This window comes from Malus domestica, chromosome 17 (assembly GCF_042453785.1).
Source record: "Malus domestica chromosome 17, GDT2T_hap1".
Taxonomy (NCBI): domain Eukaryota; kingdom Viridiplantae; phylum Streptophyta; class Magnoliopsida; order Rosales; family Rosaceae; genus Malus; species Malus domestica.
In genome coordinates, this window is record NC_091677.1 from 3,160,753 (window position 1) to 3,232,841 (window position 72,089).

The window sequence follows — 72,089 nt, forward strand, 5'->3', positions numbered from 1 at the left end:
ACTTAAGGTGGACTTAAATAGGCTTTGAGAGAAATTTATTTCCCTTTCCTAGAAGGATCTAATTTCCTATTAAAGAGAGAATCAACATCAAAATAGGAAGCAATCTTAAGTTTCCTAAAGCAAGAAGATCTCTACACCTGCTGCCCTTTTTTGCGAGCAGCCCAACAGGTGTGGGGGCATTTGTGGAGCCAAAAATATTCACTAGGCGACACGTGGACTTTTGGACAAAAGAGGACAAAAATACCCTCGAGGCATACCGGGTTTCCTACACGCGAGCAGTAGAGAATCATTTTTTCAACCAAGTCAAAAGTGCCCAAAATAGGTATCAACTTAAAACCTAATTTATTCATATATTTCCCATTTCATTATTTAGCTAATCAATTAGCTAAATAATATACTTATTCCTTTCATATTTCATAAAATCATAATAATTGACTAATGAAGGGATTAATTACCTAATCAATCCCTTAATTGTCAATTTGAAACATCCACTCAAACCTAAAAACACAAGAGGGCCGGCTATCCCATTCAAAACCTAATCCATTACCTTTTTTCTACCTTTTCCCACCATTTCTTCCTTTTTATTAGCCAATTATACAAAAAACCACCAAAACATTCATTTTATGTTTAATAGCCAAATAAATTGGCTAATTAAACCTAAAAACCCTAGCCACCTCCTATCCCTATAAATATACTCCCATTCTCACCAAAAAGCTAATTCCAACACTTTGGCAAAAATCCCAAAATTCTCTAAACACTCTTTCTCTCTAAATTCTAACTTTGGCATCGGAGGTTCTTCGGCCAAAGCCCCCCCCATTCATCGTGGGCGCGTGAGGCTCTTGGCCTTAACCTAAGGTGTTAATTGTTTTGTAGGTGCAAAATCGTCCAAGGTCGAGGAGGAAGAAATTTGCATCCACAACCCTATTTCTTCCATTTTGCGCCCTGATCAATGTGCGTTTATCTTAACAATGTAATAAGAATTTAGGTGGAACGAATTCACGGCTACCGTATCCCCTACATACAAAGTTTCGAAGATAAAATATTACGCATAGTATTAATGGTTTGAAATATCACAATGACGATGAACCTGTTTCTTAAAAATCTCTCTAAAAACACAAGGCATGAGAAAGGATAAGAAGGTGAAATGTAAATGCAGCAAGGGTTATTGAAAGTAAGTATCAATAATTAAGAGCATGTTTGGTATTGAATTTGAGTCCAATCTTTTTAATTCAAAAACAATTTTTGAGTTTCAATTGCATAATTTGTGTTTGGTTGGAGCATTTCCAAAAAGTCAACTCAAAACTAACTCAAGAAATAGCATGTTGCTTAAAAACACAAAACTTCTGTTTTCACACTTTTTTTTCAATCGACATCATTGTTGGGGAAAAATGGGGCTGATTTAAACACAAAACACCACAGATTCAAACTCTTTTACGGCCGCTAGAGCTTTGATAACTTGTGGGATTGAAAGTCAAAAATTGTTTTAAGACTTCCCAAGTTCCATAACAAACAAGTTTTCGGATTGCAATGGTTGTACTTAAGAAATCACGTTTTAAAAAACCGTCATAAATTTTGTTAAAATCTTGGAATAGAATACCCTAAATATTGGATAATGTTACTAATTAATATTTCCTTATTGATCCGGCTGTGAAACAAACGTGACTTAAATACACAATTTTCATGATCTGGTTCATGACCATACTACTAGGAAAGTACCAAGAAAGTGTGTGTGATGCTGGATGTCATCATTGTCACATTACGTCATAGAACTAATAATAATTTCCACAAAAAATTAATTTAAATTTCGATTATGGTTAACTTAACTTAACCTCTTAAGCAAAAGGATTCTTTCCTGATTTACTTTGTGAGGGTTTTAAAGATCTTCACATCTTAACTGTTCATCGTATATTATGCGGTCAGTTTTCATCAGGTACTATTTATGTTTAATTTTAATAAAAAAATAAATAATTTCTGATTACACGATGAACGATGAATGACTAAAATATCAAAATCCCTAAAATTCTCACAATTTGGATCCGCATGGAATCCAAATCCATCTTAAGCAAGTAAACGAGGCCACGACACGACTCCTCCACGTCCACGGTCCACACACGAACACCGACTATTTGCATTGAGACAAATCCACGGGTCAATTTTTGGACCGGATTGTTTGAATGTATTCACGCAGAATAATCAATGCCAACGCACCCCAAAACCCCTTTTCAATTAAAAATATTTTAATTTTTAACTTAAATCTCCACAAAATTATATAAATTCCGACATTTCTGGCAAGAAAACACGGAAGAAATCCAAGAAGAAGCAAAAAGTTGCAACCTTTGAGCCCCCAAAACATGTTTCCGGCAACCATTTTTGCCAACTTCGGATCGGCGATCGGCGGGTTAATGTTCGTGTGGGCGATATTCCAGCAGTACTTCCCCTACGAGCTTCGAAGGCATGTCGAAAAGTACTCGCAGAGAATGGTGGGATATGTGTATCCTTACATTCAGATCACTTTCAATGAGTTCACCGGGGAGCGGCTGATGCGCAGCGAGGCTTACTCCGCCATCGAGAACTACCTGAGCTCCAAGTCCTCCACGCAAGCGAAGCGCCTCAAGGGCGACATCAAGAACAACCAGTCGCTTGTTCTGAGCATGGACGATCACGAGGAAGTGGATGACGAGTTCAAGGGAGTCAAAGTGTGGTGGGCGTCCGGGAAGTACATAGCGAAGCAGCAGACGGTCTCGTACGTTCCGGTGAACGATGAGAGGAGGTACTACAAGCTCACTTTCCACAAATGGCAGAGGGACCAGATCATTGGACCTTACCTTAGCCATGTCCTGAAGGAGGGGAAGGCCATTAGGGTTAGAAACCGGCAGAGGAAGCTTTACACGAACAATGGGTCACACTGGAGCCACGTGGTGTTTGAGCACCCTGCAACATTTGAGACTCTGGCTATGGAGGCGGAGAAGAAGCAGGACATTGTCGATGATCTGATGGCCTTCAGCAAGGCTGAGGAGTTTTATGCGCGGATTGGGCGGGCTTGGAAGAGGGGTTACCTTTTGTATGGGCCGCCGGGGACTGGGAAATCCACCATGATCGCCGCCATGGCCAATCTTTTGGAGTATGATCTTTATGACCTCGAGCTGACCGCGGTTAAGGACAACACCGAGCTGAGGAGGCTGCTGATTGAGACGACAAGTAAGTCGATTATTGTGATTGAGGACATCGATTGTTCGCTTGATCTCACGGGGCAGAGGAAGCAGAGGAAGGAGAAAGGGGAGGAGCAGGGGGAAGGGAGGGATCCGAAGGAGAAGATGGGGAAGGAGGATGGGGAGGCGAAACCGAGCCAGGTTACTCTTTCCGGGCTGCTGAATTTCATCGACGGGCTGTGGTCAGCGTGCCGCGGAGAGAGGCTCATTGTGTTCACAACAAACTACGTGGAGAAGCTTGATGCTGCATTGATCAGGAAAGGAAGGATGGATAAGCACATTGAATTGTCATACTGTAACTACGAATCCTTCAAGGTGCTGGCTAGGAACTACCTCAAGCTCGAATCACACCGCTTGTTTCCGGAAATTGGAGCGTTGCTTGGGGAAGTTAAGATGACTCCGGCTGATGTTGCAGAGCATTTGATGCCTAAGAAACTTTCCGGGGATGTCGAAATCTGCCTGCACAGTCTGTTCCAAGCTCTCCAGAAGGAAAAGGAGAGTGGAGGATTGAAGGCTGAGGAAGAAGCGAAAGAGGAGAAATCGCCATTGGCTGCAGAATCACCATCATCTAACAAAAAATGAAGTGATTGCAAGCAAGAAAGAAAAAAAAAAAAAGGATTTTCGATTTGGGGGACAAAAGGGCTTTGTATGTGTAAAGCATTTCTGTATACTGCCAATGTGGTCCTAGATATATATCCAAAACACCTATAATTGTGTCGAGGTTTGAGCAAGGAAATTGTTGAGCGTGTAACGCTCATGTTTACGGAAAATCTGTCTTGTAATTGGTTGTACATCCGTTGTTCGAGAGACTTACAACCCGACAAGGGATCTCTCTCTCTCGAACCAGGGATATACAATCGGGCATAGCTAAGATTTTAAGAATCCCTCCTGTCCACACGGAATTAACTAGCAGCGGCATTTCAACAAACACCTGGTGGACACTCAGTTACTAGTGAAAAATGTGCAATTTGCACCAGAACGCAATCCAAAAGAAGCACAAAGCTTCGACACGAATCACAAGGAGCAACGCAAGATTCCAATAAAAAGAAATCGACCGAAGACGGTAACAATTTTGGGCTGAGTAGATGGAACTCGCATGAAACCGAGTGGTTGATTTCTGTTCGTATGCGTTAATTGTGCAGGCAGGAGGAGGAGTACAGCTTGAAGGTGGTCCAAATGTGTTATGTATCTTATTGGGCCTGGTGTCCACAATGCACTCTTCTGCACGGCCTGTTACTTTCTTGTGTCCAGTTCACATGTAACGACCCGGCATATTTGTTTGGGCTTACCACACCACCCTTTGAAGTCCAGTTCACATGCCTAATTAATTTGGGTATTGGGATACAACCTTTTTTTTTTTTTTTAAAGAAAATTTACTGTTATTAAGAGAAGATGGGAGATTTTAAAACTATTATATTAATTTATGAGAGGAAAAGTTTCGCAGCGGTGACGCATGGGTAGAACCCAACATCATTTCTACTAGGATATTGAACCACATGCATAATACAACTCTTAAAAATGATAAGTTAAGGTAGTAAATTATTATGGTCGATCAAATATCCTCACCATTTTAAAGTAAATATGAAAATAAATTTATTAAATATTTTATCAAAAAATAATTCTTTAAAAAGATTGAGGAATTTAAAATCTCTACTAATTAATAAAACACTCATTGTCAACTAAAATTCTATAAAATTATTAGTTTAACCCTCTGATTAAAACATAACATGAGTAAAAAATATGGGTCATAAATGTAATTTCACACAATCAAATTTTATTGTTTTTTAACCTCACTTACATGTAATCCTAACATATCTCTAATTAAAAAATAAATAAAAAATAAAAAATAAATTTCCCACTCCCCACATTCTCTATCACTCTCTTCCTCTCTCCTTCTATTTCAAAAACAAAAATAAAAAAAATTTCTCATACATTTTGTATGTGCCCATATGCTAGTAAAGATAAAATAAAGGCAACATATAAAAGGAAAAATAAGAAGAATAAATTACTTAAAACTAATAAACAAAACAATTATAATTATAAATATAAAAATTATAAATACATTAACAAAAAAAATAAACAAGAAAAAGACCATCGCGTCTTCTTAATTTCTCGTTATATTTTTTTCTTTCGAACTCTTGTCTTGCGACTCCTTCCTCAGCAACAATGGATAGTTGTACAAACCTCCGCAACCTGTGAATTCATAAACATGGAGTCTTGACTCCGACAAGCAGTGTGTGCAAACCTCTTCGTGAGGAATGATATAGTTGTACACATGCATGCAGCCTCAGAAAGAGGGTTTAGGGGGTACTTGTCACAGGAGAATGATATAAGTTGCGTTTCGATATATCGCAATTTTTGTCATCTCTCATGCGACAGGTATCTCCTCCAAAGCCTTTAATATATCTCTTCTTCCTTAATATTGTTTGATCTCTCTTCAGTGTCTCTTCATGGCTTCAGAAGATGCTATGTATTTATAAGCAGGGCTGGCTCGCTAGAAGGCCTTTTATTATACAGTATTATTTTGAAGAAACTTCCATGAATTTCGCATTGCATGCATGCATGATCCTGCAAGGTGTCAGGGTGTTCATCCTTCATTTGATAATTCCACGTTTTTCATGACTTCGTGTGTGTGTGTTCATCCTTCATTTGGTAATGATCCACGTTTTTCATGACTTCGTGTGTGTGTGTATAACCTTGAACTTGTAATTCGCTGTCAATTTATTCCTTAAACTTTTATTTTAGCTTATTACCCCTTTAAACTTTTATTAATAGTTGATTACCATCCCGAAATTTGATTTCCAAATTTTCCTTCCATTTCTCTGTTAAAAGCTATCACTTGGCCAAATACACCCTCCGTGGATGAAGGTAAAAGGGTAATATCAATATACCACCTCAGCTTCTTCTTCCAGCACCCAAAACACTGAATTTCACCCACAACCACCTCCTTCCTCCAATCCTCTGGCGCCGGCATGTCCGGCATCGTCGCTTACATGATCTTCCATACTTTTATATCCCTTGGCATCCACTCCCTTTCCTCACCCCTCTCAACCCCTTCACGGTGACATCTGCCTCGTCATCTGCGCCAAGGCCAAAGGTGCCATTTTCATCTTAGTCACCTCCGTCGATGGTAGTGCCCTCGCCACCGTCTGCGATATGAACGTGCATTTTCCATTGAAGTGAGAGTTATCCTTTCGATCTGCCCCGGTCACCTCCACCGCGATTCCAAAAGGTCTTCAATGGCACCGTCGCCATTGCGCTCATGGGCCCCAAAAATCTCACCAAATATTAATACGTGCCAATCACCCCGATGGTTGGACGAGCAAATCCCTTCTTGGAGTTTTGAGACTCCTTGTCCCACATAGGGGAACATAGGCTTCCCAAGAACCTTTATGTATGTTTTATCTTCTACACTAGTTGTTAGGATTTGGACCATTTGGAAATGAATTGAAGGCTTGGGCCTTATGAATGTGTGGATTAGGTTTGTAAAGTATAGCCTAATACAATTAATCTCTACTAATTAATAAAATACTCATTGTCAACCAAAACTCTATGAAATTACCAGTTTAATCTTCTAATTAAAACAGAACATGAATAAGAAATCTGAGGCAGAAATATAATATCACACAACCAAATTTTGCTGTTTTTTTTTTTTTCAAAACCTCACCTACATGTAATCCTAACATATCTCTAATTATAAAAAAATAAAAAACATAAAAACTTCCCACTCCCACGTTCTCTATCACTCCCTTCCTCTCTCCTTCTATTTCAAAAACAAAAATAAAAAATTTTCTCACACACTTTGTGTGTACTCATATGCTAGTATTAATTAATCAAGACAAGGGCTTCTTGGAAGTTAAAATTAATCAGATTCATTAATTTTAATTTTGGATTATGTTTTTTAATTAACATATTAATTAAAAAACGTTTTGATTAAGAGACAGTTTTTAGAAAGAGTTGTGTATTTTTAAATACGTTCAACACGTATTTGAAAGGGTGTGAAACAACCAACATATTTGTAATCTCAGTTTCCAAATAGAATCATCTTTTCTTCCTCCTTCTCTTCCACACAAAATTTTCAAAGAGTAAACATACAAAACAATTCGCTATAATTCTATAATCCAGTGCGGGTTGTAGAATTAAGTAGTTGTATCCTGGTCGAGCATACGTTGTAGAACCACAAGCACAATAGTGGGATTGAAATACTGTTCGAATGACATAGCTTTTGCGCTAGCCTCTACATGTGGTTAATCGAGTTAGTACTATTTTAATTCTTGTATTTATTTATGTATTTCATTCTATACAACAAGTATTTTTGGTTAATAAAATATTAGAATTTCAAGTTTTGTTATTTCTATTATTTTTATTTATTTCTGAATTGTTCTCCAGCATCCCTAAATTTCAAGATCTGATCTTCATTCTATCCAATTTCAGTTATCCAAATTCAATCATCTTCAATCCAAATGCTAGGTTTTTTTTTCTTCTGTCTTAAATTTCAATCATTTTCAATCCCTTTTTTCTACGACTATCTTGTGAAATGATAGTGCTTCAAAACGGTCACGAAATTAGCATGTTGCTTGAAAATTGGGGCACTGCAGTATGGGGCTGACTGGGGAAGAATTTGAAGGGTTAAATTATTCGAGGTTAGGGAAGAGTTTGATCTGTTGTTGTTGCTTGCTTGTAACTTAAAATGTAGAATGTGCGCCCACCAATTGTTTGTGTTTATGTATGTGAGAAAGTGGTGGGATTGAAAGAAAAAAAAAATGTGTTTAAAAATTCCAAAGTTCCATAACAAACAAGTTTTTGGATTGCAAGGGTTGTAATTAAGAAATCATGTTTTTTAAAACCATCACAAATTTTGAGTCAAAATTTGAAAATAGAATACTAAATAGACTCTAAATGTTTAATACAATTACTAATCAATATTTCGTTATTGAGAAAATTGTAGCAATTATCTCTCAACTTTAATTTAATTGGAGCAATAGTCCCTCAACTAAAAATCTATGACTATTGATCCCTTAACTCATCGAAAGGTGTAGTTATGGTCATTTTCATCAACTCCGTTAAAATTTTCATCAAAATAAGTCACGTGTCACTCATATGAGGTTGAATCAAGGGGCAAATATAAAAAACTAAATGAAAAAAATTGTAGTAATGAGCCATCAATTTTAACCCAATTAGATAAATGGTCCATCAACTTTAACCCAATTGGAGCAATGATCCCTTAACTTTAATCTAATTATAGCAATGGTGTTTCCAACATGAGTTATTTCAACGGAATTCTGATGGAGTTGACAAAACAGACAATAGCTGCGCTTTTTGATGTGTTAAGGGATCAATAATTATGAATTTTTAGTTGATGAATCATTGTTATAATTACGTTAAAATTAAGAGATCATTGCTACAATTTTCTCTTTTCTTATTAATCGGGTTATGAAACAAACGTCACTTAGATACATGATTTTCATTGCCAGACGTTCTGGTTCGTGATACTCTTGGACCATACTAAAAGGAAAGTACCAAGAAAGTATGTATGATGCTTAATATAATCATGATGACATCATTGCTGTATGACGTCATGAACTAATAATAATTTCCAATTTTTTTCCACACAAACACCGAATTCTTTGCATTGAGACAAATCCACCAGTCAATTTTTTGACCGGATTGATTGAATGTATTCGCACACAATAATCAATGCCAAGTCACCCCAAAACACCTTTTCCATTAAATATATTTTAATTTTAATTTTAATTTTTAACTTAATCTCTACAAAAGTTATACAAATTCCAACATTTCTAGCAAAGAACACACAGAAGAAACCCAAGAAAAAGCAGAAAGTTCCAACCTTTGAGCCCCAAAACATGGTTCCCGTAGAAAAAAAATCGATAGAAAATCATCGCAAGTGTTTGTGGTAAAAGCACGGACATCGGCTCCTAAAAGGACAAAGAAAATGTGAGAGATCCTAGGTTCAACGTTCTGAGTTTGTGAGTCTGCTTGACTGTGGCCACAGACAAAATGAAATCCTTCATAACCTCTCCGAGCTCGAAAAAGATGGATAACTGTGGTCTGCCACCAGTTTGGCTGAGTAGACATAACACACATGAAACTGGGTTGTTGATTACTGTTCATACGTGTTAAATGGGCAGGCAGCAGGAGTTCAACTTCAAGGTGGTCCGAATGGGTTATGTATTTTATTGGGCAGGATGTCCACAAAGCAAACATATTTTTGTTGGGCTAACCGCACCACCCTTTGAAGTTCAATTTCCAATAAACATGTCCAATATGCTATTAGATTCTTTAGTATGAGTATACAAAATATCAAATGGAATCAGTACCTCGATTAATTAGGCATCTGCTATACAGTATTCAGAAAAATTTTAGGGAACTTTAACGAAAAACTTCCATTATTGTTTACTTTAACGAAAAACCACATTTTTATACTAAAAAGTTAATCTTGTCCAATATGCTAGCCGCACCACCCTTTGAAGTTCAATGTCCAATAAACATGTCCAATATGCTATTAGATTCAGCATGAGTATACAAAAGATCAAATGGAATCAATACCTCAATTAATTAGGCATCTGCTATACCGTATTTAGGAAGGGGTGTGATATCCACACACCCCAAATTACTTCCCACACACCCCTTATTAATTTTTGTCCGTTGATCTTCTTCAATTCATCCGATCCGACGGCCGAAAATTAGAAGGGTGTGTGAGAAGTAAAATGGGGTGTGTGGATATCACATCCCTGTAGGAAAATTTTAGGGAACTTTAATGAAAAACTCTTGTTACTGTTTACTTTAATGAAAAAACCACATTTTTACACTAAAAGTCAATTTTGGTACTATTCACTTTACCCTTTATTTTGTCTTTATTATTAAAACTCAAAGTTTTCAAGCCATTTTCATTAGTTTTTCTAAAATTTTAAATTGATAAGAACCAAGTGGGTTGTGGTGATGTCTGAATTTGCACCTATTTGTATCTATTTTGCAATCAGTCCGCTAGTATCTTTGATCCCACTCGGTGTTCCATTTTCATTTGCTTCCAATTGTCTGCAGCCCTTAAAATTGATGATTTAAGTTATTGAATTTTTTTTGCTGATCGTCGTGTAGTTCGACCAAATATTCTCCCCCTTGTTTATATCGTTTTATACAAAAATTAGATTTATTCAATCTTCGTATAAAAAAATCCTTGTAAAAATTTGAGGAAATTAAAATAAATGCAACATATAAAAGGCAGAAATAAGAAGAATAAATTGGGAAAAAAAATTTATTTTTTGTAATTTTTCATGTTTTATAATAAAAATGGGTGACATGGTTCATATGGCCCAACTAAAATATATTATAAAAAAAATATATGCCTATTATAATTTGAGTAAAATTATAATATTAAGTGGCATTCTATAAGTAAATTAAAATTTCCTCGTGAAGAGAAGCAGAAAAACAAGAAAAATGCATGCCAAAAAAATTATGTAGTAAAAAGAAATATAGATGTGCGCAAAAACGCCCAAGAATACATGTCCAATTATTAATGAATCACACAAATATATATGTACATAATATGTATATTGTTGATGAAGCTAGCTGCAACGGATCAATCTCATATATATGCATAAAAGGAGAACGGAACATGTTGCTAGTTACAGCGCAGATCGTTCCATCTCTCCTGTGGCATAAAGCCCTCAACCTCTTTTATATCTTCTTTGTTTCTCCATTCAACGTGTTAATGGCTTCAAGAGCCTAGATAAACCCATATTTATAGCCATTAAGCTAGGCTAGTATTTCTCTATGTACTCAGAGTCAGAAATGTTATGGCATGTTTGGTACTCTATTTGAATACAACATTTTAAATTCAAAAACAATTTTCAAGTTTTAGGCCTTAAAAACTTGTTTGGTAGGACTATTTTAAAAAACTAAACTCAAGACTAACTAAAAAATATAGTTTATTATCTAAAAACAAAAAAATAGTATCTAATAAGCTTTGATTGGCCCAAACTTGGTATGTCAATTTATTGTTCATTCGTGATTGTTGGGGACTCACCTACTGAATCAAGCGAATTAAAGCAGCCTTTAATTAATAGGAAAATTAATAAAAAAAGGCTTTATTTAAGTTTTAACGATAAAGACAAAATAAAAGGTAAAGTGAATAGTACCAGAATTGACATTTTAGTGTAAAAATATGATTTTTCTTTAAAGTAAACAGTACATGGAGCTTTTCGTTAAAATTCTCTTAATTAATTATATTAGTTGTAGAGTTAAGTTAAAAGGCACCTGTCAAAAGACAAGAAAAAAAACAAAAAGAGATATAATTGAGGACAGGGCCCTAAACCGATCAATAATACATCCGGACATTAGATGCAAAGTTGCAAACCCAAAATATGCGGACAAGGTAAATTCATCCAAACTGTACGTCAGAGTCACATCTCTTTCGCATGACCCATGTCCCGAAAACTTAGGCCTTCATGCTTCTTCAATGTTCAATACGCCTATATGTATTTACGAGGTGTGGGCTTCCTTGGCTCCGCCCTCCCTTACGTGACCTTCTTTTGTGGAGTGTGTAGCGGCCAATGGCGGGGGAAATCCATTTTCAAGGTGGTTAGAAAACTTTATAAATTTATTAAATCTTTGTATCAAAAAAAGTAATTCTTTGAAAACATGGAGGAAATTAAAATAAAGATAAAATCAAGGCAAAATATAAAAGGAGAAATAAGAAGAATAAATTACTTAAAACTAATAAACAAAAAAAATTATAATTATAAATATAAAAATTATAAAACAATAACTAAAAAAAAAAAAAACAAGAAAAAGACCGTTGCGTCTTCTTAATTTCTTGTTTTTTTTTTTGGGCTTTTCTAACTTTAATCCTTGAAGAAGATTGAAATTTAAAATAAATTTGGTGTTAAATTACATATTGATTATAGTCCCTTGATGTATCCTTAATTCAAAATAATTAATTTGTATTTTATTCAATGTCTCTCATTAAATATTTAAATGTATTAATATACACATTTTAATATATTTTTTGACCAAACAAAAGTTGTTTTAATTCATTAATTTCATTTAACATTCTTCAAACTTGAAAAACTCAATTAATGTACCTAAATGTTAATACCAAAATGTATTATATTGAATTAATGTATTTAAATGTTAGTACCCAAATGTATTTAAATGTATGTACCCAAATGTATTATATTAAACTAATGTACCGAAATGTATTATATTAAATTAATGTACCAAAATGTTTGTATCGAAATGTGTGTACCTAAATGTATACACCAAAATATATTATAATGAATTTAATGTACCTAAATGAAGAAGACAAAGTATATCGAAATATATTGTAAAATAAAAATTAGTTTATCTAAATGTTTACAACAAAATATATTATGATGAATGAAATGAAAATTATAATTATAATGAAACAAAATTAATACATTAAAATTAGGAAGAAAAAGAGAAATAATTAAAACATCCAAAAATATAATTAATAAATGAGGTGATTAATGTATTAAGTTACTAAAAATTAGATTTTGATCTTACTCATGATTTTAGTCTAAAAGTCATCTTTACCAAAGATTAAAATGAAGTTTCATATAAAATAAAATGTAAAAGTGCAGATTGTCATAACTCATAAGTAACCGTGCGGCAATAGGCTAGTGCAGTATACAGAAAAATTTTAAATTGATAGATTTTGCAATTCACCTTGAACTTCAAACGCTGGTGTGATTAGCCCAACAACAAAATGTTGGGTCGTTGCATGTGAACTGGATACAGAAAAGTAACAGGCCGAGGAGTGCATCATGGGCATATATAATTAACTCATATCCACTTTGAAGTTGAACTCCTGCTGCCTGCACATTAACACAAATGATCAGAAATCAACAACTCAGTTCCATGTGTGAATAATTTTCAGAGTGGGTGAGAGCAGTGGCGGAGCCAGGAATTTAGACTAGGAGGGGCCTTTAAATCATATAAAAAAATTAGACAAAAAATATAGCAATATAACTAATGAGAGAAAATTAAAGGTTCCTTTTTTGTATTGGCATGAAAAATTTTAATCAAACAAAACTGGTAGATCTTTAACATGTATGAAAAATTTAGTATTAAATAATTATATCATAAAAACAAAACTTGGTACGAGATTAACAATCAAGTTAACATTAATTTCAAACCAAAATTTAAAATTATGGCTCAATACTATTATTATGAGATTTTTCTTCAACATAAATTAACCTTGTTTCGTATCAACTAACCAAAAAAATATTGCTGATAAAGAACTTGGAGGAGGTTCACCAACAAGTTTCGAACCCCTGATGTGCATGAACACAAAAACCCCTTCAACCACCGAGCCACATATTATTTAGTTACCAAACCAACAAATAAAGTAGATAAACTAATATTTCAGAATAGGCCCGTGCCCATCTTGGTCTCCATGTGGCTCCGCCACTGGGTGAGAGAGAGGGATGGCAAAGAAAGAGAACGAGCTCGGGTATGAGAATTGTATGTTCAACCCACCCATACCTTGTACGTTTATTAATACTAATCATGATGAGTTTTATTGCCTTACAAGTAACACAAAGATTATAATGATTTGATCTTCAACTCCTATTGGGATTCTATTTAAGTTTACATGTACACAATCACATTTCTAAATAAACACACTAATTACAACACTCCTCTTAAGTGTGTACAACTTAAGAAATAGTCGTATCAGGACTTAAGAAGATAGCAGTTGTTGTCGTCAGTTCTCGACAAGTACAAATAATTGCTAACACAAGTCTCAAAGTAGGGGTGCATATCAAAAGAAAATCATAAAACCCTTTGCTGCGGTATTATAGTAGTCAAAGGAAAAAAAAGTGGTGAATTAAATGAATTTCACATATTCAAGATGATCATTAACGCATATAAGAGTATGACTAGTCTAGAGTAAATACCTCATTAAAACCTCATCATGACCAGCTTAAATTTACCTCTTTACCATTTTTAATTAAAAAATAAAAAAAATTCTACCGCGCAATTAAATAATTGAAGAGAGAGAACTTTCGGCTGCAATGAAGATCGCTAAATGCTTATAAGTTAAAAGAAAAGTAGACACAAACTTAACTGATAAGGAATGTATGAATTGACAGTTGACACCACCACCACCCAGCATGCTAGATAAAGGGAGAAGCTCCCAACCCTAGAAAAAGAAATCCTAAAGGTATAATATCATGCAATCATTGGTACCCAAATCAAATGGGAACACTGTTTAATTGATCATATGCTATACAAGAAACTGTGCGTTCAGGGATAACTCACACACATACACACATGTAGGAGCACAACACTGGAAAAAAAAATATTGGTTAACAAAATATACGTGCACATATATGTACATATGTAAGTATACAGAACCTTTAAGAGAAGAGATTCTTATTTTTTATTTAAATGAAGATTAGTTGTGGGATCCATTCCACATTGAACTTCAATGATATGAACCGTCTATTTTGTAAGTTTAAATTCATAGATCATCCTTACAAAAATTGAAGCCAATCTGAAATCATTTGCCTATTTAATTATCACGATGAAATTTCAATGTTTTTTAGAGAACAAAGTATTCGTTAATTTCTTTGAACTCAGTTAGATACATCAAATATTTCCGATATGGCTAATATTTTTCAAGGATGATCTATGAGGTGCAACTTAAAAAATAGATGGTTCGGATCATTAAAGTTTGATGCGGTGTGATCGTATAACTAATCCCTATTTTTGTAAAAATAAAATAAAATAGGAATCTCTTTCCTTAAATGCTTCATATAAGGTCATCTCTAACCAAAATGACTAAATATAGCCCCGTTTAGAATTATAGCCCTGCAAAAAAAATTATTTTTAAAAATGAATAGTGCAAGGCCATACTCATATACCAACTCCAACCGAAATGGCTATATTAGCCCTTAATAATTTATTAGTTTGAAGTTTATACTTTAAATTTATTAGTTTTTTTAAGTTAAAGTACCTTTGGATGTTTTCAAATATAACCGTTGAATTTGAATCAATCATTGCAATTGAGAAGTTGAGTCCCAAAAAAGGGTTAAGAGGGAGGCTACATATGGCCAGCCTGATGTCCATTTGGTCAAATAATGGCCTAGTGGGCTCAATAGAATAATGGCACATCCATCTGTTGGAGATGAATTTTTGAATAAATCATGTCATTTTTTTTGTTTTTGAACATTTAACCCTCTTCATTGAAAATAGCATAAGTTCAAAACTATTCTCACTAAAACTTAAAGTCAAACCATAATTAAACTAAGGGAAAATACGCTTTGCGGCTATCTCCAAACAATAGATGGCTTGAATATTTAGCAAAAGATAATAGACAAACACCAGTTCCAGGCTTAGATGATTTTTAAGTCCTAATTAATACTGCAATCACATGTTAAATGACAAAACTTGCGGTGAACCTTGTGAACAGAAGATCTTCAATTAGCTCTTCATCCTTCAGCCTTCATCTGGTCAAGTAATAATATGCCCTTCTCAGAAGAAATCATGTGCTTGAGTCCTTCACTAGCAAGCTAATGATCAACACCCCCGCCGACCAGGCCATGCGTTTCTCCGTTGCCTATGTAGAAGTGGACGTCACGGGTGGCCGGATCTAGCAAAAAGGAGAGGAAAAACATTTGCTAGGTACTTTTTTTTTTTTTTATAACTTTTTCTTGTATTTTTCGGCACATTTTACAGACACATACTTTCTGTCTTTTCGATCCCTAGCATGTATAGAAGCACTTACCATGATCCTTTGATCCAAGAAGATAAGTTTAGTTCTTAAACAAAATCTTACAGTACAGTAATATAAGCATGAAGCAAAAACTCAAAACAGACGACAAAATACAGAAAAAGGGTAAAGTTATACTACTTCACCTGATCTTTCTCCAATCTTGCGAAGAAATTAAACATGGGCTTCCTTTCCGTGGAATCAAAGCGTGAGAGGCTTCAGTCGAGGAGAGATGAAGCTTGCTGGCCTGAATTGGCTAGCTATATAAAGCTTGTAATCGCAGCTACCAATATACATGGCATTCGGCGCCATCTCACCTTCGACAGAAGTCCCTACGCTTTGATATTTTGATCTCGCTTTTAGTACTATTTTTCAATCTGCTGGCTCCGAAATCCTCATGATGCAGCTCTTATATCTAGGCATGAAAGAGGCAGTATAGTATTTCTTCATTTTCCTTTTTTTCTTTTTGTAAAGTGGTACTAGTACTGTAATTCATAAGGCACAAACATATAAACTCCAAATTTCTCTCCCACAAAAATTATTAAAGCCTCATGGTCATGGAAAATATATAACACATATTTAGTACATCTTTATTTATAAATACATATTATATATAAACTTAATGAAACGAATATAAACTATGTGATCGTATGATCTCAACAGTACTATATATTTATTTTTAAATTTAAGACCTAACCCTATAGGCTCATACATATGAGTTGATGAATTATTCATGAAATTTGTCATTGCAAAACAGTTGTGAGATGAAATCGATCTGCAAAACTACTGTTATTAGTTGATTAGTAATATATCATATTTACTGCCCTAATCTTTTGATGTAATCTGAATGATTTTTGAAACTTAATTACTCCCAAGTACTGCAATGTATATGTGTTTAGGCCCAAAATAGTAGTTTGGGCCGAGTATAGAATCATTCTCGGCCCGGAAGGCCTTGCGACAAGGGTGCTATGGATCGTTCAGTACGTGGGCCTCCAAACCTAGGTCGGCTAGGTCATGACGTAAAACAGGTCGAGTCCTAGTGCAATAAGGAGTCTCGGCAAGATTAATAAACCGAAAGCGAATCCGGTTCAATAAGGGATAGGTTCACAGTCATAATGAAAGTAGGATTGGTCGAGTCAGTGTTTGATCAGGAGAAGAAGTCCTAGTCCGAATAGGGTTTTAACCCGACCTTGGGGGATCCGTTGCTATAAATAGAAGAGGATGTGCATCATTCAAAGCCCCCTGCAATTCAACATACAACTGCCCTGCGCAAACTCTCTCAACAACTTTGAGATTTTTATTTTCTTTTCGCTGACACACCTTCCGTTGGCATCAATAGCACTGTGGAAGCAACCGGTGATATCTTAAGTCGGCATAGATAGCTCTGTCATCGTAGAATCAGTCGATCTCGCAGTATCTTCCGTTGGCATCAACAGCACTGCGGCGAGGACGGTTGGTTACCTATCCAAGTCTCGGTCGAGAAGGATTTCCGGATCCTTATTGATTGAGGTCATCTCATTAGCCTCCTCGGCGAAGTGAGGTGTTACAGTATATCGAGCTCGGCGCATTGCACGCCGAGTTATTTTATGATTGGATACTCCCAAGTGGGATTTAGAGTTCGGCATTCGGACGGCCGAACCACGTTCATTATTAAAACTTATATTTGCTTTGAGTATTTGTGCCCTTACACTTTGGTGTTGATTCGGCGTGAGTTTACTCTGACGAATAACATCACTGTGACTGAATCCGACAACGACGACTCGTGAACTTCGTAAGAATAGTAACCTTGTCTTCAGGTTCGAGAACCCAAGAGGCCGAGACGCGTTCCTTCCTCGGTCGCAATCGCAAGACGTAGGAGTCAGCCGCGCACCCAACGCAACATCAACAAATTTACTCCTCGGCTGGGCTCGGCCGACGAGTTGGCACGCCCCGCATTCACCGAAGGACGTAGTTAGCTTATAGATTACTCGGCCTGCGCGCCACGTAGGCTTGGTAGTTTCTAGGGTCAACAATATGAGATCACCACCGATTCCATCATCTAATACGAATTTATTATATGTACAGCTCCAAATAGAATGATCTTTTTTTAATCCACGTTTTAGTGTGGTTATAGATCAATCACATCAGATTATCATAATCACGATGGGCCTATTTTAATCGACAATTTATGGCATCCACAGTAGATGCCTAACTAAAACAATCATACCTTGACAAAGGCAAGCATAAGTAATTGATAGTATATTATTCAGATAATCTACAACCATAAGATAAAAATCATGTCGGAAAAAAGAAAAAACCCAAAATGTCATAGCGAAAGATCAAAATTGTAGCACTTGTGTAGAGCTTTTTGGTCACAGGTGAGATGGCAACAATTGCATGCAGTTGCAGCACAATTAATGCCATCTCTCTTGTGAGCATAAATCTCCCAACCTTTCTTAATTCATCAGTTCTCTAGAGATGCCTCTCTCCCTCTCAATGAATATGGAAAATGCTGCATTTTTCTTTAATTGAATAAAGAAATTAGTACATATGCATAAAGAAATAAAGGGTTTCATGTCACAGGAGAACAGAACATGCTGCTAGTTAGAGCGCAGATTGTTCCATCTCTCATGTGACATAAAGCCCTCAACCTCTTTTATATCTTCTTTGTTTCTCTATTCAACGTGTTAATGGCTTCAAGAGCTTAGATAACCCCATATTTATAGCCATGAATAATAAGGGGGTGAAATGGTTGATATGTCCCAAAACTGGTTCTATCATAAAAAATAAAGGGGTTTTCTAACTTTAATTCTAGAAAAAAGATTGAAATTTAAAATAAACCTGATGTTAGATTACATATTAATTATAGTCATTTGATGTGTCCTTAATTTAAAATAATTAATGTGTATTTTATTTAATGTCTCCCATTAAATATTTAAATTTATTAATATACGCATTTTAATTTATTTTTTGACCAAACAAAAGTTGTTTTTAATTTATTAATTTTATTTAACATTCTTCAAATTTGAAAAACTTAATTAATGTACCTAAATGTTAGTACCGAAATGTATGTATCGAAATGTTAATACCGAAATGTATGGCCAAATGTATGCACCGTAATGTGTGTGTGTGTCTATATATATATATATATAACCTTGAACTTGTAATTCACTGTCAATTTATTTCTTAAAATTTTATTTTAACCTATTACCCCCTTAAATTTTTATTAATAGTCGATTACCACCCGAGATTTGATTTCCAATTTTTTCATGGATTTCTCTGTTAAAATCTATCACGTGGCTAAATACACCCTACATGGATGAGGGTAAAAGGGTAATATCAACATACCACAGCAGCTTCTTCTTCCAGCACCAAAACACTGAATTTCACCCGCACCCACCTCCTCCTCCAATCCTCTTGCGCCGGCATGTCCGGCATCGTCGCTTACATGATCTTCCATACTTTTATATCCCTTGGCATCCACTCCCTTTCCTTTCCCTCTCAACCCCTTCCACGGTGACATCTGCCTCGTCATCTGCATCAAGGCCAAAGGCCAGGGCCGGTCCTGAGTTTTTGGGTGCCCGGTGCGAAAGCTCAAAATGTGCCCTTTTTTTATTACGAAAACATATGTTTTAAAAAAAAATATTTAACGAGGGCTGGAACCCAGTCGAAGCTGGGGGGGCTAGGCCCTCACACCCAAATTATATTACTTGAGAAAATATACAACGGGGGGGGGGACATAATACCTAAACCCCGACAATAAAAAATACAATCATATACAACCATTCCTAGCAAAGCTCCTTGAAATTTCAACCTTTAAGAAATTGTCTTCTAGCATTTTTTGAAGCAAAATTATCAATTATATCATCATACTCCAAGTCTTCAATCTCATCCTTTTCAATGCATAAGATTGCTAATCCATTTAGCCTATCTTGAGTCATAGTGGTCCGCAAGTAAGATTTTAATAATTTCAATTTTGAAAAACTTCTTTCAGCAGATGCCACGGTCACAGGTACAGTCAACAGTACACGATAAGCAATCATGACATTAGGACACATGTCAGTTTCTTTTACAAAGTTTGCTATTTCCATGGATGTCCAAGGGTTATTAGAGAGAAATGCTTCTTCAGGTAACATCATTTGCAACACCTGTAATTCGGAACATAAGTCGGCTCCATCTACATCCATGGTATTTCCATGTTTCAAATGTGCTTCAAGATTCATACAATTTTCTTTTAGCTGTTGATCATCCAATGAAATTAACTTCGGTGCATCAAACAAGAAGCCAAAAATAGATTCAAAAGCCTTTAACTGTTCAAATCTATTTTTCAGTTGAGAAATAACAATATCCACTATAACAAGAAAATAATCTGTTCTAAATGATTCTTCAGCAGACTGTTGTTCCCTCTCATTACCATCAACTTCATCATGATGTCTTTTTCTAGGTCTATGACGTTTAGTTTGAAAAACAGGTTCAATTTCCGAATCAAGTGCAATTTCTTTAGTGAGATGCTCTTTACTCTTTTCATGTTGATCAAGCTTCACACCAAGATGTCTCCAATCACTAATTCCATCTTTTGCTAACTCACTTTTTGAGGTAATTGTTTTAAACAATTTACAACAAAAGCAAAAGATTTTATCCAACTCTTTTGAGTACACAAGCCATTTCCTATCATAAATTTCACCCGTTGGTAATTTTCGATCATAGTAGTGTGAGGAAAATTTTCTAAAGAGTTTGTCCTTAGGATAAGTGAGATTAGTTTCTCGAATTGGTCCATTTTCTACAAGTAAGGCTCTCATTTCTGCATTAAGACCATCCCAAATTCTTGGATCATAAATGTTTAAATGGAATGTAGGTTCGGTAGATTCAATATTTTCCTCTACACCAATATGATCATCATCAACATTTAAATCTATATCACCACCATTTTCATGATCTTGAGACCCATCACCAACATTTTCCTCTAAATCACTACCATTTTCATGGTCTTGAGACTCATCACCAACATTTTCTTCTAAATCACCACCATCATAACCACCAATTTCATGATCATGAGACTCCCCAACAACATTTTGTGACTCTTCACTAACATCATTTTCTCTCAAATTTTCAACCGACTCATTCTTTGTAGAGAAAAATTTATTAAGAGATCCTCTTAAAATTTCGGCAATTTCGTTATCCTTTGCTTTTTTTTTCCTTTTCATATTACCAAAGAGTTGTTTTCTAAAAGACATGGCTTCGATAATTTGTTTGCAAAAATTACCTACACATGATATAACAAAAATTTCCTATCAAAATTATCATTCCAACATATATTATATATTATAAAAACACTAGCACATAGACATAGTCTAACATATACAAATTGATAAAATTGAACCTAAATATTGAGTTTAAAATGAACAACAATTACTAGAGCAATAAAATTTTCCCAAATTTTCTGCCATCTTTTTACAATTTCTGCAACCAACAACAATTACTAGAGCAATAAAATTTTCCCAGATGGTTGATAACGTGGCTAATGGGAAACCCAGAAACAAGATAACAAAATTGATCAACGTCAAAGCAAATACACATAATTAAGCAACAAAATATACTCATTTGTTATCAAATGCCAACCGACGGAAAATAAAAGAAACGGAAAAAAGAAGAAAGAGAGGAAAGGAAAGGAAAAGAAACGAACCGACGGAGGAGGAGATGTCGGTCTGGTTGACCTGCGACTTCTTGAGCTTTTTGAAAGAGTAGGCGGCATTCAGAATATGTTAGAAATTAGGGTGTATGGGACCAAGTGGTCCCTGTATAACTTTTTTTTTTATAATTTTTTTAATACATAAAACCTGGGCCTCTTTAATATGTTGTCAATCTTGGGCCATCTTCTATTTGAAAATTGGGCTCTAGTAATTTTTTTTTTTTATACCTAGTTATTTGGGTTTTATTATTTTGGTGCCCCTTTAATTTTTGGGCCCTGGACAGTTGCCCTTGTGGCACTGGGCTAGGGCCGGCCCTGCAAAGGCGCCATTTTCATCTTAGTCACCTCCGTCGATGGTAGTACCCTCGCCACCGTCTGCGATATGAACGTGCATTTGCCATTGAAGTGAGAGCTCTTCCCTTCGATATGCTCCGGTCACCTCCACCGCGATTCCAAAAGGTCTTCAATGACACCGTCGCGATCGCGCTCATGGGCCCCAAAAATCTCACCAAATATTAATGCGTGCCAATCCCTAAATTTCAAGATCTGATCTTGATTCTATCCAATTTCAGTCATCCAAATTCAATCATATTCAATCCAAATGCTAGGTTTTTTTTTTCTTCTATCTTAAATTTCAATCATCTTCAATCCCTTTTTTTTAAGATTATCTTATCAAATGATGGTGCTTCAGAACGGTCGAGAAATTAGCATGTTGCTTGAAAACACAAATTTTGTAACAATGTGCCTTCAATTTTAACCCAATTAAATAAATGGTCCCATTACTTTAATCTAATTGGAGCAATGATACTTCAACTTTAATCCAATTATAGCAATGGTCATTTCAACATGAGTTATTTTGACAGAATTCTGATGGAGTTGACGAAACAGACCATAGCTGTGTGTTTTGACGAGTTAAGTGATCAATAGTCATCAATTTTTAGTTAAGGAACAATTACTCTAATTACGTTAAAGTTAAAAGGCCATTGCTACAATTTTCTCTTTCCTTATTATGAAACAAACGTCACTTAGATACATGATTTTCATTGCCAAACATTCTGGTTCATGAAACATTACTCTTGGGACCATACTAAAAGGAATGTACCAAGAAAGTATGTAAGGCTGCTTAACATAATCATGATGATGACATCATTGTTATATGACGTCATGAAATAATAATTTCCAATTTTTTTCCACACAAACACCGAATTCTTTGCAGTGAGACAAATCCACGGGTCAATTTTTTGATCGGATTGTTTGAAGGGAACTTTAACGAAAAGCACCCGGTACTCTTCATTTTAACGAAAAACCACATTTTTACACTAAAAAGTCAATTCTGGTACTATTCACTTTACCCTTTATTTTGTCCTTATCATTAAAACTCAAAGTTTTCAAGCAATTTTCATTAGTTTTCCTTTGTTTGAATGTATTCGCACACAATAATCTATGCCAAGTCACCCTAAAACCCCTTTTCATTAAATATACTAGCAGATGAGCATACATTTTATGTGTGTAAATAATTTCATTTTAGTTTTTGTTATTGATTAAGAAATGTGATTAGTTCTTAAAATTTAAAAAAGAGTATGGAATAATGATGATGAGACAATTTCTATTAATAAGTGCAAAATTTTCTTTATAATTACTATTTTGTCCTCCTTATGTAAATAGTGTGTATAAAAAGTGAGGGTAAAATAGGAAAAATAGATATATGATTGTCATTTTCTAAAAAAATGAGGGTAAAATAGGAAAAATAGGGATATGATTGTCATTTTGTCAAAAGTTACAAAATTAAAGCCTCTTCAACCGCCCATCTCCTCTCACGTTCTCCTCAAGTGCAACTGCTTCAGTTCATTCAAACTATCCAAAAAACATCATGATTTTACTTACCTATATGAAAAAATAATGGTGGGACAATCATCACTCAATCAAGGTCAAAAGTGATCAAAATAGGTATTTATCCAAAAAGTATTTCATCCATCCTCATCAAATCCTCCCCACAAGGTAACCTCTAAATATTCATTCAAAATAGGATTAATTACCTAAATTAATTAATTATTTTAATTTCCTAATTGATTGCAAGATATTATGGTAACGTAATATCTTGCAATTACACCCTAAAACCACAAAATGTGGCTGTGGATGCAAATTTCCGCTTTCTTCTTCTTGGACAAAATTGCACCTACAAAACAATTAACACCTTAGGTCAAGGCCAAGAGCCTCATGCGCCCACGATGAATTGGGGGGCTTTGGCCGAAAAACCTCCGATGCCAAAGGTAGAATTTAGAGAGAAAAGTATTTAGAGAGTTTTTGAGAGTTTTACAAGAGTGTGGACTTAGCTTTTTAGAAGAAATAGGGTCCTATATATAGGGAATGAGGTGGCCGGCCCTTAGAGGATTTTGTGTGAAAATGGTGATTAATTTGGTGATTAATAGATTAATTAGGAATTAATCCATTAATTAGCCTAATTAATCTAATTTGTATGGAGGGTTTTGAAGGTTATGGAATGAGGATGGATGAGATAAATTTGAACTTGTTACCTATTTTGGGTACTCCTGATTTGGTTGATGGATGATTCTCAACTGCTTGTATGTAGGAGACCCGGTGTGCTTCGAGGGTAAATTTGTCATCTTCACCCAAAAATCCACGTGTCACCTTGTGATTATTTTTGGCTCCACGGTGCCTAGTTCCCACCTCTCCAAAGGGGGCCGGCCACACCACTCCATTTCTCCAAAAACTTAAGTTGAATCCTCTTGCAAAATTCTCTAAATTCTCCAAACACTTTTCCCTCAAAATTTTAACTTTGGCATAGGAGGTTCTTCGGCCAAAGCCTCCCCTCCCCATTCATCGTGGGCACGTGAGACTCTTGGCCTTGACCTAAGGTGTTAATTGTTTTTGTATGTGCATTTTTTGTCCAAGAACAAAAAGGAAGAAATTTTTGCATCCACAGTAATCACATAATCTGAAACAAGCATATGTATATAATTGATGAAGCTAGCTGCAACGGATCAATCTCATATATATGCGGATCAATCTCATATATATGCATAAAAGGAGAACGGAACATGCTGCTAGTTAGAGCGCAGATCGTTCTATCTCTCCTGTGACATAATGCCCTCAACCTCTGTTATATTTTCTTTGTTTCTCTATTCAACGTATATTAATGGCTTCAAGAGCTTAGATAACCCCATATTTATAGCCATTAACCTAGGCCAGTATTTCTCTATGTACTAGGAGTCGGAAATGTTAGGTTTTTTCACAATGCAAGGAAATTACTTATACAATACCACGAAGTTTGTTTTAATTTGCAAGGTATTTTCCTGTGATTAGATAAAGTGGGATAAATTGCATACGCTAATGAAGTAATTAATCATTCTTTAAAATTAAATACGTTGTTTAAAGTTTGGAACATTGGCCTTACCATACACGTAACACATTAGAAACTCTAGTAATTTCCAGGGGGTTCATTTTCCCATTGGAAAATAATAATAAAAAAAAATTACAAGCACAATTTCCTCGAGACTTTCATATAAACCTCCATGTCCAGTAAAAGAAAAGGAAAGAGATGTTAGACTCTTGTTTTCTTTTCTAATATTGGTCGTATATTAGAACCGATCCCAGAATTTAACTTGTACAAGAGTATTACTACAACAAAATGCATGGTTCAGCGATGAAAATTTCACTCAAGAAATTAGAAAGTTCTCATGACTAAAAGTTGTTGTGACAATTTCGTCGTTAAACATTTATTTAAAAATAAAAATTAATGTCGAATCGTAAATTGTAGTGACGCTAATTTTTAAATCAATCACTTGCTTAATTACCTATATCTGTCAAAGACTAATGACATACTTTATATTAATCTTGGAATCTAGCCATCAGCCGGCCAATCATGTATATATGATACTTAAACTTTGGGGAGGGTCTTAGGATTAAGAACAAGTGAGAGGGAGGTGAGATCAAAGGTGAGGCAGGGTTAGCATAATAAATTATGAGGTAAAAAAAAGTTGGAGTTTCATCATAAAATTAAGTGGCAATATGGTGAGTAGTCCCACCTCTTTATAATGTTTCTCCCTTCATCGATGTGAGACTCTTTTACCTTCACATCCTCACACGCCCCATAAACGACGCATGGTGAAGTTTCAAGCCAAACACGTGGATAACACGAATTAGGTGATGCGGAACACGTGTGGCCGTTGGGCTTCACACATGAGCCAATGTGCCATGATATCATGAAGAAAGTTGGGGTTCTACAATAAAACCAATTGACAATATAGGGATTAGCCAACATCTTAGCCTTGACAAAAAAAAAACCTCTTATTATAAGCCCTTATAAAGTTTCTTCTTTCACCGATGTAAGACTCTTTTATTATGCACATCCACAGAGAGTGGGGTTGTGGATATATTTTGTAATTTGGAGCCACACACACACGTAATCTGATTGCCCGACCACAGAATTTCTTTCAACTTTAAAAGGAAATGATAGACATCTCAACCCCTCCTCCACGGTGCTTCATTTGTTATGGACAGTGCTAATTTTTGTGCTTAATATTCCACATATACGATCTGTAAGCAATCATGCAGTCTGGTACAACATTCCTCAAATAGATTAACAAGTACGTACGTATTTTATACACACACACACACTGAACGAAGTCACGAAAACATATGGAATTACTAAATGCAGGAGGTGAGGAACATTTGTAGTCTCTCTTTCTAAATTTATACATTTTCAATCAGTTTTTTGTCCAATGGGAAAGCATGAACAACTAGTAAGATTCCTAGCAAGATCTTCATGCATGCACTGCGAATTCATGGCAGTTTCCTTAAAGTAATAGCGTAGGAAAAACGGCCGACTAGCTAGCCAGCCCTGCTTATAAATATATTGCAAGGGCCCTTCTCTTGTGAAGCCATGAGGAGACACTGAAGAGAGATCAAACACTATTACAGAAGAAGAGATTTATTAAAGACGTTGGAGGAGATACCTGTCGCAGGAGAGATGACAAAAGTTGCGATATATTATTTATAGCAATTAGATAATTAATTGGGATATATCGAAACGCAACTTATATCACTCTCCTGTAACAGATGCCCCCTCCAACCTCTTTCTGAAGCTGCACGCATATGTGTATTGATCTGTCTGATAAACAAGAGGAGGGGGAAGGCCAATTAGTGAAGAAGTGGTAAACCAACTCTCTATCATTATTTGTTAATTGTTTTAAACATACATGAAACCCTTTATTTCTTTTTGCATATGTACTAATTTCTTTATTCAATTAAAGAAAAATGCAGCATTTTTCAAATTCATTGAGAAGGAGAGAGGCAGAGAGGCATCTCTAGAGAACTGATGAATTAAGAAAGGTTGGGAGATTTATGCTCACAAGAGAGATGGCACTAATTGTGCTCCAACTGCATGCAATTGTTGCCATCTCTCCTCCGACCAAAAAGCTCTACACAAGTGCTACAACTTTGATCTTTCTCTATGACATTTTGGGTTTTTTTGTTTTTCCGACATGATTTTTATCTTGTGGTTGTAGATTATCTGAATAATATACTATCAATTAATTATGCTTGTCTTTGTCATGGTATGATTGTTTTAGTTAGGCATCTACATGTGGATGCCATACATTGTTAATTAAAATAGGCCCATCTTGATTAAGATAATCTGATGTGATTGATCTATAACCACATTAAAACGTGGATTAAAAAAAAGATCATTCTATTTGGAGCTTACATATAATAAATTCGTATTAGATGATGGAATTGGCGGTGATCTCATATATATTGCAGTACTTGGAGTAATTAAGTTTCAAAAATCATTCAGATTACATCAAAAGATTAGGGCAGTAAATATGATACATTACTGATCAACTAATAACAGTAGTTTTGCAGGTCGATTTCATCTCACAACTGTTTTGCAATGACAAATTTCATGAATAATTCATCAACTCATATGTATGAGTCTAGGGTTATGTCTTGAGTATAAAATAAATATATAGTACTGTTGAGATCATATGATCACATAGTTTATATTCGTTTCATTAAGTTTATATATAATATGTATTTATAAATAAAGCTGTACTAAATATGTGTTATATATTTTTCATGACCATGAAGCTTTAATAATTTTTGTGAGAGAAATTTGGAGTTTATATGTTAATTTGTACCTTATGAATTACAGTACTAGTACCACTTTACAGAAAGGAAAATGAAGAAATACTATACTGCCTCTTTCATGCCTATATATAAAGCTGCATCATGAGGATTTCGGAGCCAGCAGATTGAAAAACAGTACTAAAAGCGAGATCAAAATATCAAAGCGTAGGGACTTCTGTCGAAGGTGAGATGGTGCCGAAGGCCATGTATATTGGTAGCTGCGATTACAAGCTTTATATAGCTAGTCAATTCAGGCCAGCGAGCTTCATCCCTCCTCGACTGAAGCCTCTCACGCTTTGATTCCACGGAAAAGAAACCCATGTTTAATTTCTTCGCAAGATTGGAGAAAGATCAGGTGAAGTAGTATTACTTTACCCTTTTTTTCGTATTTTGACGTTGCGATATTACTGTACTGTAAGATTTTGTTTAAGAACTAAACCAATCTCCTTGGATCAAAGGATCATGGTAAGTGCTTATATACATGCTAGGGATCGAAAAGACAGGAAGTATATGTGCCGAAAAATACAAGAAAAAGTAATAAAAAAAAATAGTACCTAGCAAATGTTTTTCCTCTCCTTTTTGCTAGATCTGGCCACCTGCGACGTCCACTTCTACATAGGCAACGGAGAAACGCACGGCCCGGTCGGTGGGGGTGTTGATCATTAGCTTGCTAGCTTGAAGGACTCAAGCACAGATTTCTTCTGAGAAGGGTATATTACTTGTCCAGATGAAGGCTGAAGGATGAAGAGCTAATTGAAGATCTTCTGTTCACAAGGTTCACCGCAAGTTTTGTAATTTAACATGTGATTGCAGTACTAATTAGGACTTAAAAATCATTTAAGCCTGCAACTGGTGTTTTTCTATTATCTTTTTCAAGCTTTGGAGATGGCCTCAAAGCCTTTTCCCCTTAGTTTAATTATGGTTTGACTTCCACCAAATTCATCTAATTTGGGATTCGGACCGTTAAAATTTGATCTAACGGCTACAAATAAGGAGATCCTTTAAAAGTTATAATAACTGTAGCCGTTGGATCAAAATCCCACGTCCCGGATCCCAGATTAGGTGGATTTGGTGGAAAGGGATCCAGAGAGGATCCTTTTCCTGAACTTAGACCATTTCCAATGAAGAGGGGTAAATGTTCAAAAGCCAAAAAATGACATGATTTATTCAAAAATTCATCTCCAACTGATAACTGAGCTATTATTCTATAGAGTCCACTAGGCCATTATTTGGCCAAAGGGACATCGGGTTGGCCAAATGTAGCCTCCCTCTTAGCCATTTTTAGGGCTCAGCTTCTCAATTGCAATGATTGATTCAAATTCAACGGCTATATTTGAAAACATCCAAAGGTATTTTAACTAAAATAACCAATAAATTTAAAGTATAAACTTCAAACTAATAAATTATTAAGGGGCTAATATAGCCCTTTCGGTTGAAGTTGGTATATGAGTATGGTCTTACACTGTTTATTTTTAAAAATAATTTTTCTGCAAGACTATAATTCTAAACGGAGCTATATTTAATCATTTTGGTTGGAGATGACCTTATAGGAAGCCTTTAAAGAAAGTGATTCCTATTTATTATTATTATTATTATTACAAAAATGGGGATTAGTTATGCTACTACACCGCATCAAACTTTAATGATCCAAACCATCTATTTTTTAAGTTTCACCTCATAGATGTATTTTTTTTAAATAATTTTTTTTGCAAGGCTATAATTCTAAACGGGGCTATATTTAATCATTTTGGTTGGAGATGGCCTTATAGGAAGCCTTTAAAGAAAGTGATTCCTATTTATTATTATTATTATTTTTTTACAAAAATGGGGATTAGTTATGATACTACACCGCATCAAACTTTAATGATCCAAACCATCTATTTTTTTAAGTTTCACCTCATAGATCATCATTGCAAAATATTAACCATATCGGAAATATTTGACACATCTAACTGAGTTCAAAGAAATTAATGAATACTTTGTTCTCTAAGAAACATAGAAATTTCATCATGATAAATTAAATAGGCAAATGATTTCGGATTGACTTGAATTTTTGTAAGGATGATTTATGAATCCAGACTTACAAAATAGACGTTCATATCGTTGAAGTTCGATGTAAAATGAGTCCCACAACTAATCCTCATTTTTAAGAAAATAAGAATCTCTTCTCTTAAAAGTTCTGCGTACTTACATATGTACATATATGTGTACGTATATGTTGTAAAACAATATCTTTTTTTTTCCAGTGTTGTGTTCCGTACATGTGTGTGTGTGTGTGAGAGAGTTATCCCTGAACGCACAGTTTCTTGTATAGCATATGATTCAATTAAATGGTGATCCAATTTGATTTGGGTACCAATGATTTCATGATATATACTTTTAGGAGTTTCTTTTTCTAGGGTTGGGAGCTTCTCTCTCTATCTAGCATGCTGGGTGGTGGTGGTGGTGTCATGTGTCAATTCATACTCCTTATCAGTTAAGTTTCTGTTTACTTTTTTGTTAACTTATAAGCATTTAGCTGATCTTCATTGCAGCCGAAAGTTTTCTCTCTTTAATTATTTCAGTGCGAGGTAATTTTTTTTTTTAATTAATAGATGGTAAAGAGGTAAATCTAAGCTAGTCATGATGAAGTTTTAACGAGGCATTTACTCTAGACTAGTCATACTCTTGTATGCGTTAATGATCATCTTGAATATGTGAAACATTGATCTCCTACATTTAATCAACTTTTTTTCTTCCTTTGACTACTATAATACCACAGCAAGGGGTTTTATGATTTTCTTTTGATATGCACCCCTACTTTGAGACTCGTGTTAGCAACTATTTGTAATTGTTGAGAACTGACGATGTGGAGCCAAAAATATTCACAGGGCGACACGTGGATTTTTGGACAAAAATGACAAAAATACCCTTGCAGTACAACGAGGTTCCTACGCGCAAGCAGCGGGCAACCCTCTTTCAACCAAGACAGAAGTGCCCAAAATAGGTAACAATTCAAAGTCCATCTCATCAAATCCTTTCTACAAGGTAATTCCCAAACACATTCCTTTTAAATTATGTTAATTGGCTAATTAATGGGTTTATTGCCTAATTAACCCATTAATTGTCAATTAAACCATCCATTATATCCAAATAACTACAAAATACATCCAATTCAACCCTAAAACACCACATGGCCGGCTATCCCCATTTCAAAACCTAATCCATCACTTTTTTCTACCTTTTTCACCATTTCTTCCTTTTTATTACCCAATAAATTCAAAAACCACCAAAACATTCATCTTATGTTTAATAGCCAAATAAATTGGCTAATTAAACCTAAATTAAACCTAAAAACCCTAGCCACCTCCTATCCCTATAAATATACTCCCATTCTCACCAAAAAGCTAATTCCAACACTTTGGCAAAAATCCCAAAATTCTCTAAACACTCTTTCTCTCTAAATTCTAACTTTGGCATCGGAGGTTCTTCGGCCAAAGCCCCCCCCATTCATCGTGGGCGCGTGAGGCTCTTGGCCTTAACCTAAGGTGTTAATTGTTTTGTAGGTGCAAAATTGTCCAAGATCAAGGAGGAAGAAATTTGCATTCACAAATTGGTGCTTTCATTGAGAGTTGAAATCCATACTCGTAGAAGACTCTCGCACAAAAAGGTTTTTTCTTTATTTTCTAGTCCATTTGAATATTTTTCATACGTTCTTATTATTAGAATTTTTTACTTGCAAAGGTTCTTTGATAAAACGTATAAGCAAAATATAATGGCTAGAAATTTAGAAAATTCCACAAGTGAAAATTCTAATGTTCAAGAAATGGGATTGCGGAGATCCGTGAGGCTAAATGCGACAATAAGGGGAGCGGCATCATCATCACAAGCTTCCACCATGGGAACCACTGTGGTGGCTACCTCGGTAGCCACCCGCGACGAGGTCCATGGTGCCTTCACCACGGCCACCATGGGAACCACCGCGGTGGCTACTTCGGTAGCCACTCGTGGCGAGGTCCATGGAGCCTTCACCACGGTCCGGAGATCCGTGAGGCAAAATGCGACAATAAGGGGAGCGGCATCATCACCACAAGCTTCTACCATGGGAACCACCGTGGTGGCTACCTCGGTAGCTACCCGCGGCGAGGTCCATGGTGCCTTCACCACGGCCACCATGGGAACCACCGCGGTGGCTACTTTGGTAGCCACTCGTGGCGAGGTCCATGGAGCCTTCATCACGGCCCGAGCCGTGCCATCCAAGGCTCACGGTACCAAGACCACGATCTAAGCCGTGCCATCCAAGTTTACGTGGACCCAAGCCCAAGCCTCGCATTCACATGCACCGCGCATTGAGCAGCCTGCTCCCGTGATCCAGCCTGCTCCCGTCAAGTAACCCACTCTCACGGCCCAACCTGCTCCTGCCGAGCAGCCTGCTCTCGTGACCCAGCCTGCTCCCGACGAGCAGCCCACTCTCGTGGCCCAGCCTGCTTTCGTCGAGCAACCCACTCCCGTGGCCCAGCCTGCTCCTGCCAAGCAGCCCACTCCCGTGGCCCAGCCTGTTCCTGCCAAGCAGCCTGCTCTCGTGACCCAGCCTGCTCCCGACGAGTAACCCACTCCCGTGGTCCAGCCTACTTCCGTCGAGCAGCCCACTCATGTGGCCCAGCCTGCTCCTGCCAAACAGCCTGCTCTCGTGACCCAGCCTGCTCCCGACGAGCAGCTCACTCCCGTGGTTCAGCCTGCTTCCGTCGAGCAGTCCACTCTCACGGCCCAACCTGCTCCTGCCGAGCAGCCTGCTCCCGACGAGCAGCCCACTCTCACGGCCCATCATGCTCCAGTGGCTTTCCAAGCAGCCCAAGTCGACCCAAGACTATCTCAACCATCCGGACCTACCATCGAGCCGGGGGCATTCTTACCATATTTTTTCGCGATTTGACATTTCCCAATTCAAATCTCGCGCCCGGAGTCTACCACATTTCCACTGCCCAAGGAGGCGCATTCCTTCCAAGCTCTTCCAATCCAAATGGCGAACAACACTTGTCTCGACAAGTCATAGAGTTGACGAGCGCCCTTGCACAACAGACAACTTTGGTGAATCAACTTTTGCAACGCATCGAGATCCAACGTGCCCCGGATGAGGTATCCCAAAGTAGGACAAGGGCAGACGAACCTTTCCAGCAGCGTCCCGGCAAGCAGCCATTCGACCAGCCACGAGCTGAACGTTCAGGCAGTGTACATTCCCGATTGGGCCCCCGAGATAGCGTATACTCCCGTCTTAGCGCGCGGAGGAGCGTGTACTCTCGACTAGGCCCACGGATGAGCATACATTCACGGTTGGGGTCACACTCCGATAGTCAACATGAGCAACCTTCCGGACAAAGTGTTCATTCGCGGCTAAGCCCACAATGAGCATCATCCACTTCACATCAGAGTAGGCAGCACGACGGACGGATAGAGACAGTCACTCAATCCAGCTCAAGTTCAACCAGCAGCCTACGAAGAACTCGCTCGCCTGCTAGGAACGCACCACATGCACTGCATCTGCGGCGTAGACGAGCCAAACACATGGAAGAGCAGTCTAGACCAGCAAGTCATGGCTGGGGGCAGCCGAGAGCTCTGCTACCCCAACAAAGACAAATTCAGGAAGAAGTAGAGAGACTCTTGACCAAGCGATTGCATGATTTCCAACGCAACGAGGTCACCGACGAGGCACTACGATGGAACATGACCAACATAAGCAGGTCACCTTTCACGGACGAGATCGAGCAGGCAGAGCCTCTACGAGAGTTCAGCATGCCACATTTCACATCTTTCAAAGGGGATGAAGACCCGGAGAGACACTTAAAGCGCTACCGAAGCGCAATGATCCTTTATCGAAACAACGATGAGCTTATGTGCAAGATATTCGCCATCACTCTACAAGGCGAGGCGCAAGATTGGTTCTACACCCTGCCGCCACAATCCATCCGGAATTTCTATGAACTTTCTTTGGTTTTCACCAAAGAATATTCATCCTATCGCTCGATCAAAAAGAAATCTGATCATTTGTTCAACGTCAAGAAGAACCCAAAGGAGTCACTTCGCGACTATGTAAGGAGGTTCAAAGTAGAGAAGGCAAAAATAGTTGGATGCAACGACTCGATAGCTTGAGCAGCCTTCCAAAAAGGACTTCCAGCAGACCACCCGCTATTCGGAAAATTGATCATGAAAGAAGATCTAACTCTGGCAGACTCTTTTGCTTTGGCTGAGAAGTATGCACTTTGGGATGAGGCTTGCCAATGCACATTCAAGGACTTAAAAAAGTACTCGACATCACCTCCCTAGAAGCAGCGGAGGACTTATTCACATGTTTGACGGTATCTAAAGTAGCAATAAGCTCTACCATCATGCGAGAAGAGATTGGGGCCTGACTACCTGTATTCCACAGTTACCTGTATTCTACAGTTCAAAAGCTCTCATCGATGTTATTAAAAATTCAAAAGCTAACTTTGGCGATAGTTGTTGTAACCCAGAAGCACAAGTTTTACTTTCAAACGCATGCAATCATCCTAATGACGTACTATTTTGCCCAATCCAGACGCGCGACGATAAAGGCGTAGACCCTGACGGATGTAAAGTTTTCTGACGAACGCAACACTAGAAGGACACACTCGAAAGTAAGTTTTGTCCTCGTCACCCTAAAAGATTCTACATAGGAGCAACATGTACCGGTAGTTGAGTACCATTTCTTGCTGCGCATCACACGGCCCTAGCCGACCCTTACTCAATGATTCAACTCTAGAGTGGCCCAATACCGGCAGTTGAACATCTCCTGTTGCGTATGACATTGCCCCATCTCCACAGCTCCCTACTGCGTCTTCACGCTGAGCCTAGGTGACGCAACAGAGCGGCCCAACGATGCCTCAGAAGTAGCCAAGCACACTCTAGCTGCGCCTACTCCACCCGATGGAGACTTCTGGCATTTGCATGTTGACGACGCAGAAAAGCCTTCATCACTGCCGGCAGAGAAGGCTCCAAAAAGATGGATCCCATCTGGGAAGGTCCGTACAAGATCAGCAGAGTAGGGGGCAAGAGTAATTACACCATCACCACCATGAAGCGGCAAAAAGATTGAAAAGAAATGGATGGCCTACAATCTGAAGAAGTACCATGTGTGACCTCCCGCTACATCAAACCCGAAGACTCAATAAGCTCGACAGGCACCACCTCACAAGCAGAGGAATATCCAGTTGTTATGCAGTTCCTACCTTACAGCTAAAGTTCTCATTCGTTTCACTCGTTTTTCAATGAGGAATTTAGAAGTAATCACAACTTGGCTTGGCTGCATGCTTACAACAACTAATCACTCCTGCACTTCAAAAGAAGACTGCGCCCTTCTTAGGGACTCATCGTAGGAATTGCGCCCCCCGAATGACCAACCATGCTCTCCAGTGCGAGAGGGTAAACCAATTCTCCGACACCCATATGGGTCAGCTCTCCAAGACGGGAGGATAAACTTTACACTCCGAATATCCAGACGTGGATGAGCCTGGCTGCCCTAGTATAAATAGATGCACGATGGCTTGCGCCGGGATTCCTAGAAGTAGCCGCAATGGTCTTTTTCAAGGCTTAGCTAACTGAAGGATTTTGGGTCTCTTGGCCTAATCCGTGGGGAACCGGGCCCTAGAGACGGAGAGGGCACATTACGCAGTACATCCGATGGACGGCTGCCCTGGAATCCTAAAGCTGCTACCGAGTGCACTAAGGTAGCCTACGAATTCCGGAAGACTGCCTACGGCTTGCCCTTCGAGCAGTGAAGCCGCACTAGACTTATACAACCGCACATTCTTGTGAAAGGTTAAACAAGCTAGTACGCATATACGAAGTTTTATCCACTGCCGACATGCTACGTAGTCGATAAGCTTCACCTCTGCCAAGCGCGGAACAACCTACACCAAGTCCTAAAGTGTTGTGATACTTGCTACGCAACCTACGGAATTGAAGAAAGTCAAGGTTAACAGCCTAGTGGTTACGCGGACTTGTCTGCTTCTGTAAGTAAGGCATCCGGCTGCCAACCCTATGGCTAACAACTTTGCAAAGTTCTACACCAACACCTATGGCTGCATAGGCTACGCGAGTTTGTCTGCTTATAAAAAAGTAGCATGCCTGCCACTGGTCTATCAAGTCTAAAGGTTAGGGCATGAACAAAAGAAGTGAATATGAAGAAAAACGAAGAAAAACATGTTTATAAACAACTAGCAAAGGCTGAAGGAGTTCCAGCAAAACAAAAGCTACAAGGAAAAACAAAGAAAATCCTAAAGGCTACCTAAAATACTATACTACAGCAGCTTGGACATCCCACGACTACTCGGTCGCCACACATTCAACAGCCGTAACGCTCTTAGCAGCGGCATCATCCGATGCTTCACCCCTGGCTGCCCCAGTCTGGGCACTAACTTCTCCAACTACTTCAGCAATGGAAGCCTTAAAAGTAAAAGCAAGCAAGTCTTCCGGAGAAATAGAGAAGGTCTTAAAACCTCAAGCTCATCCTTCTCACCCTTCAGTTGCTCATTCTTCTTAAGCAGACTAACACGGACGCAGTGCAGCTCATCCACTCTCTTCTTAGCATAAGTAGCGAAACGAAGCTCAGAAATTGCAAGCTTAAGATCTTGAATCTGAGGCGAATCAATCTCAGCAGCAAAGGGAGCAGGCTTTGGCGCCACTTTAGCAGCAGAGTCCACCTTACCACTCTTCATAATAGCAAGTCTCTACAAAGGTGAACCGGACTTGGCTCCCAAAGAACGTCCTGGTACAAACTTCGGCACTGGGGGCATGATAAAACCTTTATGCTGAGTAATCTTATCCACAATTGTATTAGCCATTCTCAACATGGAAGACGCCACATGCTCAGATCTAGCAGCCTTACATTTCTTCCTATTGGAAGAAGTCATGTCAATCACATACCTCTTGGTAGCAAACGGACCCTCATGAGCAGCGAAAGAAGTCTTTGGTTTTTTCTTAGCCGGCATCTCTTGAGCAAGCAGAGAAGATCCATTTTCCCACCTTCACTTGCAGCAGGATCCACAACAGTGATTGGACGAGCCAGTGCATCCGTTTTGATCCTATTCCCCTCATCTTTTGGGAACAGCCCACGTTTCTCCTGACGAAAAGAGTTAAAGTAGCCAATGTCATTCATGGTACCTAGCAGGGAAGTTCAACCCAACATTCCAGCAGTTCATGAGGTTCGCAACCTCTTCATTTCTCTCAATCACCAGCCTAGCTCGAGTCATGTCCAAAAGCCTAAAAAGACATGAGCCATGTGACTTGCCTAACACTGCGCCCCAGTGCCACAATCCGAGGTCCCAGCCACACAAGCTGCCCTTGGTTCTAGCCAAGTCGAGCAGCTTAAAGTAGTGGTCCCTGCCACAATACCTCATCGGCCCATGCCGAGTCGACTCCTGGCCTATGCCAGCCGACGTGCCGCACCACCCCGACGGCTGCCCCACGGTAGCACTATCCACGAAGAAGACGAAGAAATCAACGAAAGACGGTCCTTTGCACGGGCAAGATGTAGAAGATTGCTAGAGGAGGGGGAACAAATATCCTCTAAGCTATCTCTCTCTTGTAGGGTAGAATAAATCGCTCTCAAAAGTTGATTTAATAACCCACTTAAGGTGGATTTAAATAGGCTTTGAGAGAAATTTATTTCCCTTTCCTAGAAGGATCTAATTTCCTATTAAAGAGAGAATCTACATCAAAATAGGAAGCAGTCCTAAGTTTCCTAAAGCAAGAAGATCTCTACACCTGCTGCCATTTTCTGCGAGCAGCCCAACAGGTGTGGGGGCATTTGTGGAGCCAAAAATATTCACAGGGCGACACGTGGATTTTTGGACAAAAATGACAAAAATACCCTTGCAGTACAACGAGGTTCCTACGCGCAAGCAGCGGGCAACCCTCTTTCAACCAAGACAGAAGTGCCCAAAATAGGTAACAATTCAAAGTCCATCTCATCAAATCCTTTCTACAAGGTAATTCCCAAACACATTCCTTTTAAATTATGTTAATTGGCTAATTAATGGGTTTATTGCCTAATTAACCCATTAATTGTCAATTAAACCATCCATTATATCCAAATAACTACAAAATACATCCAATTCAACCCTAAAACACCACATGGCCGGCTATCCCCATTTCAAAACCTAATCCATCACTTTTTTCTACCTTTTTCACCATTTCTTCCTTTTTATTACCCAATAAATTCAAAAACCACCAAAACATTCATCTTATGTTTAATAGCCAAATAAATTGGCTAATTAAACCTAAATTAAACCTAAAAACCCTAGCCACCTCCTATCCCTATAAATATACTCCCATTCTCACCAAAAAGCTAATTCCAACACTTTGGCAAACATCCCAAAATTCTCTAAACACTCTTTCTCTCTAAATTCTAACTTTGGCATTGGAGGTTCTTCGGCCAAAGCCCCCCCATTCATCGTGGGCGCGTGAGGCTCTTGGCCTTAACCTAAGGTGTTAATTGTTTTGTAGGTGCAAAATTGTCCAAGATCAAGGAGGAAGAAATTTGCATCCACAGACGACAACAACTGTTATCTTTTAATAATAAAGTCCTGATTCGACTACTTCTTAAGTTGTACACACTTAAGGGGAGTGTTGTAATTAGTGTGTTTATTTAGAAATGTGATTGTGTACACGTAAACTTAAATAGAATTCCAATAGGAGTTGAAGATCAAATCATTATAAGTTTTGTGTTACTTGTAAGGCAATCAGGATTAGTATTAATAAACAGACAAGGTGTGGGTTGAACATACAGTTCTCATACCCGAGCTTGTTCTCTTTCTTTGCCATCCCTCTCTCTCACCCACTCTGAAAGTTATTCTCACATGGAACTGAGTTGTTGATTTCTGATCATATGTGTTAATGTGCAGGCAGCAGGAGTTCAACTTCAAAGTGGAAATGAGTTATGTATATGTCCATGATGCACTCTTCGGCATGTTACTTTTCTGTATCTAGTTCACATGTAACGACCCAACATTTTGTTGTCGAGCTAGTTGTTAGGAGTATTATATGAATAGCTAAGATGTTGCCAAATGTCAAGAGATTAGTATTGCAGTTATAAGGCTATTATAAGATAGCTTAGTTAGGAAGCTGTCAAAGATAGTATAAATATCCCTTGTAATGAAACAGTTGGGTAAAGGATAAGAAATATACAATACAATTCAAAAATATCTTGCTCTCTAAGTATTCTTTCAATCTCATATCTCACTTCCTATCAATCTTCTTCTTATCTGATATATGTGTAGATTGGTTTACATGGTATCTTCGCTGGAAAAAGTATAAAGCTTTATGGTGTATCAATCTGGGATTTCTGTATATGCTTCCGCTTCTGATCGCACATATATGTGCTTCTCTCTTCTATCTATTACTTCTTGATTTGGCGCTTTTCTGATCAAATTAGGGCTCTTCAATATGTGTTTGATTTTCTGCACACCAAGTGTTCGACGTTTGTTCTCTGTCAATCCCGGTGAAGCAATTCCATCAAAATGGTGATCGTCTCTCAGTTGCAAATCTTGCAATCGTCTATTACATCTCTTATTTCCTCTGTTTCTACGTCCGTAGCCATGAAGTTGGACGATACCAATTACTTGACTTGGCATTTTCAGATGCAGCTTTTGTTGGAAGGTTTTGGCATTATGGGGTTTGTTGATGGGTCTACTCCTTGTCCTCCTCGATTTTCTGATGTGATTTCTGGGGATTCTGAAGTTGTTTCTGGTTGTTCTACTGCACAAGTTGAATATGATGCATACAAGATTTGGAAAATGCATGACAGAGCATTGATGCAGCTCATTTCTGCAACTCTTTTGGCTCCTGCAATTTCTTGTGCAATAGGGAGTATCAGTTCTTTGGATTTATGGACTCATCTGAAAGACCAATTTTCCACAGTTTCTCGAACCAGCATTTTCCAAATGAAATATGAGCTACAAACTATCAAGAAAGGTAATGATTCCGTCACTTTGTATCTTCAAAGGATTAAGGAGGCTCGAGATTATTTGTCTGCTGCTGGTGTCTATTTTGAGGATGATGATATTGTAATTCTTACGTTAACTGGTTTACCTTCTGAGTTCAATACCATTCGGTCAGTCATTAGGGGTCGAGATACTGTTATTTCATTAAAAGATCTTCGTTCTCAACTACTTGCTGAAGAAGCAATGCTTGAAAATATGAATGCTGCCCCTGTGCTTACTGATTTGGTTGCTCAACAGTCTGGTTTTCCTTCAAAGAATTCTGGTGGTTTTTCATCTCAGCATCCTAACTCAAACTATCAGTATAATAGTTCTCGAGGTTTCAATAACAAGAATAAAGGCAGGGATCGGTTTAATTCTAATAACAGGTTTGGAACCAACAAGCAATTCTTCTCCAATTCTGGCCCTGGAATCTTAGGAAACTCTCCACAATAGCTTGGTTCTTCTCCGTTGATGACATGTCAAATCTGTGGCAAGCATAATCATCTTGTTGACACTTGTCGATTTAGAAATGCTCCTAGTTCTCCAGGTTGCCAAATATGTGGAAAACATAATCATTTTGCTGATACTTGTCGGTTTCGAAATACTGAGGCTAATTCAGGCTGTCAAATCTGTAGGAATTCTAACAATAGTGCTGATTTTTGCTTCCAGAAGAATTCTAATGTTTCAATGACTGCCATGTATGCTCACACCAACTCTGGTCCTCAGTCTACTACTTCCCAGTCATCTATTCCATCTCAGCAAGTTTGGCTCACTTACTCGGGAGCAACAAACCACATGACAACTGAGTTGCAAAATCTGTCTCTTGCAATTCTTTATCCATCCAATGAGACTATACAAGCTGCTAATGGTGAAGGTTTAGCCATATCTCATATTGGCTCCACCACTCTTCCCATATCTCATATTGGCTCCACCACTCTTCAAACTCCATTACATTCTCTGAAATTAAATTCTGTTTTATATGTCCCGAAATTAACACAGAATCTGCTGTCAGTTCATCGAATCTGCTTGGACAATAATTGTTGGTTAATATTTGATGCATTGTGTTTCTGGATCTAGGACAAAACCACATGGAGGATACCTACAAAAGGCTGTGCAGTAATGGGGTGTATCCGATTATCTCACCAACATCCAGTGCTTCTTCAAAACGTGCCTATGCTGCTACTTACCTTGGACAACAAATTAACTCAAGATTATGGCATAACAGACTAGGTCAGCCTTCTAATCCTATAGTATCTCAAATTTTAAGAAAGTCCAGATTGTTTTGTAGTCCTGATTCCTTGCTTATGTTGTGTTCTACATGTTTGGAAGGAAAATTTACAAAACTTCATTTTCCTGTGTCTCAGTCCAAGTCTGTAATATCAGATAAGAAGAAGATTGATAGGAAGAGAGAGATGAGATTGAAAGAATACTTAGAGAGCAAGATATTTCTGAATTGTATTGTATATTTCTTATTCTTCACCCAACTGTTTCATTACAAAGGATATTTATACTATCTTTGACAACTTCCTAACTAAGCTATCTTATAACAGCCTTATAACTGCAATACTAATCTCTTGACATTTGGCCCGCTCCTTGTTTGTCCATTGAAGGGTTCAAGTATTATGTAACCTTCATTGATGAGTGTACACGTTATACTTGGATTTTTCCAATAAGCAATAAAAGTGATGTTTACCCTACTTTTGTTTCTTTGTATCAATACATTACAAATCAATTTGATGTCTCTGTGAAAACATTACAAACCGATGGGGGAGGGGAGTATATAGGGAAATCTTTTCAAGCTTTTCTTTTGAATAAGGGGATTCTTCACCATATGTCATGTCTTCATACCCCTGAGCAAAACGGCTTAACCGAGCGAAAACATAGACATATAATTGAGACTTCCATCACACTGTTACAAACAGCTTCCCTACCACCTCTTTTTTGGTCCTATGCAGTTCAAACTTATGTTTATCTTATCAATAGGATGCCATCTTCTACATTGGATAACAAATCCCCATTTGAGCTCCTCTTTCATGACATTCCAGACATTCAACACCTTAGGGTTTTTGGTTGCTCTTGTTACCCACTACTGAGACCTTATAACAGTACCAAACTTCAACCTCGAACTACAAAATGTGTCTTCTTGGGGTATGCTTCTAAGTTTAAAGGGTACATATCTTTTGAGGTGGCTAAGAAACGGGTTTATATATCAAGACATGTAATTTTTATGAATTTGAATTTCCTTATTCCAACCTAGTGTCTTTTGATCAACCAGTCCTTTCTCCAGTACTTACCTCACATGGTTTTCATCCTGTTTTAGTACCAAACAATGATAATGTGATGGTTGTGCCTTCTGTTTCTTCTCCTAGTCTGATGCAGTCTAGTTCCTCACAGTTTGCTCCAAATAATTCATTAGACATTAGGAGTCACCTTATCACTACCAATAGTTTGTCCAATGGATCTAGTTTGTCTATGCCATCTGCAACATCAAGTTCCCATACTCTCACTGGTGATCTCAATGAAGTTGTACCCATTACTAGCACTGCAGATCAGTCATTATCCTCTTCTATCTCTGTGGTACCTGAATTCCAGCCTGACCAACTCCAAGTAGTCATATATGTTCCATCATTTAATTTGCATCCAATGCAAACTAGATCGAAGAGTGGTATTTCTAAGAAGATTGCATTCATGTCTATGATACATGAACATGGAGGGGCTGATCTCACTAAAGTAGAGCCTGCTACCTATAAATTTTCTTTGACATCTTTTGTGTGGTGTGAAGCGATGAAAGAAGAACTCTCAGCCCTACATAATCAAGGTACTTGGTTCTTGGTACCTCTTCCTCCTCACAAAAATTTAGTGGGCTGTAAATGGGTGTTCAAAATAAAGAAGAATGTTGATGGATCTATAGGAAGATACAAGGCCAGATTAGTTGCCAAGGGGTTTAATAAAAAAGAAGGTATCGATTATGGGGAGACTTTCAGCCCTGTGGTTAAACCAACCACTGTGAGACTAGTTATTGTTTTGGCTGCACACTATGGCTAGTGTTTAAGACAATTAGATGTGAAAATTGCCTTTTTACATGGCATTCTTCAAGAAGAGGTATACATGTCTCAACCTCCTGGTTTCCATGATTCTAAACATGAAGATTATGTTTGCAAGCTCCATAAGTCCTTATATGGTTTGAAACAAGCCCCTAGGGCATGGAATGATAGATTTACCACGTTTCTACCTTCATTGGGATTTCAGTTCACTTATTCTGATTCTTCACTATTTGTCAAGCATGCTGGTGATTATATTGTGATTCTTTTATTGTATGTTGATGATATAATCATCACAGGTAGTGCAAGTCAATGTGTTACTGATGTTATTCATGCCTTGGCACATGAGTTTGATATTAAGGACTTAGGACCATTGCATTACTTTCTGGGTATACAGATTGTGCAGCAACCAAAAGGGATTTTTTTGTCTCAATATAAGTATGTCACAGATCTTCTCACCAAGTCAGACATGTTGTCTTCTAAGCCCTGTGCCACTCCCTGTTTACCTTACAATCGGTTATTGAAAGATGATGGGAAACCATATAACAATCCAGCATTGTATAGAAGTCTAGTGGGTGCTCTTCAGTATCTCACTTTCACACGGCCTGATATTGCCTTTACAGTTCATTAAGTGAGTCAATTTATGCGGGCACCCATGGAATCTCATTTTCTGGCCGTCAGGAGAGTTCTTAGATACCTTCGGGCAACACAGGGATGTGGTCTTCGATATGTTCACGGCGGTTTGGATCTTACAGCTTTTAGTGATGCAGATTGGGCAGGGGATCCTAATGATAGGCAATCCACCACTGGTTTGGTTGTTTTCCTAGGCTCGAATCCGATATCCTGGTCTTCCAAGAAACAACAAACTGTCTCTCGGTCATCCACAGAGGCTGCGTATAGGGCATAGGGCATTATCTTCTACAACAGCTGAGATTGATTGGATTAAACAGTTGTTGGCATTTCTGTAGGTTTCAGTATCTTATACACCAACTTTGTATTGTGATAATCTTTCAGTACTAGCCTTAACATTAAATCATGTTCAGCATCAACGGACAAAACATATAGAGGTTGTCATACATTTTATGAGAGAAAGAGTTGCCAAACAACTTATGCAAGTGCATTTTGTATCCTCTGGTGAGCAGTTTGCAGATATTTTCACAAATGGGTTCTTTGCACCTTTGTTTCAGCGCCATTGCAACAATCTCCAGCTCAGTTTCTCTGCTCCTGAGCTTGAAGGGGGATGTTAGGAGTATTATATGAATAGCTAAGATGTTGCCAAATGTCAAGGGATTAGTATTGTAGTTATAAGGCTGTTATAAGATAGCTTAGTTAGGTAGCTGTCAAAGATAGTATAAATATCCTTTGTAATGAAATAGTTGGGTAAAGAATAAGAAATATACAATACAATTCAGAAATATCTTGCTCTCTAAGTATTTTTTCAATCTCATCTCTCTCTTCCTATCAATCTTCTTCTTATCGGATATATATGTAGATTGGTTTACACTAGTCACCCTACCCTTTGAAGTTCAAGGTGAATTGCAAAATCTATCAATTTAAATTTTTTCTGTATGCTGCACTAGCCTCGTATCACATGGCTATATATGACAATATGTACTTTTACATTTTATTTTATTATTTAAAAAACAGAATTTACATATTGTAGACATCGAAATTTCGGTAAATAAATGTTGACCGATAAATCAAAGTTTCAACGCTCATGTATTACATAAATTTTACACGTAGCGTGTGTCTAAACAAAAAATCAAGAATCATCAGAAAAGTCATCAAACAGGACACGTATCAACACCTGGCAGAAACGACTTATTTCATATGGAATATTATATTCAAAATTAGGCCTTGGAAAATTCTATAAATAGAAGCCAATTTCATTCATTTTAGAGGACCAAAATCATTAGGCAAAATTCTTGAAGCTCTGAAGCTCTGAAACTCCGAATCTCTCAAGCATCCAGGTTCCCGAAGAATTAAGAAAGCTCTATTCGTTCTTCGTTCATCGTTCTTCCAAGATCAAGCCCCGACGGCCCTTGGATCAACATCCACCAATTCAAGATCAAGCCCCGACGGCCCTTGAAGAAAGTGTTCTTCGTTCTTCGTTCATCGTTCTTCCAAGATCAAGCCCCGACGGCCCTTGGATCAACAATCATCCACCTTCAAGATCAAGCCCCGACGGCCCCTTGAAGAACTTCCACCAATTCAAGATCAAGACCCAACGGCCCTTGAAGAAAGTGTTCTTCGTTCTTCGTTCATCGTTCTTCCAAGATCAAGCCCCGACGGCCCTTGGATCAACAACATCAACAAATCCACACATCCAACTATTCTTCAAGATTAAGCCCAAAAGCCCTTGAAGATCCGTTCATCACTGTTCTTCAAAGATCAAGCCCAAAAGCCCCTTGAAGATCCGTTCATCACCATTATTCAAGATCAAGCCTCAACGGCCCTTGAAGAAACGCTTATCCTCAAGATCAAGCCTCAACGGCTCCTTGAAGATCCGCTTAAATCCACCTTCAAGATCAAGTCCACGGCCCTTGAAGAACGTTCATCCTTAGATTCAAGCCCAACGACCCTTTGGATCAATCGCACATCCACAAATCAACACCTTACGGAGATCGAATCAGAGAATCAAATTTAAGAGAGATTGTAACCCAAAATCATCAAATACAAATATTATTTTGTGCACATTGTTCTTGTCTCTTTCCTTTCAGGAAATTTTCTTGTTCACAAATTTGGCACGCCCAGTGGGACAATCTCTGCCTCTCATCTCTTTCTCCGTTCAAAAAATTCAAGCACACTTCCAAAATCAATGGCATCAAGCAAAGGACAAGCGGTTCTCACAAAAGGAAGAAGCCTGAGCACTTCTGCCATGAACAGAGCATCCATTGGTGCCACAACCGCTCCTTAACATACCACTTCAAAGTTGGTGCCGCTAAAGGAGCAAGTGGAGCATTAAAGACGTAAGCCCGTTATCAACCTAACCTCTCTGGGGGCATCGAAGCATGCCGTTGAGGCACACAAGATGACATCCCAAAGCAGCCAATGACGTTCTTCGTCAGCATCCTGGATGTCTAAAGGAAAGTCACGTCTATTGGTTACACAAGTCATGACCATCGGCGTTACCTCCATCGAAGAACAATTGGCTTAAATGAATGAAGCGATTGCAAGGCTAACACAGATTGTGGAAGAAAAAAACTTGCAAATCGCTGCACTCGTCAGCCAACTGGAGCCACAGGACGGCGATGACCCCAACCCAGAAGATGATCTTTTAAAAAGAGGAGCTGGCGAAGAAGATGAGCCTCTAGTGGAGAGAATCGATGTGAAGCCGGAGCCAGACCAAGCAGCGGCACTCATGAGATCTCTTTCTATCCAGCATCTACAGGAGATGATCACCAACACCATCAAGGCACAGTACGAAGGGAGCTCAAATACCTCCGGGTTGTACTCGAAGCCGTATTCAAAGAAGATTGACGCCTTAAGGATGCCGATGGGTTATCAACCGCCAAAGTTCATGCAATTTGATAGAAAGGGAAACCCGAAACAGCACGTTGCCCACTTTGTTGAAACTTGCAACAATGCAGACCGAAAGGGACTACCTCGCCAAGCAGTTTTTGCACTCGCTGAAAAGAAACGCCTTTGAGTGGTACACGGACCTAGAGCCTGAGTCCATCAATAGCTGGGAGCAATTGGAGCTGGAATTCCTCAACCGCTTCTACAGCACCTGCCGCACTATGAGCATGCTAGAGCTAACGAGTACAAAGCAGTGGAAGGACGAGCCAGTCATTAACTACATCAACAGATGGCGCACTCTAAGCCTCGACTGTAAAGACAGGCTATCGGAAACCTCTTCAATCGAGATGTGCATCCAAGGCATGCAATGGGGTTTGCAATACATCCTTCAAGGCATCAAACCACGGACCTTCGAAGAGCTAGCCACTCGCGCCCATGACATGGAGTTAAGCATCGCCCATCATAGGAAGAAGGAACCGATCGCCGACTACAAAAATGACAAAGTTCTTGAGACAAAGGTAGAGAATGCTGCGTGGAAATCCACCAAGGAAGCAATGACGGTCAACACAGCTCCTGTCAAAATCCTTACATGAGGCAAGGCGATTCAAGCCGAAGCTTTTCGTGATCAAGAAATGCGTAGACGCACTTTGAAAGAGCTTGAGGAGAAGACTTATCCATTCCCCGACTCTGATGTGGTTGCCATGCTAGATGACCTGTTGGACAAGAAGGTGATCGGTTTGCCTGAGTGCAGACGGCCGGAAGAGATGAATCGTACCGACAGTCCAAGATACTGTAAATTCCACCGCTTCATCAGTCATCCGACAGAAAAATGCTTCGTGCTGAAAGATCTCATCATGAAGCTGGCTTAGAAAGGAATCATCGAGCTAGATTTTGATGATGTGGTGAAGTCAAACTATACCACCATCACTTCTGGCTCTTTCGACACAAAGTTTTCACCTCAACCGCTGGGGGCATGCTCCAAGTCAAGCGAAGTTGAAGGATGGACTCAAGTCACTCCTAAGAAATTACACAAGAAGCATACGTCTCATCCACAAGTCCGCCAATCGGAAAGGGGGCAAAGCAGCTATTGTCAACCTTCAAAGCAACATGAATGTGTTACAGATGATGAAATTTCGACACATAGATCATCCATCCCCATCACGATGCGCGATTTCTTTCCTAAAGACTTCTTCAATCACTCGGTCAAGACTCCCTGCTATGAAAATTGCAAGGAAAGCCTCTTCAGGATTGTTTGACAAATTCACAATGCTCCTTGTTCACACGAGCCTAAACTGCACGAACCAAAGCTCCTTGTCCGCACGAGCCTAAACTGTAGGACACGAGGCTCCTCGCCTGCACGAGCCTAAACTGCATGGCACAACGCTTCAGATCCGCACGAGCATAAAAGGCGACATCAACGCTCCTGATCCGCACGAGCATAAAAGGCGACACCAACGCTCCTGGTCTGCACGAGCATAAAAGGCAACACCAATGCTCTTTGTTCGCACGAGCCTAAACTGCATGAACCAAAGCTCCTGGCTTGCAAGAGCATAAACTGTGTACAGCAAAATCATCATCAAAATCACTGTTAAATTCATCACTCATTCGAACTACGTTTTGACTTGATCTCTTTCTTTGGAAGGGTACGTAGGCAACTTGAACATTTAACTTCGAGTTCAGTCACATCAAAATAAAAAATAAATGCTTTATTGAAGAAGGTCAATTTTATTACAAAAAAAAAAGAAAAAAGAAAAGGAATACATACGTTATTCCTTGTTTACAAAAAAAAAAAATAATAATAAATAAAATAAAATAAATATTAAAATATATATATATATATATATATATATATAAATAAAAAAAAGAAGGATTTCTTTCACATACGTATACATATATATATATATATATGTATGTATGTATGTCCATCAGCAGCAAGCCTCTCAAAAGGAGGCCATCAAGGCCCAAACTCCAGCTTGTCGTCCTTTTCCCTCCAAGCCCAATCCGTCATCCCCAGCAGCTCGCTTCCTCTTCAGCCCACAAACCCCCAAAAGCCCAGGCCCCGTTCTTGGACCTACATCCTTCAGTTCCTGCAACGTCCAGGCCCAACCACTCATTCGACCACTTCACTGCCTTCATCAGACATCAAATTGTGGTTGTCTACTGCCGTTTCTTCCAGAGGGTTTCGACATGCCGGTGAGTCCTTGTCTGTTTACACAATGGAGAAACTACAGAAAGCCAACTAGAAGAGCATCTGGATCCAGATTTGAAACGCCGGCCATGGAAACTGATGTGCAACTTCCGGTCCTTCGACTTCCCCTCCTCCTTCTCCGACACCTTCGGGCAGGTCCGATCAAGCGTCGCCTACTTCCGAATGAACTATGCCATCGTGGTGCTTCTGATCCTGTTCCTCAGCCTGCTCTGGCATCCGATATCTCTCATCGTCTTTCTCCGCGACAAGCCGCTGGTACTATTCAAAAAAAAAAAAAACGGTAAACGATCGCGTCGTTTTGATCATGCTGGCGGTCGTGACGATCGTGCTGTTGTTCTTGACCCACGCGACGATGAATATTCTGGTGGCACTGCTGATTGGGAATTTGGGGTTGTGTTGGTGATTGCGCATACGGCGTTGAGGAAGATAGATGACTTGCTGGTGGACGAAAAGAACTCTGCGTTATTGACTACGCCTGCATCTTCCTCTGCATCGTCCTCCAGGCCCAGTTCCTTTGCGCCTCCTCAGCCCAATATCGCCTCTAATCCGGCTAAAAAACGCTCTCTTTCTCCAGCTGGAAATACACTAGCACATCATCTCCATGATCCTCACCATGCTCATCACACTTGGTGCTCTCACTATCGAGTCCATCACAGGATCACATGGCAAGACGCCGGAAAAGAGGAGCTCATCGAATAGTCATCCTACTTGGGCCTGCTGTGCCTCAAATTGATCTTGTGTTGCAAAGCGAGAGTGTACTGGAGGGTAATTTGGTGCAGATTGATTTGGCTGCTTCTAAGCTTGGGTTTAGTTCCTCGCTCTTGTTCAGACAGACAACTTGTGCAAACTTCAACTTCACTTCTAATGCTTAAGAAGTTAGAGGACCTTATGATTCAACTGTTATTTGTAATTCTTTTCATTTTGGTAATTACATTATGAATAATGGTCAGGATGATTGCGATTAAAAAAAAAAAAAAGGCCACCGGAGCTGCTATAGCACTAGTAAATGGAAGACGTTGAGGAATCCTCCAATTTGTTCATTGACGACGGGGTTGAAGAAAGCTGCACCACTTTCTGCTGTGACCCTCTTCCACTTCTCACTTCCTCTCCTACCCTCCATGGAAGCTCTCTGTGCCCTCCACTTCTACTGGTAAAATATCAGCTTGGGCATTATGTGGCGGCAACTACGACACATGAATGGTATGTGTGAACCAGCTGGCGACGAATATGAACGAAGCAAGGAAGTTCCGGGACTACAACTGCTTAGTCTTCTCCTCTGCATGGCACATCAACATCTCGTCATCTTTTTCTCTACAAGGCACAGCAACATCTCGGCTCGTCCTTAAGCAACGATGTGTCCTCATCTTCGCAGGAAAACAGCAACAGCAGTGCAATGGTTATGTAGTTGTTGTGCAATGGCGGCGGTGCAAGGCAACAAGAATACAGTGGCGGTGCAATGGTTGTGTAGTGGCAGTGGCAAACAGCAACGACGAAGAACTTCAATAACTGCCGTCAAACGACTAGCCAGTCATGAAGCCTCGACTGCAGCTCTCTGTCTGTCTTCATCCTTTCCTGCAAATTCCCCATCCCGTCATCCAAATTTATACTAAAAAAATAATAATAATAAATAAAATTAAAAAATAATAATGAAAAAAATAAAAATATATATGGTGGAACACTGCACCATGATTAAAGAAAAAAATAAAATAAAACAAAACAATAAAATAATAAAAATGATGATAAGGGAACATGGTGCGTCTGGCACAAAAGGATAGTGGGTGCATGATTAAAATAAAAAAATGATGATGGTGCATCTGGCACCATGTGACAAAAAAAAAAAAAAAAGGGGACGTGGTGGTGCATCTGGCACTATGAGAAACATATGAAAAAATATATAAAGCATTTAGTAAAGCCCATCTTTTATTTATTTCTCTAAAAAAAATTTACATAAATTCGCATTCCACATGCCATATAAAAAAATTAAAAAAAATTAAAAAAATAAAAAAAGAAAGACAAATCAAATTTACAGGAGGGGATCTTCAAGGTTGATCAGATGGCGCCTCAGTACTCGGCGGAGCCTCAGATTGGAGAGGCACCAGAGGGTGATTATTCAAAGCCTCATCACTCGACGGAACCCCAGGAGGAGGAGGCACCGAAGGTTGATCATTTGGAGCTTCATTACGCGGTACAGCCCCAGAAGATGAAGGCAAATGTTGTTGGAACAAACCCACAAACCTCTGATGATCAAGTAAAATCAGACCATCAGATTCCTGCATCTGGTTAATCTTCCTCTTCATGTTTGTAGCATAGTTATGTGCGAGCCTGTGCAACTGTTTATTCTCATGCTTGAGCCCTCTAATCTCCTATTTGAGACTCATCACTTCAGCCGCCAATGATTCAACTTGACGGGTTTGAGCAAATAGGCGTTGGGCCATATTAGACACAGAACCTGCACACTGAGAGCCAGAGAATCCTTAACAGCCAACTCATCAGACCGTTTGGAAAGTAGTCTGTTATCTCTGGGAGTGACAAGGTTCCGAGCCACCACTGCAGCGGTCATATCATTCTTCATCATCGAATCCCCAACGGTAAAAGGACCAGTAGGGGATATGAAAGATGGACGCCATATGTTGTCTGGAGAAGGTGGGACTGCCTCTTCACCAAGGTTCAAGTCAAACGACGGTCGGAGGGTCCAGACATTTTCAAAGGTGTTGAAAGAAAGAAGGGGTCGGACGAATCAAGATCTTAGAAGTGCAAGAAAAGAGTTTCTACAAGCGAAAATTCAAGTGTGCTTTGAAACGAACTGCGTGCTTCTATAAAAAATCAGCACTCGACGGGATTTCAGAGATCGAAGAGGCGAGCTTAGAATTTGAAGAGGCCCATTCAAAAATCGAAGAGGCAAGCTCAGAAATCGGGGAGGTATCTTGCTTTTCCAGATGCATCAGCACCCGTCACACGCGAACTCAGCTTTACAAAAATCACAGGTAATTTATCAAAGCGCCGATCCCAGATATTGAAGAGGCGCCAGTCTTTTTCAGCCTCGTCAACACCTGTCACATGTGCACTCAGCCTGGCGAAAATTACGAACAATTTGTCGAAGATTTCTGATAAAGAAGAAAACATGTGAAGCCATACTGATCAATCACACATTGGTTGCCGACACGAGTGAAAGAATAGTACTTCTACAGGTATTAAAGAACCTCTTATAACTGTCCACCTTCACCCTCCATAGCAAGGCAAACATACAAAACCTTTCTTTATCTCCGAGAATGTTTTCTCAATGAAGCCTCTTGAGTCACTCAGTGTTCCTTATTCCTTGGGGTATCTCTGCAAGCAAATGACACCAAAGCAAAAGTATCTCATATCACCAGGGTAGAAAGCAAGAGTATCTTATATCATGCTTTCTCCCTATCCTTTCCTTTGTCCTTGTTCTTACCTACAAAGACAAGGATAAAGAAAACAATATGCCGGAACCTCCACTCAAACTCGGGTAAAGAATCGACTACCTGGAACCTTTGCCTGGTTGCTTACATGGCATTGCTCTCTAGTACTCATCTTCAGCTGCTGATGTACTTCCAAAAAATATGCCACATTTGCCTGGAGAACAGATAAGGCAAGTGAAAATGATACATTGCAGCATGTGGAGACAACGTGCAGAAGAAACAAGCAGAGAAGAATGCAGCATGCACAGTTAACTCAGTAGAATGAGTCTAAGTTGAGGAACTCAAGAAGCTGCCACATCTGCTTGGAGAACAAATAAGGAAATGTGGCATGCACAATCAACTCAGCAGAATGAGTCTGAGCTGAAGAATTAGATAGAAGGGTCTGAGTTGAATCCAAGAGCTCGAGAAGCTTTAACGACATATTGACGGCACCATCGTCGAAAAGCAAAGCCTCACTGTGCAACGCTGTCAAATCGCCACCACTTTTTCGAAAGCAAGAGTATTTCATATCATGCTTTCTCCATGTCCTTTTCTTTGTCCTTGTTCTTACCTGCAGGACAAGGAGAAAAAAAGCAATCAGCTAGCACTTGGTATCAATCTTCCGATCTGGAACCGACTACTTGGAACCCTTCCCTGATTGCTTACCTAGCACTGCTCTCGAAGTACCCATTATCTCAACATCTTATGCTTTTAGAGAAGATACCACATCTGCTTGAAGAACAGATAAGGCAAGGGAAAATGATACATTGAAGCATGTGGAGACAAGCACAACAAAGCACGTGCCGATTCACGCGCTACTTCTTCAAAATCAAAAGTATCTCATATCATCAGGGTTGCAATCACTCTGGGTGGAGGACTCGTTTTGACCCTCAAATTCTTAGGTCGACTCACTAGGCGTTGTGGGCTGCACGTGCCGATTCACCACCCTTGAATCAAATCCTTAAAGATCAAGTCACCAACCGGAAGAAAAGCCCATCAATCTTGAAGATCATACCATTGACCAAACTGCTCAGGTGTGAATTAGAAAGATTGAACAAAGCAACAAGTCGTCACCTTCACCTCGTGCCTGCTTGCCATGTGTTCGAGTCAACGTTCAAGAATCAAGCCTTAACGGCCCTTGAAGAAGCTTCCAGCCAAAGTTCAAGATCAAGCATCGACGGCCCTTGAGGAAATCGCAAGTCCGATTCAAGATCAAGCATCCACCATATTTGAATCAAATCCAGTTCAAGAATAAGCTGTGGAAAATCAACAATTGGAGGAATCCAGAAAATCCTCCAACCCAGTTCAAGATCAAAGCTGTGGAAAGTCAACAAAGCGCAAAAACAAATACGTACCGATTCATCCACTACCAAAGCCAAAGATCATCTACCACATGAAGCTCTTTGTGGTCCAATTTCAACCTTCAAGATCAAGTCTCGACGACCCTTGAAGGAATTTCAAACAAAGTTCAAGAACAAGCCTCAATTGCCCTTGAAGAAATCTCAAGCCCAATTCAAGATCAAGCCTAAACGGCCCTTGCAGAAATCTCCAGCCCAATTCAAGATCAAGCCTCGACGGCCCCTGGATCGACATCTACATTAAGGGACTTTAAAACGCATCTCCTACATGCGACAAACACATGTATACAACGCGCCTTAAAGTGGGGGCATTTGTAGACATCGAAATTTCGGTAAATAAATGTTGACCGATAAATCAAAGTTTCAACACTCATGTATTACATAAATTTTACACGTAGCGAGTGTCTAAACAAAAAATCAAGAATCATCGGAAAAGTCATCAAACAGGACACGTGTCAACACCTGGCAGAAACAACTTATTTCATCTGGAATATTATATTCTGTTGATGCGCAAAACCGGATGGTCTTGGTACAACGTAAATCCGACCGTGAATCTGCATAAAATGTAAATGACATAAGAGTTATCGTGGTTCACCCCAAGGTTTGGGCTACGTCCACACTGATTGTATTATATTTCTCTGTTGAAGAGGGAGAGAGAGCTTAGGGGATGTGAGGAGCTTTGAGAGGGGGTGAGAGGCCTAGGGTTTGTAAGGGTGAGGATGCCCTTTTATAGAATAAGGGCTCCTCCCCTAATTACATATTTGCCCCTTCCTTTATTACATAATTACATTTAAGTCCCTCGAGTATTTATACGAGGTCTAAATACGAGGCCCTAAATATGGTATAAAGAGTAGTCCCCTAAGTTTTCAGTCAAGAGAGTCTTTTGGCTGGAGACTTGAAATTTAGTCCATGTGTGGGCCGAAGTAACTAGATGTTGTCTTGAACTGATGTTCGATATGAGGCAGTGCTCAATCTGAAATGATGCCCACCTAGAAGTAGCACACGTTGCGAGGCTGCTCGGCTCGTGGCTTATGTTGCCTTGGCTAGCTCGGCTTGCGGCGTTTGAAGGTGAGGGAGTCCCTTTTATAAAATAAGGGCTCACTTCTCAATACATGGATGATGGGCTAGAGTTGATGCTCTCTAATGGTAGTGAGAGGAGTCCCTTTTATAGAATAAGGGCTTGCTCCTCAATACATGGATGATGGGTTAGAGTCCCCCAAGTATTTTTCATAAGGCCCAGTTGAGGCCCAATATATAGTACATAATGTAGTCCCCCAAGTTTTCGGTCAATAGACGTTGTTGGCTGGAGACTTCAAATTGAATCCTTGTATGGGCCGAAGTGGCGGTTGTTCGGAGGCGGTATTTGTATACCCTGCACTGAAGCTTTGCAAGTGAAGCTTTGAAGCTAGAGCTCTGTAAATGAAGCTTTCGAAGCTGGAGCTTTTGTAAATGAAGCTTTTGAAGCTGATTGACATGAGTGATACTCATGAATGTTTATGTATGATTGTCATGAGGGATACTCATGAATGTTTATGTATGAATGACATGAGTAGTGCTCTTGTATAATTTGGAGTACTAGGCGTACTTTTGATCACCTGATTGGTGGCATGAAGGAGAGTACGGGTTGTACATTTCATCACCTGGTTGGTTGCATGAATGACTAGTTGCCAAATTAGAGTACGAGTTGTACATCTCATCACCTGGTTGGTGGCATGAATGGTTAGTTTCCAAATTAGAGTACGGGTTGTACATCTCATCACCTGGTTGGTGGCATGAATGGTTAATTGCCAAATTAGAGTACGGGTTGTACATCTCATCACTTGGTTGGTGGCATGAATGACTAGTTGCCAATTGATATTAGAGTACGAGTTGTACATTTCATTACCTGGTTGGTGGTAATAGCGGCGGGTTGCCGAATAATTGTGGAGTACTGGGCGTACCTTTGGTCACCTGGTTGGTGATAATAATGGCAGGTTGTCGAATAATTGTTGAGTACTGGGCGTACTTTTGATCGCCTTTGATCGCCTGGTTGGAGTTATTTTGGGCTCATGGGCCTTCGCACTCCACAACATGTCAGCCTATTTATTTTGGGCTTTGCGTTTTTTTTTTTTTTTTTTGACTGGGTATGATACCGGAGATACAGATGGTGATAACAGTACATATACCAGCAAAAAATAAAAATAATGTCTGCTGTGCCCGCGTATGCATGCATATCCTTGCTTTCTCCACTTTCTCTTCTTTCATGCTGTCCACTCTCTTTGTGCTTTTAAAGATACATCACAGATGACCCATCATCATACCTCCACCTTTCTAACAGTGCTACCCTCTTTCTTTTTCCTTTTCCTTTATGTTTTTTCCTCTTCCTTTATGGTAAGGCAGAATAAGTGGAATCCTGAGTAATGAACCCATCCACTGGTTTTTTGGGTCAGGCATGGGAACAAGCTAAAGCTGGCACTTTTAACGTACCCATACCCGCGCGATAAACAAGTTAGAGATAGGAATGCAGAGAGTAGAGGAGTCATGGGAATCCAGAAATTGCCCATCTCGAATGATTGTCCCGTCTAGTACATCCATTATCATGGGTATGGGAAAGGCAGGCTGAAAACCTGGCTTCTTCAGGTTTCACCATTGGTTTCCACGGGAGGCCCACTTCCACACTAATATTTGAAGAATAAGTATAATAATAAAAATTATTAAAACTATCTTGCTTTAAGAAAATGTGGCCAGCATCTTGTAATAAAAGAAGACTTATCTTCTGTGGTTTGGAGAGTGGGATTATGGGCTGGCAGATAGTGGGATAGTGTCTAACAAGCAGATAGTGGGATAGTGTCTAACAAGCAAAGTTGATGCCGTTGATGCTTTGTCGGTGCTGCAAAGTTGATGCTTTGTCGGTGCTGTAAAGTTGATGCTCTGTCGGTATTTCATGAGCCCAGCATTGCAAGAAAACTCTTCTTTCAGTTCGTAGGAAAACCCATACCGCTTCGCTGCCTTCTCCATATAATATCCCGACATGTTTTTTATGCCAATGAGTGGTCATCAGATCTATATATCTTGAACAATACGCACGGATGATTGGATCTTTTGCGCTAGAAGTAGGGTTTGAAGGTTTGGAGCTTTTTCCCTCTAGAAGATTAGGCTGAGCGAGGAAGATTTGGCGAAGATTAGGCTGAGCGAGGAAGATTTGGCGAGAGAAGACAGTTTCGAGGTTTTCAGCTTCCAGAACGCCGACAAGGAGCTGGAGAGTCATTTGCAGCATGTGATTGGAAGAGGTTGAGAAAGAGCTATCATCGCTGTCGGCGCGACCAAGCTCCCAGCTCGGGGTTTAATGCGCATGCGGTGGGTTGTGGTAGTCATTGGCTGAGAAAGAGGCCATCTTGCCATCGGAGAGGAACTTGAGCTTTGCCGCTTCCTCATCCTTTGTTTCTGGTTCAGCAACTACAGATCCCGCTCTTACTGCAACTGTCAAAGCTGGGTTATCTTCAACCCTCATATTAGATCTCTCTTGAACCAAACCACCCTGCAAACACCACAATATAGACAGATCATCATTTTCTTCTATCTCTCTCTCTATCCATGGAAAGAGAGGCAGATCGTAATGAGATACCGAGAGCACCAAGTCAGTGGCTTCCATGTGATCTCAACGCTCGAGTTCTTCATCATCTTCCTGATCCAGGCCGTCGCAGCTGTCATGCGGCTGAAGGTTGGTCAGAATCTTGAGCTCGGTGGATATATGAAGCGAGAAGAAGGCGGAGCCAGAGATGCAGGTGAGGGAGATTTCCGGTGATTTGGACGAACCAGAAATGGTGGAATCGGGACGAGACGGGACTTTATAGAGAAGTTTTTTTGGGGCAAAATCGAGAGCCTGAAGAAAATGAAACGCCAACATGCGGTGTGTTTGGTTAAGCACAGTTGTTGGGGAGATTGATCTTCAAAATTTCCGCCTCTCTCCTCAATTTCTCCGTTTAAGTTTTCATTGGTTGTCGTTGACTTGCACCGGTGCATGCTCCCTCCCACGTGGCACTTATCCGCCGTTCCTTGATCAAGGAATGAGAGTCCGGATCCTCATGATCACGTGGCACTTATTCGTCGCTCCACAGAAAGCAACGACCTTTATCTTCCCTATGGGCTTGTGATGAGTGTTTGAGATTTGGATCTGTTTCTGTTTATGGGTTTATGTGATTTTGCAGATTCACGATGGAGGTGAAAAAAATGAAAGAGAACCGACATAACTTTTCGTATCGATTCCCATAGACGGCGCCAAATGTTGATGCGCAAAACCAGATGGTCTTGGTACAACGTAAATCCGACCGTGAATCTGCATAAAATGTAAATGACACAAGAGTTATTGTGGTTCACCCCAAGGTTTGGGCTACGTCCACACTGATTGTATTATATTTCTCTGTTGAAGAGGGAGAGAGAGCTTAGGGGATGTGAGGAGCTTTGAGAGGGGGTGAGAGGCCTAGGGTTTGTGAGGGTGAGGATGCCCTTTTATAGAATAAGGGCTCCTCCCCTAATTACATATTTGCCCCTTCCTTTATTACATAATTACATTTAAGTCCCTCGAGTATTTATACGAGGTCTAAATACGAGGCCCTAAATATGGTATAAACATATTCAAAATTAGGCCTTGGAAAATTCTATAAATAGAAGCCAATTTCATTCATTTTAGAGGACCAAAATCATTAGGCAAAATTCTTGAAGCTCTGAAGCTCTGAAACTCCGAAGCTCTCAAGCATCCAGGTTCCCGAAGAATCAAGAAAGCTCTATTCGTTCTTCGTTCTTCGTTCATCGTTCTTCCAAGATCAAGCCCCGACGGCCCTTGGATCAACAATCATCCACCTTCAAGATCAAGCCCCGATCGGCCCTTGAAGAACTTCCACCAATTCAAGATCAAGCCCCGACAGCCCTTGAAGAAAGTGTTCTTCGTTCTTCGTTCATCGTTCTTCCAAGATCAAGCCCCGACGGCCCTTGGATCAACAACATCAACAAATCCACACATCCAACCGTTCTTCAAGATCAAGCCCAAAAGCCCTTGAAGATCCGTTCATCACTGTTCTTCAAAGATCAAGCCCAAAAGCCCTTGAAGATCCGTTCATCACCGTTATTCAAGATCAAGCCTCAACGGCCCTTGAAGAAACGCTCATCCTCAAGATCAAGCCCCAATGGCTCCTTGAAGATCCGCTCAAATCCACCTTCAAGATCAAGTCCACGGCCCTTGAAGAACGTTCATCCTTAGATTCAAGCCCAACGGCTCTTTGTATCAATCGCACATCCACAAATCAACACCTTACGGAGACCGAATCAGAGGATCAAATTTAAGAGAGATTGTAACCCAAAATCATCAAATACAAATATTATTTTGTGCACATTGTTCTTGTCTCTTTCATTTCAGGAAATTTTCGTGTTCACACATATGTTTAGAAGAATAAAATTAAAAAAAAAAAATGTTAGTAACTACTCCCTCCTATACATGAGGAAGTTTTATTTTGTATTTTTACAATTTTTTTTACAGGGTGTTCATGCTTCCCCATTGGACAAAAAACTGATCGAAAATGTATAAAATTAGAAAGAGAGACTACAAATATTCCTCACCTCCTTCATTTAGTGTTTTCATGACTTCGTTCAGCTTGTGTGTGCGTGTCTGTACGTACTTGTTAATATATTATCCTCTTAAAAGAAAGGGAGTTTTTTATTTTGTATTTTTACAATTTTTTTACAAGGTGTTCATGCTTTGCCATTGGACAAAAAACTGATCGAAAATGTATAAAATTAGAAAGAGAGACTACAAATATTCCTCACCTCCGTCATTTAGTGTTTTCATGACTTCGTTCAACTTGTGTGTGCGTGTGTGTACGTACTTGTTAATATACTATCCCGTTAAAAGAAGGGGAGGTTTTTTTTTTTTTTTTGAGGAATGTTGACATGCTGTACCAGCTGAGTACATGATTGCTTACAAATCGTATATGTGGAACACTGAGCACAAACATTATCACTGCCCATAATATGAAGCACCATGAAATAGGGGTTGAGGTATCTATCATTTTCCTTTCTAAGTTTGAAGAAATCCTCTGGTCCGACAATCGGATTATGTGTTTGTGCGGCTCTACGAGTCTAAGACACAAAAAAAAAAAAAAATGGCTACCCTATTCTTTGTGAAGATATGAAGGTAAAAGAGTCTCACATCGGTAAAAAAAAAGGATTTATAAGAGATTGAGATACTCTTTATATTGCTAATTAATTTTATGGTAAAACTCCAACTTTCTTAACCCTCATAATTTGTTATGCTATAAGTTGCAAACCTTGATTCACTCTTTGGTCCTACCTCCCTCTCACATGCCCTAGTCCGGCTTCTCCACACGAGACCCTCTCCAAAGTTTTAGTATCATATACATGAAAGGCCGGCTGACGACTGGATCCCAAGATTAATATACAGAAACTCCAGTAGAGCCGAAAAGGATGTGATTTATCTTTGACAGATATAGGAAATTAAGCAAGTGATTGGTTTATAAATTAGCGCCATTAATTTACGATTCGATATTTTTATCTTTTTTATATGGGACCTTTAATGAAAATAATTTTTTCTAACTTTTTATTAAAAAAAACTATCTAATAACTTTATTTAATGAAAATAACTTAAACTTTGATGAGAGGAACTTAAATTTTAATAAAAATTAAATTAAATTAAAAAGTAATAAAAAACTGATGCGCGGGGTCTAGCGCGACCATCACAAGAGATTTTTCAGTGTAACCGAAACACGGGATGGTACACCATATGTCACTATATAAATGGTGGGATATGTGTGCTAAAAAGTATGTCACTATATAAATTGTGGGATATGTGTGCTAAAAAGTTAATAACTTAAAAAATAAAATTTCCAACCACTTAAATAAAAACACGTGGTGTACCATCTATATTCCGGTTACAATGAAAAATTTCCCGTCTATCACACACACTCTCTCCTCTTCCTCACTATTTTTTAAACTGAACGTTGTCTATTTCTGAAACTGAATACCGGTACTACACTACTTAAATTGAATACTAACTATTTCTGAGAATTTAACACATATACTATCTCTATTTCTTAAACTGAATAGTGGTATTATCATTTTTCTTAAACTGACTATTGTGGAATGTTTTGAATGTCATGGAACAAATAGCTTATGGAGAATATAAGATGAGGATAGATGAAATAATTTTGAATTTGTTACTTATTTTGGGCACTTTTGGCTTGATTGAAGAATGATTGTCCACTGCTCGCGCGTAGGAAATCCGATGTGCCTCGAGGGTAATTTTGTCATTTTTATTAAAAATCCACGTGTCGCCTTGTGATTATTTTTGGCTCCACAACTATTTCTGAAACTGAACACTGGTACTACACTATTTCATAAACTGAATATTTCTAGAAATAAAGACAAGCACTATTTTTGAAACTGAACACAGGTTGGCTTGCGCTTTACATACGCTTTTGATTGGTTTTTTTTCTTACTTTTGAAAAAAAAATTCATTAGTTTTTCTTTTTATACTTTTTAAATAAATGTTTAACAAGGAAATTGTCACGATGACTTTTATTTCCTAACTATTTCTTAGACCAACTTATGGGTCAAAATTGTCTCACTATTCACAAGAACTTGATAATTTCTTCATTGAAAATTTCATATCGAATTATTTGTCGTAAATATACTCTACAAGTTAAATTATGTGATTAGGTCTAATTAATATACGTCCAATATTAAAAAAGAAAACAAGAGTCTAACATCTCTTTCCTTTTCTTTTGACTGACCATGAGATCTATCATGAGGTAACGAAGGTGTCGACGAAATTGTGCTTGTACTTTTTTTTTTTCCAATGGAAAAATGAATCCTGTAAATTTGTAGTGAGATTCTAATGTGTGTGGTTAGGCCAATGTTCCAAACTTTAAACATCATCTTTAATTTTGAAGAATGATTAATTCATTAGCATATATGCCAATTTCTCGCACTTTATGTATTACTTTACGTAATCACAGGTGAACTCCTTACAAATTAAAAGCAAACTTCGCGGTAATGTATAGGTAATTTCCTTATATTGTGAAAAAAAAAAACCCTAACATTCTCCGAATATATAGAGAGCATTGGCCTAGCTTCATGACTATAAATATGGGGGTTATCTAAGGTCTTGAAGCCATAATTAACACATTGAATGGAGAAAAAAAAAAAGATATAAAAGATGTTGAGGGATTCATGTTGCAGGAGAGATGGCACGAGCTACGCTCTAGCTAGCAGAATGTCCCATCCTCCTGCGACATGGAACCCTTTCTTTCTTTGTGCAAATGTAGTAATTTCTTTATTCTATTGAAGAAAAATGCAGCATTCTCCAAATCCATTGAGAGGAAGGGAGAAAGGGAGAGAGGGAGAGAGGTATCTCTACAGAAGTGATGAATTAAGATAGGTGGTGGATTTATGTTTGCAGGAGAGATGGCACTAATTGTTATGTTAGAGTATATACTTGAGCCATCAGGATTATGACATCTGTCAATATATGAACGGCTAGATTACAAGAGTTAGTTAGTCCTAGTTGTATGGATAAAGATTCAGTTAGAGGATAAAGACTATGTAACTGAATCTTTTACTATCTTTCACAATATATATATATGTGATTGTATTGATTCAGATCATTAAGAAAATATATGAAAAGAATTCTTTCTCTGTCTAAAACTTTCTCTGTCTTCTTTCTTAAGCTTCTTCTTCTTTAAACCTCTATAGTCTCCTCTGTATAATTCTCAAAGGTAAAATACTATGGTTAACATGGTATCATCCGCCCGATAAGCTTCGACAGCTTCTTCGCTTCTGGGTTCTTGTGCTTCCGCTTCATCTCTTCTTTCTCTGTGATTACTTTGTGATATCTGGCTTTTCTCCATTGTTGGTCGCTGTGAATTTTCTGTCGGTTACTTCTTGCCCACCAAGTGTTTGTTCTTATTCCTCAGCGAAATTTTTCCGCAATGGTTACTGTCAATCAACTGCAAATCTTGCAGTCTCCGATTACCAGGTTGATTTCTTCTGTATCATCCTCAGTGTCGGTTAAGTTGGATGATTCTAACTATCTTCAATGGCATTTTCAGATGCAATTGATGCTTGAAGGATATGGGATCATGAATTTTGTGGATGGTTCGAATCCATGTCCTCCTCCATTCTCGTCTACCTCTTCCAGTGATTCTGCAATTTCAATTACTGAATCTAATTCAAGAATTGAGTCTGATGATTACAAAGTATGGAAGATGCATGACAGGGCACTTATGCAGCTTATTACTGCAACACTGTCTTCTGTTGCCATTTCTTGTGCTATTGGCAGTTCAAACGCTAGAGATTTGTGGGTTCGTCTTCAAGAACGTTTTTCTATTGTCAGCAAGACTTCGATATTTCAACTCAAGTCTGATCTTCAGAATATAAAGAAAGGGGCAGATTCTGTAACTCAATTTCTTCAACGGATTAAAGAAGCTCGAGACTATCTTGCGGCTGCAGGGGTCAATTTTGAGGATGAGGATGTTGTCATATTGGCTTTGAATGGTTTGTCAGCAGAGTATAACACATTCAAGTGTGTCATTCGTGGTAGAGAGAATGTAATTTCTCTTAAAGAATTTCGTGCTCAGTTGCTTGCAGAGGAAGCTATCATTGAGAGTAGTCAAGGTCTGTCATTTTCTACTGCAATGTTTGCAAAGAATCAAGATTCCAATTCTGGTGCTTCATCTTCTGGGTCTCAGGGAGGCTTTCATTCTGGGTTTCAGCCTTCGAATGGTTTTCATGGTAATTCTGGTCAGCCTTCTTTTTTTCATGGCGGTAACAAGTCTAAATTCAAGGGTAAAGGCAAAGCTGGAAATTTTCAGGGTCAGAAATACTATAATACTCAGGGACAACGGTATTACAATTCTAAACCTATTGTTCATGATTATGCACCTGGCATTCTTGGTAATCCTTCTCAGTATCACACTGGTTCATCCTCTGTCAATGTTATTTGTCAATTATGTTCTCAACATGGTCATAGTGCTGCTACTTGTGCCTACAGAAATACTGAATCTGACTCCTCTGAGAACTGTCAAATTTGTGATAGGAACAATCATACTGCTAAAACCTGTTTTTACAAAAATAAGAACAAACCTCCTCAATCACAGATGACTGCTATGCATGCTACTTTTCCTGGATATATGTAGCCTCAATATATACCTTCCATGATGAATATGGTGTCTCAGAATGTCTCTCCATCTCTGAATGCTTCTGCAAATTTGACTGCTTCTACTTCATATGCTCCTGCAATGTCCAATTCAGTTTCACCTCAAGTTTGGTTGACAGATTCTGGTGCAACCAATCACATGACCAACGATCTCAGCAATTTGTCTCTGGCATCTCCATATCCACACAATGAGACTGTTCAAACTGCAAATGGTGAAGGTTTGCAAGTTTCTCACATTGGGAATTCTCTTCTTAGGCCATCTTTTCAGCCTATTAAGTTGAATTCTGTTCTTTATATTCCCAAATTGTCTCATAATCTGATGTCAGTTCATAGAATCTGTCTTGACAACAATTGTTGGTTAATATTCGATGCTTATTGTTTTTGGATTCAGGACAAGACCACAAGGAGAATCTTGTATAAAGGACTCTGCCGCAATGGACTGTATCCAATTCCTTCCTTACCTGCTTTACCATCAAATCAATCATCTCATTTACAAGCCAACCAAGCTCTTGCCTTTCTTGGACACACTGTGAATTCAACCTTGTGGCATTGCAGATTAGGTCATCCTTCCAATCCTATAGTCTCTCTTATACTTAGAAAGTCTAATGTTGCTGTTAAACAAGATGTGTCTCCAATTGTTTGTCAAAGTTGTTTAGAAGGCAAATTTTGTAAGCTTCCTTTTTCCCCTGCTTCTGTAAAGTCTGTGATACCTTTTGAGGTTGTGCATAGTGATTTGTGGGGACCCGCACCTAGTGTATCCGTAGATGGTTTCAAATATTATGTCATCTTTGTTGATGAGTGTACCAGATTTTGCTGGCTATTTCCATTAATCAATAAATCAGATCTTTGTTCAGTGTTTGTTACATTCTCTCAGTTTGTTTTCACTCAATTTTCAGCCCGAATTAAGGTTTTGCAGAGTGATGGGGGGGTGAATACATTGGTAAATCTATGCAGTCTTTTCTTGCTAAACAAGGCATTTCCCATAACAAATCATGTCCTTATACCCCTGAACAAAATGGTTTGGCTGAGAGAAAACATAAACATATAGTTCAAACTGCAATTACACTTTTACAAAATGCCAATTTGCCTTCTAAATTCTGGACTTTTGCCTGCCAAACTGCCATTTATTTGATCAATAGAATGCCCTCTTATATTCTTCAAAGTAAATCACCATTTGAACTTTTATACTCTACCATTCCTGAAATTCACCATCTAAGGGTTTTTGGTTGTGCTTGTTTTCCACTTTTAAAACCCTATAACAGCAACAAATTACAACCTAAGTCTGCAAAATGTATATTCTTGGGATATGCTTCAAATTATAAAGGTTACATCTGCTTTGAACTAAACCATGGGAAACTATATATATCTAGACATGTCATTTTCAATGAAATAGATTTTCCCTATGGTTCTTTTAGTTCTACCTCACAGTGTTCAAAATCAAACTGTTCAAATTCAGCTAGTTTTCCTAAAATGGTTCCTGTTGTGGTTCCAAACTTACAAAATGTGCTAGTTTCATTACCACCCGTATCAGTACCTGATCCATTGCCTTCACCATCTTCCTTTTCATCTTCTCCACTCCCACCTATATTACCTCCACCATCCATGTCATCTCAGTCCATTGCTTCACAAGATTCTCCAGCTCCTGTGGTTCCTGAGTATAGTTCTGAAAGTATACCAGTGGTCCTTGAAGTTCCACCATTGAACTTGCATCCTATGCAGACTCGATCCAAGAATGGAATTGTTAAGAAAAAGGTGTTCTTTGCTTCTGCACACAGTTCACCAGTGGTGGATTTGACTACTACTGAGCCTGCCACATATAAATCTGCATTGAAAGTTCCAGTGTGGTTTAATGCAATGCAGGAGGAGCTCAATGTTCTCTATTCACAGAAAACATGGAGTTTAGTTGATCTTCCACATCACAAAAATTTGGTTGGGTGTAAATGGGTATTTAAAATCAAGAGAAATGCTGATGGAAGTATTGCTCGACACAAGGCCCGTTTGGTTGCCAAATGATTTAGCCAAGAAGAAGGTTTGGATTATGGTGAAACATTTAGTCTCGTTGTTAAACCTACAACTGTGCGACTAATACTTGCACTTGCAGCTCAGTTTAATTGGCCATTGAGACAACTCGATGTGAAGAATGCCTTTCTACATGGCATATTGCAGGAGGAAGTTTATATGTCTCAACCTCCAGGGTTTGTGGATTCTCAGCATCCTTATTTGGTCTGCAAGTTACATAAGTCTTTGTATGGCCTTAAACAAGCCCCAAGGGCTTGGAATGATAGGTTTACGCAATTTTTGCCACAGTTGGGTTTCACAAACACCTATTCTGATTCTTCACTGTTTGTCAAACATATTGATGGTGTCCTTGTGGTTCTCCTTTTATATGTGGACGATATTATAATTACTGGGAGTGCAACTTCTGCCATTCAACAAGTTATTGCAGATTTGACTAAAGAGTTTGACATTAAGGATCTTGGTTCCTTACACTTCTTCTTGGGCATTCCAATTTCTAGCACTGATCAGGGTTTATTCTTATCACAAGAAAAGTATGTTGCTGATTTGTTGAAGAGGACTGAAATGATGGATGCCAAACCTGCAGCCACACCTTGCTTACCTTATAGTAGACTTCTTAAGGAAGATGGTCAACCTTTCAATAACCCTGCTCTTTATAGAAGTGTTGTTGGCGCTCTGCAATATCTTGTTTTTACTCGACCTGATATTGCATTCTCTGTGCATCAGGTTAGTCAATTTATGCAAGTTCCAATGGTATCTCATTTTACTGCGGTTAAAAGAATTTTGAGGTACCTTAAAGGGTCTATGTCACAAGGGATTACTTATAGCAAAGGAGAGTTGTTCCTCAAAGCTTTTAGTGATGCTGATTGGGCTGGGGATCCTAATGATCGACGGTCTACCACTGGCTTAGTTGTTTTTCTCGGGAATAATCCAATTTCTTGGTCCTCTAAGAAGCAGCAAACCGTCTCTCGTTCATCCACCGAAGCTGAATATAGAGCATTGTCTTCAACAGCTGCAGAATTGGATTGGATTCAGCAGCTGCTTACATTTCTGCAACTCAAAATTCCTTATACTCCAGTACTGTTTTGTGATAATATGTCAGCTATAGCACTCTCCTTCAATCCAGTCCAACACCAGCGAACTAAACACATTGAAATCGATGTTCATTTTGTTCGAGAAAGGGTGGCAAGCAAAAAGCTTCTCGTTCAGTTTGTTTCCTCTTCAGAACAGTTTGCAGACATCCTCACAAAGGGGCTAAGTGCACCTCTTTTCAGTACACACTGCAGCAACCTCATGCTTGGTTCATCCAAACCTGAGCTTGAGGGGGGATGTTAGAGTATATACTTGAGCCATCAGGATTATGACATCTGTCAATATATGAACGGCTAGATTACAAGAGTTAGTTAGTCCTAGTTGTATGGATAAAGATTCAGTTAGAGGATAAAGACTATGTAACTGAATCTTTTACTATCTTTCACAATATATATATATATATATGTGATTGTATTGATTCAGATCATTAAGAAAATATATGAAAAGAATTCTTTCTCTGTCTAAAACTTTCTCTGTCTTCTTTCTTAAGCTTATTCTTCTTTAAACCTCTATAGTCTCCTCTGTATAATTCTCAAAGGTAAAATACTATGGTTAACATGTTCTACATCTATTAGCAATTGTTGTCATCTCTCTTGTGACCAAAAGCTCTACACGACTTCTACGACTTTGATCTTTCTCTACAACATTTGTGGTTTTTTTTTTTCCACGACATGATTTTTATCTGATGGTTGTAGATTAATTATCTGAATAATATATTATCAATTACTTAAGCTTGACTTTATCAAGATATGATTGTTTTTGCTAGGCATCAATTGCAGACACCTTATATGGTTAATTAAAATAGGCATATCGTGATTATGATAATCTGATGATCTAACCACACTAAAACGTGGATTAAAAAAAATCGTTCTATTTGGAACTGTAAATAAAATAAATTCGTATAATTAGATGATGGAATTGCATGATGATCTCATATATATTTAAGTTTCGTCAATCATTCAGACTACATCAAGAGATTAGGACAGTAACTTTGATATATATTTATAAATAAATCTGTACTAAATATATGTGTTATATATTCTGTGTCCCTTATCCATGACCATGAGGCTTTATTTTTTGTGAGAGCGAAATTTGAAGTTAATATGTTTTTACCTTATGATCCCATAGCTAGCTAGCTAATATAATTTGTGAATTATAGTATTTACAGAACTAGTACCCACTTTATTAAAAGAAACAAGGAAAATTGAAGAAATACTTTACTGGCTCTTTCATGCCTCTATATAATGCTGCATCATAAGCATTTCGGAGAAGAGATCTAGCCAGCGGATCGAAAAACAGTACTAAAAGCGATCGGAATATCAAAGCGTAGATACTTCGGTCGTAGGTGAGATTCAGCCGAATGCCTTGTATATTGGGTTGCTTCGGTTTCAAGCTGTAAATATATAGCTAGCCAATTCGTGGCACCGAGCTTCATCTGTCCTCGACTGAAGCCTCTCAAGCTTTGTTTCCACAGAAAAGCAACCCATCTTTAATTTCTTTGCAAGCTTGGAGAATGATCAGGTGTAGTATTATTTTACCCTTTTTTTTGGCTGTATTTTGTTGTCTGTTTTGAGTTGTGGCTTCATACGTATATTATTGTACTATAAGATTTTGTTTCAGAACTAAACCTATGTTCTTGGATCAATGGATCATGGTAAATGCTTATACACATGTGCTAGGGATCGAAAGACAGAAAGTATGTGTCTGTAAAATGTGCCGAAAAATACAAGAAAAAGGCCAAAAAAAAAAAAAAAAAAAGAGAGTACCTAGCATATGTTTTTCCAAGATCCAGACGTAATGCACATTTGTTTTCCCTCTCCTACCTAGATCCGGCCACCTACGACGTCTACTTCTACATAGGCAACGGAGAAACGCATGGCCTGGTCGGCAGGGGTGTTGATCATTAGCTAGCTAGTGAAGGACTCGAACACATGATTTCTTCTGAGAAGGGTATATTTGTCAAGATGAAGGCTGAAGGATGACGAGCTAATTGGAGATCTTCTGTTCACAAGGTTCACCGCAAGTTTAGTCATTTTACATGTCATTGCAGTATTAATTAGAACATAGTACTCATCGTAAGCCTGCAACTGGTGTTTTTATCTTGTGCTAAATATTCAAGCCAGCTATGTTTGGAGATAGCAACAAATTAGCCTATTTTCTCTTAGTTTAATTGATTTGACTTTAATTTTACTGGTCCAGAATATTATTTAACTTATATATATATTTGTGTGTATGTATATATTGTTAAACAATTATCTTTTCTTTCCAGTGCTGTGCTCCATATATTCAATCAACTAATGACCCCTGAAGGCATAATTTCTTGCATAGCAAATGATTCAATTAAATAATGATCCAATGTGGGGTATAAATGATTTCATGATATATGCTTTTAGGAGTTTCTTTTTCTAGGGTTGGGATATGACTAATAGTATAAAGCCAATTGTTTGATGCATTTTCGTATTAAATAGCCAACTGACTAATTATTCAGACTCACTTATTTTATCCGGTCTACACCTGCTAACTAATACACTCCAAAATGAAGGATAATTAGTCGGCTTATCTCTCTCTTCGTTCCTCGTTCTTCTTCCTCCAACCAAGGTGTTTCCTTCTACCCAACCAACCATGGCAGCAATCGGAGTGATCCTGGAAGTCATTCCAAAGCCAATCGTCGCAGACCCTAGTCTCCTATCCCTCTATATTTTTCTTTCAGATCTTCGCGAGCCAAGATTATCCAGAATGTTTGGGGAGACTTCAAAGAGATTACCTAGTGCAGAGCAATCCTTCTCTTTTTCCTTCCATATTCTCACCTTTCATCTATTCTTTTTTTCTAATTTCTACAACAAAATAAAAACCAGAAGCAAAAAAGAAGGCCATGCCTTGCCTGCGCAATTTTTTTTTTTATAAATTTCGTTCAAATTTGTTTGAAAGTTCAAAATCCTTGTTCAATCCATTTTCAATTAGTGGGCAAGAGGGTAAGATTTGTATGGGAGGATGGGATTTAATGCGTAGGGAGGAAGATGGTGAAGAAATGAAGTAGAGAAATCTGGATTCTTTTTTCTTACTTTTTTTTTCTTTTTATTCTGTTTTTCCTAATTTTTTTTTTCATTTTAACATCAATTATTAAGTTAAAATTATTATAGTTTGACATATTATCCGATGTAAAAATTAATTTGACACTGCATCAAACATTGAATTATTAGTTAGAATTATTTGATACATAGATTAGGAAGTCTGACTAAAATAGTTAATACAGTTCTACGTACCAAATGATGTCTAAAAAGTGGTGGTAGTGGTTTCAACCGTCAATTCATACATTTCCAATCAGTTAAGTTTATCAGTTTATGTTTACTGTTTTTTTAATTTATAAGCATTTAGTTGATCTTCATTACAGCTGAAAGTATTCTCTTTCTCATTACAGTTGCACAATAGAGTTTTTCTTTAGATTAAAAGATGGCAAAGAGGTAAATCTGGCTGGCCATGATAAGGTTTTGACGAGGCATTTACTTTGGGTTGATTATACCCTTGTGTGTGTTAATGATCATCATAAAGATGTGAAGCACTAACATCTTGCATTAACTCACCTTTTTATCCTTAGTCTACTAGATTACCTACCGTAGCAAAGGTTTTTGTGAGATTTTTCTTTTGATATGTGCCCCCCTACTATGAGACTCATGTTAGCAACTATTTGTACATGTCGAGAACTTATGACAACAACCTCCATCTCCTAATCATGAAGACCCAATGCAACTACTTCTTAAGTTGTACACGATAGAATATTGTAATTAGTGTGTTTATTTAAAAATGTGATTGTGTAAACTTAAACAAGAATCCCAATAGGAGTTGGAGATCGAATCCTCATAGACCTAGTGTTACTTATTAGGCAAGAAGATATGGCCAAAGAAAGTGATAGCCCTGTAAATTCGTTCCCATGGTTCGATCCTTCCTAGTAAAACACGGCATGTTCGAATTCTGATCGCTTCTACCCGAGAAAGGGGGACCTCCCTTCTTTCCGCCCCTATCCCTTTTTATCAACTTTTGTGGATCGCTCATAAATAAACATACAAGATCAAGAGATAAACATACAATTCTCATACATCTCAGTCATTCTCTCTCTCTCTCTCTCTCACCACTTTGAAAGTTAGCTTTACAACAACTAACTTTTTTTGCCTTAATGAGCTTTGATCAAGAGATAAATATTTTTACACTTCTTTTATAACGTATATGGGTTCTGGAATCTAAATAGGGAAAATTTATAAGGAAAAAAATATAAAAACTGGAAGAGAAATATCATGATAAAGATTTAAGCAATTAGCTATCGATATTAGCACATCGTGGAATTATAAAGTAATTTCATTATGATATAATTATTAATTTTTCTGGGCTAACAGGATCGGCAAGAACGAAAAGATGGAGCAAATAGCTCATAATTAACTACATCATTTGCTTCCACGATTGAAGATTCTGTTATTGAAGTGAATTTAAATTACAAAGTTTTTTTGGCCTTTTATGAAAGTGTTGATTGGAAAAAGTTTATATGGTTTTCTTTTATTAATTATGTGGAGGACCATAGGCAGCAAAATATGGCATACAGGAAAAAAAGAGAGGAAGAAAGTGGGTTGTGGTCTTATAATTTTAGCATAATATTATTTTGAATTTTTATTACAAATGGTTTCTGAAATTTATCTAGTTCATCAAGATGGTCTCTGAATTTGAAAATGGGTAATGCTAGGGAGACTAAATTTGGATACTAAATTTGCAAACCAAATGATGTGTCACTAATAGGAATAAGCACATTTATCAACATTTAAATAATAAACCAATTATCAATTTACATATTTTTTTAGTTTTCAAAATTTTGTCTTTAAATTTAATCTCCCTAACATTACCCTTTGAAAATCAATCAATATGATCCCTGAAAATGAATGATGCAAATCAATGTCGTCGTTCCGTTTAAATTCCGGTAAAAATTATATTAGTGTGCTAACGTGGCACATTGTAGGCCCCATACTCCAATACACGGTGCCATGTGAATTAGAAAAAGTTCATTTTTAATTTAAAAAACAAGAAATGTGTTTAAAAATTAAAAAAAAAAATTCTAAAAAAATATATCTCTAATATCTCTAATTTCGTCGTCGTCTTCGTCTTCGCACCCAGCCAAACCCATATTCTGTCTCCTTGACTTCAACCGGTAGTTTTTGGTACCAATCAGTGATTTGCTGCTTTACTTTGTCACCTCCATAACCTTTCCAAAACTAGATTGCTTCGACTAACATAGAAGACACAACTACAAAAACAATCTTCTTCTCCAACACTACGACCACGACCACCCTTCTCCGATCGCACCACGAACAAATCCATGGCCGACCGCGGAGGGGATGCGGCACCAACAATCAAATCAGCGAAGTTGAGAGAAGAAGAAGAAGCAAAGCAGCGGCTCCACCGCCCGAGAAGCCGGAGCTGCACGATTGTTGCGGC

The 72,089-nt window shown here is 38.5% G+C and overlaps 2 protein-coding genes and 3 long non-coding RNA genes across 5 annotated transcripts; 4 read left to right on the top strand and 1 right to left on the bottom strand.

The window, feature by feature from the left end:
• The first annotated feature begins 2,131 nt into the window (after positions 1–2,131).
• LOC103416985 (AAA-ATPase ASD, mitochondrial-like) lies at positions 2,132–3,979 on the top strand. The gene has a single exon (XM_008355194.4). The coding sequence runs from the start codon at positions 2,352–2,354 to the stop codon at positions 3,789–3,791; it is 1,440 nt and encodes a 479-aa protein (XP_008353416.3). The 5' UTR covers positions 2,132–2,351; the 3' UTR covers positions 3,792–3,979.
• Positions 3,980–26,203: 22,224 nt separating this feature from the next.
• On the bottom strand, positions 26,204–28,605 carry LOC139193527 (uncharacterized). The gene is made up of 2 exons (XR_011577727.1): positions 28,333–28,605; positions 26,204–26,762 (listed from the first exon to the last, which is right to left on the bottom strand). It is a non-coding gene; the product is annotated as an uncharacterized lncRNA (long non-coding RNA).
• LOC114822798 (uncharacterized) lies at positions 27,648–28,627 on the top strand. The gene is made up of 2 exons (XR_003770993.2): positions 27,648–28,133; positions 28,365–28,627. It is a non-coding gene; the product is annotated as an uncharacterized lncRNA (long non-coding RNA).
• Positions 28,628–39,291: 10,664 nt separating this feature from the next.
• On the top strand, positions 39,292–42,798 carry LOC139193636 (uncharacterized). Its single transcript, XM_070817063.1, has 4 exons — positions 39,292–40,139; positions 40,389–40,627; positions 40,831–40,983; positions 42,074–42,798. Exons 1-4 carry the CDS (start codon positions 39,292–39,294, stop codon positions 42,796–42,798), a joined length of 1,965 nt encoding a protein of 654 aa, XP_070673164.1.
• A 25,084-nt stretch (positions 42,799–67,882) lies between these two features.
• On the top strand, positions 67,883–68,804 carry LOC139193587 (uncharacterized). Its single transcript, XR_011577895.1, has 2 exons — positions 67,883–68,135; positions 68,442–68,804. It is a non-coding gene; the product is annotated as an uncharacterized lncRNA (long non-coding RNA).
• Positions 68,805–72,089: the final 3,285 nt, after the last annotated feature.

Excerpts from the sequence above, each read along its gene's own strand:
- LOC103416985 (XM_008355194.4), top strand. The coding sequence starts at position 2,352 with ATGTTTCCGGCAACCATTTTTGCCAACTTCGGATCGGCGATCGGCGGG.
- LOC139193636 (XM_070817063.1), top strand. The coding sequence starts at position 39,292 with ATGGTGATCGTCTCTCAGTTGCAAATCTTGCAATCGTCTATTACATCT. Across the intron at positions 40,140-40,388 it reads CGGTTTAATTCTAATAACAG|GAATTCTAACAATAGTGCTG; the intron begins GTTTGGAACCAA and ends TCAAATCTGTAG. Across the intron at positions 40,628-40,830 it reads ACAAGCTGCTAATGGTGAAG|GACAAAACCACATGGAGGAT; the intron begins GTTTAGCCATAT and ends TTCTGGATCTAG.